At 41.0% G+C, this 58,983-nt stretch overlaps 4 protein-coding genes across 6 annotated transcripts; 2 read left to right on the plus strand and 2 right to left on the minus strand.

Moving 5' to 3' along the window:
* Positions 1–31,945: 31,945 nt before the first annotated feature.
* On the minus strand, positions 31,946–38,589 carry cbx5 (chromobox homolog 5 (HP1 alpha homolog, Drosophila)). Its single transcript, XM_080031405.1, has 5 exons — positions 38,466–38,589; positions 37,714–37,894; positions 36,174–36,423; positions 35,654–35,754; positions 31,946–33,575 (listed from the first exon to the last, which is right to left on the minus strand). The coding sequence occupies exons 2-5, from the start codon at positions 37,842–37,844 to the stop codon at positions 33,434–33,436; spliced, it is 624 nt and encodes a 207-aa protein (XP_079887531.1). The 5' UTR covers positions 37,845–37,894; positions 38,466–38,589; the 3' UTR covers positions 31,946–33,433.
* A 595-nt stretch (positions 38,590–39,184) lies between these two features.
* On the plus strand, positions 39,185–43,092 carry hnrnpa1b (heterogeneous nuclear ribonucleoprotein A1b). Of its 3 annotated transcripts, XR_013844933.1 has the most exons (12): positions 39,185–39,288; positions 39,840–39,956; positions 40,075–40,221; positions 40,327–40,537; positions 40,628–40,723; positions 40,815–40,874; positions 40,978–41,073; positions 41,152–41,289; positions 41,381–41,539; positions 41,626–41,691; positions 42,845–42,904; positions 42,986–43,092. XR_013844933.1 is itself a non-coding variant. In XM_080030390.1 (11 exons), the coding sequence occupies exons 1-10, from the start codon at positions 39,277–39,279 to the stop codon at positions 41,685–41,687; spliced, it is 1,098 nt and encodes a 365-aa protein (XP_079886516.1). In that variant the 5' UTR covers positions 39,185–39,276; the 3' UTR covers positions 41,688–41,691; positions 41,865–42,187. The 3 variants fall into 3 exon arrangements, 2 of the variants coding, with proteins under 2 accessions (XP_079886516.1, XP_079886517.1); XM_080030390.1 differs by lacking the exons at positions 42,845–42,904; positions 42,986–43,092 and adding an exon at positions 41,865–42,187; XM_080030391.1 differs by lacking the exons at positions 42,845–42,904; positions 42,986–43,092 and adding an exon at positions 41,865–42,187 and having other exon boundaries at positions 40,628–40,711.
* A 152-nt stretch (positions 43,093–43,244) lies between these two features.
* nfe2 (nuclear factor, erythroid 2) lies at positions 43,245–47,426 on the minus strand. The gene is made up of 4 exons (XM_080030389.1): positions 47,251–47,426; positions 45,694–45,760; positions 45,431–45,568; positions 43,245–44,529 (listed from the first exon to the last, which is right to left on the minus strand). The coding sequence occupies exons 2-4, from the start codon at positions 45,739–45,741 to the stop codon at positions 43,252–43,254; spliced, it is 1,464 nt and encodes a 487-aa protein (XP_079886515.1). The 5' UTR covers positions 45,742–45,760; positions 47,251–47,426; the 3' UTR covers positions 43,245–43,251.
* A 6,576-nt stretch (positions 47,427–54,002) lies between these two features.
* Positions 54,003–58,777, plus strand: copz1 (COPI coat complex subunit zeta 1). Its single transcript, XM_080030842.1, has 9 exons — positions 54,003–54,289; positions 55,047–55,115; positions 55,689–55,770; positions 55,870–55,961; positions 56,833–56,888; positions 57,011–57,088; positions 57,221–57,272; positions 57,377–57,415; positions 58,126–58,777. Exons 1-9 carry the CDS (start codon positions 54,272–54,274, stop codon positions 58,171–58,173), a joined length of 534 nt encoding a protein of 177 aa, XP_079886968.1. The 5' UTR covers positions 54,003–54,271; the 3' UTR covers positions 58,174–58,777.
* Positions 58,778–58,983: the final 206 nt, after the last annotated feature.

Consider the following 58,983-nt stretch of genomic DNA (forward strand, 5'->3'; position numbering starts at 1 on the left):
AATGTTTATAAATATCCTATATTAACCTTAGTTAACCCATTAATTAAGCATGAAACAACAGTTGATTAATATAATAATAAGCATTAATTAACTGTTAACAAATGTCATTTTTGTAACATTACTTAAGCATAATTAACCATTTATTAATGCTCTTTGTGACCCTTATTGTAAAAGTGGGAACCATTTATCCATTAAGTAACACTTAATAAATGCACACCAGTGCTGAATAGGCATTACTGAAGCATAATTAACCATAATAGGCATTACTTAAGTGTAATTAAACATTTATTAATGGACTTTGTTACCCTTATTGTAAAGTGAGAACCATTTCTCATGAATTAACACCTAATAAAGGCATACTAGTGCTGATTAAGCATCACTTAAGCATAATTAACCATTTCTTAATGTTATTTGTGACCCTTATTGTAAAGTGGAAACCATTTATCACTTGTTACACTTAATAAATGCAAAATAGTGCTGAATAAGGATTACCTAAGTACAATCCATCAATCAACAAAGCTCTTTGTGACCCATGTACATTCTCTATAATAACAATATTAAACATACTAAAATATTTCCAACTGGAAATCAATTCATGACAACAATCTGTTATCAAGACAATTCAGTCACAATTTAAAAAAGAAAGAAAATGTTATTTTTTTTAGAATATTTAGTTTTATTTGGAAACACGGCTCTCACATTTGACATGAATACCGTCAAAGAATTTATTCACATACGGTTTGGTGTCCATGAACACACACTTTATTTAGCCACCACTACAATTACTGCTAAAAGTTACCTGTGAAGCTAGCCAGCACAAGCCTCATGCTAACGCTCCTCATATAGCAGCGCGCTAATGCTAACATTGCTATGCTAGCGGGACGCTGTGTCGCTAATATATTTCAAAGTATTCTTACATACACACAACTATATCATCTCACTAACACCTTAATTAACTCACCAATAATTTCATTTGGCTAATGGCAGCATAACTGTAACCACCACAGGTCTTTTGTGTGAGAATAATTGGTCGGTCAGGTCAAGCTGGCTTTAAGCACGTAGCTCAGCTGCTGCTTTTACTGTCCAGGCACACATCCGTCTTTCTATCCTCCCAGTGGCCAGGATCCAGTAAAAAACGAGATCTATAGGTGATTTATATGATCAATAGTAGGCTATTGATAATCAACAATGGCTGTAAAGGGAATGCATGTGTGTATCCATTGTATTTTCAACTTTGGGAAGATGAAAATATGTTTGGAGACTTTACTTAAGAAAAATATTTCTTTACAAACCTTATTGACATTAGGATTACCCACGTTTTTCAAGCACTTGAACTCGCCCAGCGATCAGCCAGCAAGAAAGACGGATGTGTGTCTGGACAGTGAAGCAGCAGGCCAGCAGCTATGTGCTTTATTCTCACAAAAGAGACCCGTGGTGGTTACAATTACAGTATGCTGCCATTAGCCCAACAAAATTATTGGTGAGTTAACTAAGGTATTCGTGAGATGATATAGTTGTGTGTGTGTATGTAAGAAATTAATAATGTGAAATATATTAGTGATGCAGCCTCCCGCTAGCATAGCACAGTTAGCATGAGGCTTGTGCTGTCTAGCTTCACAGGTAACTTTTAGCAGTAATTGTAGCGGTGGCTAAATAAAGTGTGTGTTTATAGACACCAAACCATATGTGAACACATGTAAGCATTTTTGGCTAAAATGGGCTTAAACTGAGCATGTGTTGTGTAGAATGGTCATAGAGATTACATGTTTTTTGAATGAAAAAATAGTGTCAACTTGTTAAAGGTTCAGTGAGAATTTTATTTGATTAAGGTACCAAAGATATTTCAGTTAAGCAATGCAATGCATTATGTTATAATAATAATACATAATGTGGAACCGTAATGCTATGCTATAATGATTTAGATAAAGGAAACAAAAATGCATCTGAACTGTTAACTGATTATTTTCATTTTTTCCATGTACATCAACTTGGTGATTAGACAAGATTCTTGGATTCCAGCCCAACTGCTTCATTTGGAGAGGAGCACCCAGGCCTGGAGTGGCCAGCAAACCCAAGAACTGGATCTAAAGAGAGCGAGAGATTATAAATGAGGGTCACCCTTCAACTGATCTTTCGAGTGTAAATAAAGGTTAAATGAAATACATATGTGCTCATTCAAATAACAGTGATAGGGCCAGGTTAAACTAGTGTTTAGTCACAAGAGAATGATCATTATTTTGTTTTATCTTCAGTCCATGATTAAAAATGGAACTGTTATGTTCTTTGTGTATTTTATTTTTGTTTATGTTGCAACAATGATATACACTTCAAGGAAGAGAGAGTAGAAAATACATATTTACCTGTTAAACCAAACTGTTGAGTCAGTGTGTTTCACCATCGCTGTTAGTGATCCATTTCCTCCTGTTTGTTACTTTCAGAGAAAATCATTAAACTGGATATAATTTGTTGAAGAAACTATTTTGGAGTTCTTTGACAGTATTCATGTCAAATGTGAGAGCCGTGTTTCCAAATAAAACTAAATATTCTAAATAAAATAAAATTTTCTTTCTTTTTTAAATTGTGACTGAATTGTGTTGATAACAGATTGTTGTCATGAATTGATTTCCAGTTGGAAATATTTTAGTATGTTTAATATTGTTATTATAGAGAATGTACACGGGTCACAAAGAGCATTGTTGATTGATGGATTGTATTTAGGTAATCCTTATTCAGCACTATTTTGCATTTATTAAGTGTAACAAGTGATAAATGGTTCCCACTTTACAATAAGGGTCACAAATAACATTAAGAAATGGTTAATTATGCTTAAGTGATGCTTAATCAGCACTAGTATGCCTTTATTAGGTGTTAATTCATGAGAAATGGTTCTCACTTTACAATAAGGGTCACACAAAGTCCATTAGTAAATGTTTAATTACACTTAAGTAATGCCTATTATGGTTAATTATGCTTCAGTAATGCCTATTCAGCACTGGTGTGCATTTATTAAGTGTTACTTAATGGATAAATGGTTCCCACTTTTACAATAAGGGTCACAAAGAGCATTAATAAATGGTTAATTATGCTTAAGTAATGTTACAAAAATGACATTTGTTAACAGTTAATTAATGCTTATTATTATATTAATCAACTGTTGGTTCATGCTTAATTAATGGGTTAACTAAGGTTAATATAGGATATTTATAAACATTACATAATGTAGTAATTAATACCTTAGTTAACATGAATACCATTAGTAAATGCTTACTAGACACATTAGTTAACAGTTAACTAATGTTTAGTTAAACCTTATTAAGCATTAACTAACCATTAATTAATGTACCCTTATTGTAAAGTGTTACCAAGAAGGCTTACTTAGGCCCACACATTTTTTTTAGGCCAGGTTCTGGTGATTTAACAAATAGGGCAAGCCAGGAAATCCAGACCAATATCTTGAACGATAGATTGTCTGGCCACGGGATTAACTGTTAAATTACACTTTTGGTGTAGTCGGTCGGCAAAACAGAACATTCCTCTTACTCGCTAATGAAAGATTTGAGTGCAGTTTTCCGACTCGTAAAGGGTCAAGGCCAAATCCGTCTGGACCTCAAACAACATATCCACAGTCATCTCTGTTGTTTACTATCACGGCTTCGGCGGCGCATGCACAGCACGGTCGTCATCCGGTTACGTCCGCCCCAGAGTGCCCATATCAGAAAGAATGATTTGATTGGTAGTTTAGGATTTCTTGACATATTTAATGAGCTTCAATGGAGAGTGTCCAGATCAACAGGCGCAGCAAAATATATTTGCCAGCAGGAGGTCTGGATTTCCAGGCTAAAATAGGGCAGAAATGCCAATGCTGCTAATTTACCGCTGTCTTTCAAATCGTGTTCTGAAATCATGTCGTGAGATTTGTTTTCTCTTTGACAGGAGCTTTCATTATTGCCAAATAAACATAATGGATCTATTAAAGGAGACCTTTGTGTCACTACATTATGGCTAAGCTTGCCAAAATCACGTTGGCTGAAGAACCCTCACAGATCACTTCCAGCTAAATTCCAATATATCATGCAAGGCGTATGTAATTTGCAAAGAAGTCTAGAATAAAATAAAGCTTGATAAATTAAAATGGAAAAAATTCCTGGGACATTTTACTGTCACTCTTATTATTATGCTTTAATAATGTTCTGATGTTTGATCATGTAACATATTTTAAGATAACAATGATAATAGTATTCACAAAGAACAACATTGGCAAGCGATTATTAGTGAGAAGTTTAACCTCAAAGCAAGGCATTTGTGGCATAAATCCAAAGCGCAACAAAGAGGAGTCAAATAGTGAGACTATCATTTTGTACCGAGGATTTGGCAGATGAAGCAGGCCAATATACAGTTTCAACTTTCATTGAGAGTTTAAAGGACCATAAAAGTGTGTAAAGTGACTCACCAAATCCACAACAGATGTGAGAACTCTACAGGTGAATAGGCTGAAAAGTTTTATCTTAGTTTATCATATTTATTAATATATGTATGCTGGGATCTTGTGCTATCTAACAGAATATATCTTTATGGCAAATGAAAAATCTCTCTCTAACTAAATGCACAACAAAGCCTCTAGGAATGACTCTATAATTCATAATAATGCATCACATGTAACGCCATGTAATAGAAATTAATGACTGACCACCCAACCTTGAAGTAGCTGGAAGGACTATTTCCTCACTACTGAGAAGCTTGTTGCTCTTAGCGTATAGCCCACCTCTTAATATGCTAGAGAGTTAGCATCGGTACAACAGCTTTTTTCAACAGAATGCAAAGAGATGGGATTATAACAGATTTGTTTTCCAGACTGTGGGTAATTAATACAATAAAATGTTGGGTGTACTTAATCGATTATACCCAGCGCTTCTGTAAATGCATTCTACCGTGGACCTCATTTATCAGTATTTGCCCCAGTGAATAGCATTTGAAAATCTTGAAAAAAGAGCTATTTTTAAATCACTGAATCTGCAACACGTAAACACTCAATATTGTTTACCTTTTTAAGAAACTTAAAAGGCTTTTGGGTTTATCAAACATTGTTGTGCTTGATTTTTAGCTCCCCAAGGACATGCACACTCTGACTAAAACTACAGAAACATTCCATGTGCTTGAAGGCAAAGAAGAAGTTTGGTTAAACAAAACCCTGCCAAATCACTGATTTTATCTCTGGCAGTAGCTAATTGCTGAACTACCATAGGAGGAGGAGGACTGAAAGGGTGAGGTTGGGCAGGGGCCAGGTTATGTAGGAAGGTGAGCTGGAAAGTGCCCACGAACTAGTGGAGGCCCTGCTCCAAATGCTCTGACAAATGAATCTACAGGGTAATGGAGACCGAACTATTGCAAAATTAGAAGAGACATTAACTGGGGTATCAATAAATAAACCTCTAATTAGGAAAAAAAAGCAGAGTGGAGCAGGAGCAGCAGGACAGGGGGAGAATATCAATGGCACTCTCACATCTGTATGCAGGCACAGCTCTCTGGTGAGGGGCCGGCCCTCACGGGGGCTTCACCGATGGTTATTGGCTCACCCATCCATTCCCGACCCGCCCTGGCGGAGTGCGTGCCCACTCTTTGACTGTGCAGTGAACCCAGCGCACCCTCCCCCTCTGTCCAAACCTCCATCCGAGTGCAGTTTCTCCACCTCTCCTTCTCTAACCAGCTTATCTGCACAGTGCCCTGAGTGTGCCGCTGTGCTCTGTGACTTCACCATGATTGATTGTGGTGGGGGTCCTCCAATCCCTCGGTGAGAGAGAAAATGGAGGAGGGAAAACAGGAGAGAGGGGAATGGGCAAAGCAGAGACGCCTGGAGAGAGAGAGAGTTAGAGAGCCTGTGATGGGTACAATGCGTATGGACCTGTCTGCAGATGTGTCCGACTCCATCATTTGGTATAGAGAATGCTCATGTAAAATGTGTTTGATAAGACAAAAAATACAGTCTGTGCAGGCCTGAGTCAACATGCAGGTATGTGTGCAGTTATAATGTGTAAGGATGAGTTAGATGTCTGGCCAGCAGGGGCGATGAAGAGGTGCAACCTAGGTGTTGGTGGAGGCTGGTTGGGTGGAGGGGTGCGTGGCGCTGACCGCTCTCTGTCTCTCCCCCTCTGTTCCCTGGAGGGTAATAAAGACTGATGACTGTGATGCTGTGCCATCCGGCTCCACAGTCTCCACTGCACAACCATTTGCGCCATCATTTATCCCGCTCCCCCCTCCCCGCTCTAATTCTGCTTTAATAACCGCCAGCTCCATTCATCAGGGTATTGACGGGCATGACAGGCGGTGCGGCACACACTAACTCCCTGCCCTTTACTCGCTCACAGCCGGGGTCAGCGCGAGGTCACACAGTCAATAATCACAACACACCTCACTGTCACCTTGGAGCGACTGCATGCCCTGCATATCTATCCTCACGGACGACCCAAGCTCCAGGTTGACTTTGCTGCTTAGTACCCAGCATCGTGCACATTTGTTCCGGTCTAAAGAGCCATGGGCAGAGTTAGAGCATCACCACAGGAGACATGCAGAGCAGAGGAAGTGTTGATGTTGCTCCACTGGTGATCCAAATATCTGAACATGGACTCTGGTCCATTAAACTGAAACTCTCCTACAATGTCAAAAAGACGTTCTGCATTTAAGTGTGTACAGTTTCCTCACTTTAAGAGTATGTCTGCCACACACAACAACGTATTTACACTTTGCTCTCCCACTTTTGCTATCAAGGGGAATGCTTTGGGAGGGGAGGGGGCTACAGTCATTTGTTACAGGTGTAGCCTATTGCCTCCCTCTCCTTGGGCATTCACCTCTTCATATGCAAAACATGTCCTGCTGTCCTCCAACTCCAGCACAGTTTGCTGCCGTGACACATTTTTTCTTCATTTCAGCTTGACAGTGACATTTATGTTCATTTGCTCTGTGCAATTGCGAGGCATCTGGAGAGGCTGTTTCCCTTTTTCTCCCTCCCTCCTCCCTCACCTCTTCCATTTTTTCTCTCCTGACAAAAATATTAATGCAGATTTGCATGCCACAGTGACTAAGCCCTTGATGAACAGTTGGATTTTTGGGAACACAGAGGAAAAACACCTCAGCAATTATACATGGCAAGAAGACTGAGGAGTGGGATGGAGTCTACTGTTTTAAGATAGATTACACCGTGCGTGGTAACTCAGAACATAGCCAGGATCGGTGGCACTGGGAACCTGCAACAGTCCATGAATCTTGTGATGCTGCTGAGTGTGGTGGTGCTGGGAGTTGTATTGCACTGGGGAGCTGAACATGCCGCACACTGCTCTGCTCTGGGCCAGGTGGCACCCACCCCTCAATGGTCACATTCCGCGGGCTTTTGCACAATCCACAGTCCCTTTCCTGACCCCTCTGCTCCAACATGCAGACACGCAAACAATACAGAGGGACAACAAATATATAAAAGAATAAGCAACAAATGGCATTTTTGTATTCACCGTATACAATTTGTACCTTCAAATTCGCACATGTGTACACACACACACACACACACACACACACACACACACACACACACACACACACACACACACACACACACACACACACACACACACACACACACACTTCCTAACCCCTGCCACAGCCCAGCCTCACCTATGCCGGCCAAGCAGCAGCAGCAGCCAAGGGTGTGGGTGCTGAGGGCTCTAATCCGCGGTGCAGGTCCCATCGGCAAGGATCATTGACCTAATTAATAACGTGGCACAGAGAGGGATGGCAGTCATTAAGGAGCCGTGGATGTGTGTGTGTTGAGATGCTGTAGGCTTCTGCATGGGAGTTTGCATGTGTGTGTGTGTGTGTGTGTGTGTGTGTGTGTGTGTGTGTGTGTGTGTGTGTGTGTGTGTGTGTGTGTGTGTGTGTGTGTGTGTGTGTGTGTGTGTGTGTGTGTGTGTGTGTGTGTGTGTGTGTGTGTGGAAGGGCGGGAGGTTGTAGGGAGGGGGCACTGCAGACACAGGCTCACTCCGGCATGCAACCCATTGATTCATCATTCACGGAGGCCAAGCAAACATGAAAGCACACCATTATGCAGCCAGACACACATGCACAAATGAAAACACACTGACGGCATGGGTATAAATGCATGTACCCAACACACACACACGATACATATTATCATTAACTGTAGTGAAACTTGAAATAGACTCTGTTGAATTTGGGTAAGGGTCAGCCAGAGTGCAGCTGTGCAGGAGTTCCCTATCCCCTCTGTATCAATGATGTCAACTCGGTGTGTTACTCCAGTTAGACCACACTGCAACTCAGACACAGACGCAACAGCACAGTGCTCCATGGGGCTCTGTATAAAACTCTACTGCACCATCGGAGCCTATCATTTCCAGTCTGCAGCCATATGTTAGGAGGCGCTGTTTACATCGCCAATATTTACTGTAGGCTAGGGGACCAGAAGGCTAAGAGCACTTAGTTGTGTGAGGCAGCCCAATAGCTCAGCCTGGGCTAATGAAAGGAAACAACAGGAGCAATTAGCAGTGTAAACAAACAGCTCGCTGAGGCCCCAGTCTCCAGCCTCCCTCCTGACAGCGAAGGGACTGGCAGCCTGGAGTAGGAGGTAATTGGGGGAGCTAGGAGCCGAGGCAAAATCAATGACAACGCATGCACAGACATAGCGCGATCACTCACCACCCTACGCCACAGCCCCGGGGGACTACAACGTATTGTAGCAGGTTTGACCCTGCCCGGCTGACACTCACCTATGGAATTGCTGCTTTACTGTACGTCAGTGGTGTTGAAACATTCACAGTCACATTAATTCCAACATGTGGACAACAAGACTCAAACACAAACACACAGGCTCTAATACTGACAGCTGACACGCATAACAGGCATGGCACTTTGACCACTGGCCATACAGTGGCCTCCCTCTCAGTCTAATTGATCTCATCTTGGTGCCATTTATGTGTCTGCCTGTACACTAATGTCTCCTACTCACTCACTCATTGGGAAGCGTCGGCGTCTACAGTGCGACCATGTGGCTGCCGCCTGCAGACAGCCGTGGCCATGTTTGTCTCTTGCCTCTCCCTGAGTGGAGGTGCAGGGCAGAGGGGCATCACTAATGCAGGAGGCAGGCCGGGACTTCCACTCTGCAGCAGGCACATTCTGCTGCTCCTGCTGTCTGAGTGCCGGCCAAGACAATAATCAGCCAGAGAGACTTTTCCTGCAGAGTTTTACAAAAAGTCTCCTATACATCCTTCATGGGGTGGTTTTCCCAAGTGCAGGTTTCATATGAATCAGGACTTGTTGGCGCCTGTCTTGGGCAATAGGATGTCAAAATTTCAAGAGAGTACATACTAGTAGTAGAAGTATTCAATCCATAAACTTTGAACAAGAGCTAATACAATCAATGGTCAATAAAATAAATGCTCTATTACAAGTTAATTTCCTGCATTCAAAATCCTCGAGTAAAAAGTATTGTCCTTAAAGGGATAGTCCAGTATTTTTTAAGTGGGGTTGTATGGGTTACTTAGGCATAGTTAGTGTGTTACCTTATGGAGATAGGAGTCATCACAGTCATTTTATGGAGTTTGAGGGAGGCGTCACTGTCGCGGAAGGCAGCCTTGTATTGTTGCTGAGGGGGCCAGAAGAAAAAAGGTTTTTCTATACATATATAAATGCTAACCTAAAACCTAAATAGGGGAGAGTGCGGTGAGTTGTGCCACTTTTTACTCAAAGTGACTTTAAAGTGAGGCCTTGACAGTAATGTCCCCAACTAAAATATGTACATATATTTCAGGATGGGGTGCATCCCTGGCAACAATAACTTTGGATCTGAAATAAACTGTTTAAGAAATATATCTTTCAGAAAAAAAGGTGTCTTGTGGCACAACTTGCGGGGTGTGGGGTAAGTTGTGCCTTAAACAAGGCCTAGCAGATCTAGGTGGTTTTACCTACAAAGCTCAAAATGACAAAGTCACCACCATCATCTTTCTGGCCCTCTCTCATCAGTGGTGTCATTGAGTGTAATGGAGATGTCAGTCTCTTCTGAGCTACTGTAGACAATCACTTTCTTTTTGGTGACCAGCGTATACAGCCATGCCACTGGCACAACTCTCAGAAATTTCGCAGTAGGCTGCTCCGTGCTTGTGGAACAAACTGCCACCTGACATAGGTGATTCCCCCTCCATTTCCGCCTTTAAATCAAGGTTCAAAACCCATCTGTACACCCTGGCTTTTCCTCCCCATTAACTATCTTACCTCTGCACTACTATCTTTGTGGATGTCTTCGTTTTATGTCTTATTTTAATTTTGTTATTGTTATTTTACCTTCATTTTTTACCTACTGAATGCACTATGTGCAGGACTATGGACAGTGCAAACTGTTATAAATGTGCTTTTATAAATACATTTTACTAACTTACTTACTTACCTACAACTCACCCAGGCCCTTTGGCACAAATCACCCCAACCCCAGCATTTTGGATAATTAGCATGATGCAGCAGTTTATGGCGTACATCGTGCAACTGTATAGACTCAAAGTGTAGCATACTAAAGCACTAAAATGTGTCAAATGTTTTCAAACGTGTCTATAATTGTTCAGACACAATAATTAAAAAACCTTGATAGTAAAAATTTTACTTTGAAAGGCAAAGTAACTTAAATGTGCTTATATCTTATTCCATGTGTCTCCCTTCTTCACAGGATGAGACAAATGGATGGCTCCTCAAAAATATGTGGTCACATTTCTAATTTCTTCTATGGTTTTCTAAAAACAAGGGGTGGCACTACTTCCCCGCTGGCAAAACTCACCCCACTGTCCCCCATATGTTCAATTGGACGCTAAACTGAGATTTTTTTCACAGATTTAGTTTGCCGCCAGACAGCTTTATTTTTTTGTTTTCTTGTGTCTCTTCAATAATCTGCAGTAGCTCTGAGTCGAGAATGGAATCGAGAAAAATAAAGGGCTGTCTGGAGGCAAACTTAAGCTGTGGAAAAACTCAGTTTAACTAAAATTGAACGGATATTTAGGATTTAGGTTAGCATTTATATACTGTATGTGGAGAAAAAACTATTTTCTTCTGGCCACTTTTGCAACAATACAAGGCTGGATTCTGCTACAGCGAAGTATCCCCCAAACTCCTTATAATGACTGCGCTGACTGCCATCTAAACTAAACACATTTTCTGGGATGACTTTTAAAGTATCACATTTGTATTGTCATTATTCCAGAGCTACACTCAGTGATGGTAGGATTCAGGACATCCCGGACTATGAAGCAAAGTGATTGACTCAAAACTGTAGTTCAAAAGGGATTCCACGTGAATGTTGATCTCACAGTGAAGCTTTATCTGGATATAAGAGACTTAAACCATCTTTTATGATTCAAAAAATTGTCGGGGTGGGGGGGCACTTCATTCATCACCTACTTCCGCAACATTTCTGATTTAGTGGTCAAATAGATGGATATTACCTCTATTAGTCCTCATTATGACTGTAAATCCCGCAATACCGTCAGGTCGGCTCGGTAGGGATTATGGACCATTACAAGCAAAGTGGAGACAGAGACAGAGACAGATATACCTTCTACCCCAGATACAGGGCAAAGTGGAGGGGCAGGAAAGAGGAATATGACCGGGCTCCATAGAGCTATATGCTTAGGGTGTAAGACGTTCCCATTTAGCTACACTTAACAGCATCCTCCATAACAACATCCCTAGCTTGCTGGATGATGCCCGCCCACACACACACACACACACACACACACACACACACACACACACACACACACACACAAAATCACAGCTTGCCCTCCAAATACCAGTGCATTACTGTCCTGGCGCTCATTGACAGAGCTGCCACTCACCACGAAGATGGATGCACCTCCTGGGACGATTCCTAACCTCCTCCATTGACTCATTTGTTTTGCTGATCTAACTACCTTTGACCACAATGCTGAGGTGTGTGTGTGTGTGTGTGTGTGTGTGGGGGGGGGGGGGGGTGCTTTTCTGTGTGCATTATTTTTGTGCCAAACAGTGACAACCGTTCCCACTCCCATGTCATTGGTAAAACACCCTTGTGGTGACTACTAAAAGTCTGCACAGAATTAGAAAGCCCACAACCAATCCTTACTTCCTCTAACTTTAAAATTCAAGTGATGCTCTCCCTCATGAGAGGTAACGCAAATAAGTCCTGTTGCTCATTTATGCACATTTTGCTCGGAGCTCCTTGATTAAAAACATGTAAATGACTGGTCTATAAGATACCATCTTCCTTCAGCATTGCATTAACCTAAAAAAGGCTTTGAAATTTGCATTTTCAATTTAATTTGAGGAGATGCTCAAAGAATCTCCAGCCACCAGTCTCTATTTCCAACTCACACCTCCAAAACATCCTTATCTCCTATCAGTCTCCCTTTGGAGTGTATCACGATCATGGACTAACACACACATTTCGGCAGACATTCATTACATACTCCCAGCCATGTCGATAGTCGCTGGGCTGAGCAGACTCATAATGAATTTGAAGAGTTGCACACCTATAGCAAAGTCATTTACTTTATCAGTCTGATAAAAGGAAGTGATAAGATAGTGACTCTGCACTGTAAGAGTATCAGCCTCCCTCCGCTATTAATCTCACCAAGATCTACAAATAGCAAAGCTCATCCCTCAAGGCGGCCGCACTGAGACTTTATCTATAGAATTTAAAGATGGGCTAATATCTCATAAGGATGTGTGCTTATGAAAACCATAATTTCCATATCATTATCAGTCTGGATATCTGACTGCCATACTAAAAGGCTCCACTGGCCTCTCTGTATTTACTCTGCTTCTGCTTCAGGAACTGCTGGGAGAATACAGGTGCAAATATGATTTGGGCCTATTCCTCTTATGAAGTTGACCCCCTGTAATTGACACAGACACACTGGCAATTTGATTAGCTCTTCCTGCTGCTTGAGGGCATTTGACCAGAGCAACATCCTAGTCTGTTTCATGTACATAGCTCCACCTATTGGTGAAAAGATGGAACAGCAACCAGAGCTGAATCAGGCTGGGTTGCTGTGACTCACATTGGGTTTGGATTTAAGCCACTGGGCCAAATCCAAGAATACTTAACAAGCCAGGCCACTGCCATTCCACACACCTAAACCAATTAATGATACAAAATCATCTCTGCAGGAGCAATACAGTACAAAATCCTTTTAAAAAATATTTAATGTATTTTTTAATTATATTAAATGTTTGAAAAATGAAGCGTGTGAAAACGCTTCATTATCAAACATTAAATATAATTATTTCAAAATATGTTCTATATTTCCTATTTATCACGCTTCTCCAGTCCATGTAGATTTTTGTTTGTGTGTATGCATGTATGTTTGTGTGAGTAAGAACACCAATGATTTGCATGAAGATTTGGGTGTGCGGTTGAGCACACGTGTGTGTTCCTGGCCAGCCTGTGTGTGAGCGAGTGTGTGAGTGCCACTAAAAGCAGTTCATCTCGTTATTACAAAGAGAACTGATAAGAGCCTCTTGAAACACTTGAGATAAGCTTTTTGCCTCGAGTGCACTGACATTGTCGCCAAACATGTAAAGCGTAGGAATGAACACACACACACACGTTTAAAAAGCAATACCATTCACAGCAACCAAAATGGAATGTGCTCAATGGCAAAACAGTGTGTCACAAGAAGTGAAAATTACTGTACATCGATTCATCAAGATACGTCCTTAAAGCTGTCAAACATCAAAGGCCTCTCTGATCACAGCTCATTCTTGAGACACCAATAGCCTCATTTATCATATTTGTTTGAGCAATGAGAGATAGAGTGGGGCAATACTAGAAAGAGAGAGGAAGAGAGACTCACTGAGAGTAAAAGTCAGAAAAAGAAAAGGAAGTGAATGTGTAAAGGAACGAAAATTGAATACAGTTGAATACACAAAGTTATAGAAAGATGAACAGAAAACACGTTAAAAGCAACTGTGGATAAAAAGAGTTGTATAGAAGAGTTGAGGTTTAAAAAGTAGTAGTAGTGAGAAATATGAGAGATAATTAATAACAAGCAGCAACTGAGTTTCTTATTGCTTCTGTTTGTAGTGGTACGCCACCTGGACTGAGCCCTAACCCCTAAGGCTTTAGCATGCTGGTTCAGAGCTTCACACACCTGCATGCACCAAAAATGTGCACCAAACACTAACCCCACCCACCCCCATCCTTAGTATTATTTTTATTACCTGCATCGCTCACTCTCACCTTTGTTTGACCTCTTGAGACATCTAGTACATCACTCACTTTAGTCCGGATTTATTATCATTTATCATTTTATTAACATGGGAAACATTTTGGGGGGAGATAGTATCGCTAATTTCTGTCCAAATAATGCTTGTAAGAGGCCATCTTTAAAGTTTATGCGGCTCGTGATCAAATGGTTTTTATATATCCCCAGGCTCTTGTATTCTCCAAATTGCTTCAATAAATAACTTGTAAGTCTAATTATGCAGCAATTAATTGCAGCCAACATGGTATGCCCATCAATCTTGCAACTTGAAAAAGTATTTTACAGCACAGCCTGGCAGTCCAAATAAGAAATTTGATTAGATTTTGCGAGCACGTATGGGACTGTGCGTGTGTGTGTGTGTGTGTGTGTGTGTGTGTGTGTGTGTGTGTGTGTGTGTGTGTGTGTGTGTGTGTGTGTGCCAGTTTGTCATTATGTGTGCATGTGAGTGTGACTGTGTGTGTGAACATGTGCGAGGTTGCAGCGAGATCACAGAAGCGAGAGCTCCATCCCGGCAGCTCTCTGCAGTCTGCTCTCTCTGCCGTCTCGTCCAGTTGCTATGGCAGCAGCAGTGAAGGCTGTATCCATGGCCAAAGGAGGAAGCTGGCATCCCCCAATAACAGACCTTCCACCCCTCCTCTCTCCCCGTCTCCCTCCGCCAGGCTCCTGACCCGCTGGTGAACCTGCCTGGGGGTCGGAGGTCAATGGCTCAGAGCTGCCGAGTGACAGTGAGGGATGATGAGGGAGAGAATGAGAAAGAGAGGAGTTACACCACACAGATGGGGAGGAGAGATGAGAAAATGAAAAGATGAGACCAAATTTGATTACGATCAAGAGGTGGGGGTGGGGGGTGCGGGTGGCCATTCGGCCTTTTTAGAAAATGGCTGCTGTTTTGCACGGGGTCCTTAAAATGGAGGTGGAACGCTGATTGTGTTGCCTTTTTTTGTTCGGTAATGGTATATCTGTTATTGGGTGTTTTTGCTATTTGTGCGTAAGGGTATGTGCTGACAAGGGAAGGGGAGCAGTTTGGAGTGGGGGGAAGGGGGATTCTCACTCACTTACACTTTTTGTTGATTGATTCTGTGTTGGGGCCACAGGAGAACGTGTCTAGCTTCCTGGCTATGTACAAGACCCGTCTAGGGAGAGTAAAGGTATGTGTGAAAGAAGCTATCTGTGTGTTTAGTATGTAGTCAAGGGGGTTGATATGGTCGAGGGGGGGGGGGTGGTCCAGTGAGTTGACCCTTGACCTCTCTGCCTCTCACAGGTTAGACGGTCTGAGGCTAGCTCAGAACACAACTTCCTCACCTTGAAGACTTTTGTGCTTGCATACCTAGGGGCCTTTAAACGTATGCAGTTGTTCATTAGCATTTGAGAGGGACAATTTGCCAAAGCAGAGGTTTGACATCTTACTAAACATTTTTGCTTAAAGATGAAATGTGAAATGTTTCACAACGGGTTAAAAGTATTTAACAGACTGATCAAGAAAGGTAGTGTGCAGCCAGGAAGAAGAGGTAGAGGAGATGACCCCCCCCCCCCCCTCCCCCCTGTAGACACAAGCCATCGACACATGCAATGTAACAAGCTGTGATAATATAATATCATTAACTCTGCTGCCGGTATGAACCTGGAACTCACCCACTACTGGGTTTCACTGGAGAGCACAGTGGCTCCTTTGAATACTGTGAGGATAACAGTACCCCCTAGTGGATAATGTTTCCAACTGCACCCTGTAACTCCTGGGTATGAGTGAATGTCAACAGCCAGCCATACAATCAATCTCCATCCGTAACACTCTGTGGTCCATACAGTAGCTGTGGAAGAGGGACTAGAACACTCAGCCTTTTCCATCTGATACAAGCAATATGTCAGTGCTATCAGACGTAACTATGTCATTTTTGTCCGTCTTTTTCATTATTATTGGCTGGTGAAGAGTTCATGAGCCATACAGTTAGGACTGTTAACCATAGACCCGCACAGTAGCTGAGAGGGCAAAGGGAGCATGTTTGCTTTCCATAGACACGCACACAGACGGACTGACGAACAGACGTACAGACAGACAGACAGACAGACTGACAGACACACACACACACACATATACACACACACACACACACACACACACACACACACACACACACACACACACTATCAGGGCGCTATGCAGACACATCACGCAGTTCCTCTTTCTGCTGCATTCTTTATCTAGTTTTTTCTGCATGCTCTCCAGATGTCGTGTCCTCTTCGTCACCCCGTTCCTCCGCTCCGCTCGGTTCCCCCGCCCGGAGACTTGTCACAGCCCCTAACCGCATCAGGAGCACTGCTAGATTGGATATACTTGATCTGTCCATCCATCAATGGAGAGAGGGAGAGGGAGAGAGAAAAAAATAAAAAAATAAAGAAATGGTTGTCTATCTGTGAAGAGTGAGATAGAGATGCAAGGAGAAGGAAATGAATTGGGGTGGGGTTGTCATTTGCAAGCATAAACAAAAAAAGGGAAGAACAGGCATATTCGGAAACATATAGAAAATTGTATTCTAACACAACACGTGCACATGCTCCTGTAAGTTTTACAAGCTTATTAGAAGGTTTATATGGGAATATACCTCCCTCACTACACAGTGTTAGTGATCAGTGGATTCATGTTTCTCATTGCTGTTATGATCAATAACATGATAAGTGACAATGTACTTCTGTGGCAAAGTGGACCGGTTGGCAGATCTGTTACCCCCAAATGTTGTGCACACTCCTCCCTTAAAAGTGAAAGACACTTTCAGACTTCATCTGTGTGTCCCTCATCATCCGTCTCGCGCTGTAGGTTTAGCTGGTGATGCTGAATCACCTCTCCAACCCAACCCCACCCCACCCCAACCCCCACCTTCGTCTTCCATTCTGTGAACTGAATGAGCTGGAACACGTGTGTTATGGCCCCTGTAAAATGTGTTACAATGTGGGCACACATAGTGGGAACGTCTAGGAGCTGTGCTAACACTTGGCCTCCGGGCATTTTCATCTGCAGGTGTTCCAGTCTGGCAAGATTATTTTCTGTTGCAGACCATGTTAATCAAGCACGGTCTGAATCTGCGCAGAATGAGTTGATGTCTGACATATTTTATTTTTAAGTTGATGATTTATTACAATGTTTTATAGTGTTATGTGATTATAGACTACAGGGTTTACACAGTTGATACCAACAATCACCAGAACAATCATTTTGGAGATGCTACAGTGTCATCTTTAAGAGTAAGGTTTCAAATGGTTGCCATTCTTTTCTTCACCTGTCAAATAAACATCTGACTGACAATAAAAACAGAGTACTACTCCTGCCATTTCTACTTGTGCTATTGGTTCTAATAGCTACAGACAGCATACTGTCATCTATTTGTTCGATGTTGAATGTATAGTATAAGGAGGGTTCAATCTAACACTCCATCATTTTATCTTGTGATATTCATCTATGTCCGCACCTCTATCTTTTCCATACATTTCCAGGTGATGCGGTATCACCAGCACATCTGTACACCTCCTCCTTCTCCCTCGTCTCCATCTTGCTCTCCTTATTCATTCAATCTCCTTCCCTCTCCCTCTGTTTTTCCTCCCACCTGCCCTCTCCTATCTTTCCTTCCATTTTCACACTGACTCCCCCCACGCCTCTCTCCCTCCATCCCTTTCTCCCTTTCTCTCTGTCCCCTCTCCTCTCCTCTCTCCCTCTCTCCACTGTGCTCTGATGAATTACCTTCCCCTCCCGGTGAACTCGACCGATAATCCTGGGGAAGCAGTAAAAGATCATCGATCAGCCCTGCAGACAGGCCCACAAGCCACAGCACAGGAACAACACGCTAACAACAAGCCTCTGCACTTGGCTCTTACTGTATGTAGATATGTGCACATATGCACAAGTATTCATGTGTGTGTGCTTGAGCACTTGTTTGTGGGCAATACATGCAAAAGTGTACATACATTTGCACACCTAATGCATGCAGATGACATGCAGGATTGTCCAACATGGGGCGGGAGATGGTCTTGTGTTAGTATGTTTGTTAGTATGTTAATTCACACATGTGAGCCATGCACAATACATAAGTTATCGGGAGCGCACTGAGTCTATTACTGCTGGCTGTGTATCATGTGCTATGTTTAGCTGCATGTGTCACCGGCATGCTTAGCATACATTAAAGAGTTCCCTCTGTGCTCGTCCTGCTTCCTCACGTGATCCGCCCCCTGCTGTGTGTCATCCACTTGGAATGTGTATATGTGCTAACGTGCATGTGCATATGTGTTGTGTGTAGGTGTTTGCCTCTTCGGTGTGTATACTTGTCAGCATGTGTGTTTAGTATTTGTATATGTATGCAGCACACACAGAGGCCATAAATCATCTGGCATTCTCCAGGCCCATCCTGAAGGAGAAGGGTAGAGAATGCACATGATCTTGGGCAAAGCTTGATGGCTATGAAATTGACCAATTGATTGATTGAAACAATTAATTTTGTGCCGTGCCTTTATGGCTGAGAAGCCAAGCGATCATTAGTTTGCAACAACCAAGGGAAGACAGCTGGATTGTTTTATAATTTCCACTGAAACATAGCAAAGGACTAGCTGCTGCTACTTCAGGCTTTGGATAATGATAAGCTAACAGTTATTGGTTTAAGTGATATGACATGATATGATAGCTTGGGCTGTGCAAAGTCATGTATGAAGTCCATTCATCTTTATCCTCCATTTTGCACACAAAAATAGATTCAAGAACGAGGCAGCCAATGGTCATTATTGTATCCCCTTAAATATGACAAATGGAGCACCGCTTCTACTGTATTAAATCTCATTCTTTTCATGCCATATTACAACGCACTGCTGTTCGCCAGTGTGGATGGAGCTTGACCATAAAAAGCTAGTTCCTTGGAAAATAAATCTCCACACTTTGACAATGGTGAACTGCTTTTTATTGAGGAGGATCACCATTCATACTTTATCTCCCTTTTTATTTTGGAACTGTTTGTGAGCTGTCCTTCAATGCCTTTCTCTATGCTGCCTTTGTTCCTAATGTACTGGCAAGGCAGACTTCATTTAGCCCTGTATGCGGCAAACACATTTATATCCTATTTTTATTTTTCCTATTTCATTTTGCCGTGATACACCACAGCACAGCCACCAAAGCGGAAAATAAAGTCCCCATCAGGCTTGAAGCCATGTGCTCTTTGTGGGCAATGTGACACCTTGTGGTCAATGTAGAGCACCACAGCTCCAGCTGAAATCTACTACACACATGGAGGACTAGATGACTGTAAAATACAACTTGTTCCCATTAGATGACTAGCCTGCAATTATCAGCAATTTTGAATGGAAAGAATGAACCCAATGCAGAACAAGAGCAAGGCACGCACACCACCCTGGAAACCTCAAAGGACACCTGCAACAGGTATCTGAGGTATTTTGCAAGTATGAGAAGGTGTTTCGGGCCATGATTCTTCCAATACTTGGAGAATGACTTAATGTGAGGGCGTGTGTGACGGTACGTGTGTCCCTGTGTGTTTTCCTGACAGCAAAACGCCACCACGGACATTGACAGATGACGGGGGAATGTTCAATTGCAGGTTGTTGCGTCCTGCTGTCATTGGGCTCATCTGTCACAGGGCAAGGCTAGCTGGGAGGCAGGAGGAGGCAGGAGGAAGGGGCGTCACTCCTCCCATAGATGATGATCACACCGGGGCTCCTGCCAAGCAGGCTGCTGGCCCTGTCTTGCTCCTGTGGTCCTTTGGAATTCTTCTCCTTCACAGTCAGTTCCAGGGCAATACTATTACAGCTTCATCAAATCAGAGAGGGATTTTCCAACTTGAATACACTACACAGCTCTGTGTCCTTATCACTTTCTTTTGGCCACTGTGTTGTGTTGACTGCGCTGGATCTTTGTTGAGATTAATTTGGCTGCCGGGAGGCTCATTTGGCTGGATGATGGGACATTTCTTGCTACAAATGTCACGCACAGATGCTCTGTTTCAGTGAGGAGTCAATACAGAGCCCATGCAGGAACATAACTATTCCGACCTGCTTTCTCTTTCTCTCCCCACATGTTTGTCCTGAGTGCACTGCATAACCTTGCTTTGGTCTTTCTCACCAAACCATACTTCCCCACCCTTCCTTTCTCCTTTGTTTCTTCTTCCTGTGTAGAATCTGTTGTTGTCATACTGACACAAGCGGCATTTTTACATGTGCACCCTCTACTGTCAAGGTTGAGAAGTGTCTCTGTTGTTACATGAGAAAAGATACAAACAGGAAGGCCAATTACAGCCCAGCAGTCATCTATCTGTCAACCATTTGACAGGAACATAGCAAAGCCAAATATATGACCCCCCCATAAATCACAGCATCTCACTCTAACTAGCCTGTCTGGCGTGAGTAATTAGTAGTATCTAGCAGAAGCATTTATCCATCCCAAAATACCATTAGATCCTTTTACTTTTGATTTTCAGTCACTTTTCTCCAAAACCCACACACTCAAATAGCCAAATGTTCCTGAAAATAATATGCGTATAACTGATTTAGGAGGCACTCAGGAAATCGATCATGCAACTGAATCGTTTAATGTTTAAGGAAGGGCTTTATGATTTGTGGATGTTGAAACAGAGTTCATATTCCACATTTAAAGATTAAAAAGGGGACCTTGTATTTTCATAGTGAGCCTTAACCGCCTTGTACCCCCTTGCAGCATTCCCACCCTGAGAGCCCCATTGCTATTGCAGATGCTTTATGACGGGCAATTTAGCTTCAGCTGCTATCTGAGCCATCTCAGGAATGGACGCGCTTAGAATCAAGTGCAATAAAGCGGGAGAGGGAAGGGGGGAAGAGAGAAAATAAAGAGAGACAACAAGCTCGTCTGGACAGACCCTTTTGGACAAAAGGTTTGGGGGTAGGGTCTCCTGTGGACAAACACACACACAAACACACACACACACACACACACACACACACACACAAACACACACACAAACACACACACACACACACACAGGTATCCCAGGCACTCGGCTAGACAGGGGAGAGGCATACTTGTTTTCACAAGGCCAAGCCTGTCTTTGTATATTTAATCACATATGCTACCTTTTTCTGTATTTACATAATATGCATAGAGCTTTTTTTTTTTTTTGGTATATACATTTTCTTTCTGTGTGTGTGTGCATGTGCATAGCGCGTGTAGCATTTGGTACTCCACACCGGCTAGGCTTTGTTGAGTCTGCTGAGCTGCAGGAAATCTCCCGAGACGGGAAGACAGATTTACACCCTTCCCCCTGAGAGGGCTTTACAGCCTGGGACCCAGCAGACCAATGGAGGGGCCATGAGCGCCAAGTGAAGAGCAGGGTTATGAGGCAGAGGCGGAGAGGAGAGGAAAGAAGGGAAGGATAAAGGGAGAGAGCAAGGATGAAATATGGCAGAGATTGGGATTCGGGGGGAAAACTGTGATATCAATGGAATGCAATATGGCGGCTATTTGCTTGCCGCCCTTTGCCTCGACTCACATACAATCTCTCTTTTATACTTTGTGTCACTGGCTCTCAATTTATCCCTACTGCTACTACACAAACGCGCGCACACACACACGCATGCACACAGTCAGGCACACGCACACACACACACACACACACACACACACACGTACAATGAGAGAAGGACATAAATCTGCTAGTGAGTGCTGCTGGGATAGACACCCAAGACAAGCCTATGCTGTGTTTGGAGAGAATGCAGATGTACCTGCCTCCAGCACATCATCCTCTGTCCCTTTTCTTATCCCTCCTTCTCCTCCTCTCCACCCTTTCATTCTATCCTCTCCATCTCTCTCCAGAGCTTTCTGTCTCATGTTCTTAACCCCTTTCAACCTTAACTCGGCTCATCTCTCCTCCACTCTCCACTCCCTTTTTTCCTTTGGTCACACTTTAAGGACTTATACTCTCCCACTTTGGGGGTGGGGGGAGGGACAAAACGCTGCTAGCCAAGGCCGAGCTGGAGGAATGGACAATAGACGAACAGAAGGGCAGATATGGATGCAAGGGGATAATGGTAACAAATACAGGGTCTATGCAACCTGTTTGGTGCTGTTCATATGTCTGAGAGCCATTATACATCATCCAGTGACAGGTCTAACTACCTGCTGAGCGATACCTGATGTCCTCTGATGGGCTACATTCACACCTATCCACATCTACATGATAGGTCTGGGATAGAGACGGACAGGGACGTCACAAAGGTAACAGGACATGTCTTGGGTATGTTTCATGTTTGCCCGTCATGTAAAATTGTGACGGAAGGTGTGGGTATTGAAGGGATCTATAAAAAGCCTCTTTGTTAGTCAGACTGTAACTATAGCTAATGTTTCAACCCATCTGTAGAAGCCAAGATGGCCTTCGGACAAAACAGAACTACGATCAAATACACACTCCCCCACGTTCACAACAAAGACAAAGCAACACCTATACCTAAAATTATCACAGCCGGACTTCTCCCTGCAAAAAACAACAACACAGGGCCTCAAACACAGGCACACACGCGTAAACACACACTGTCCAAACAGACATGGCCTGTATAACCTGATTTACAGCAAAGTAAACGGTTTAAGCTGCATCTCACTCCAACACCTAAACACCTGACAGGATTTCTCATAAATAAGGCTGGCCAGAGACTCCCACATAATTTACACCTTGGCTATCTCCAAAGCTAACATGTAACAGGTTTGCACTATATATTTCACCACCCTGAGCTCACCACTCACTGGAAAGGATACACGCACAAAAGTAAGTCCAGAAGAAGGGGGCGGGGGAACTTCAAAAGCGTTAGGGAACATTCTGGATTTTGGGGATGTTGTGTGGGGATGGAAGCTTTCTGGGCCTGGAGTGTGTGTGTGCGTGTGTGTGTGTGTGTGTGTGTGTGTGTGTGTGTGTGTGTGTGTGTGTGTGTGTGTGTGTGTGTGTGTGTGTGTGTGTGTGTGTGTGTGTGTGTGTGTGTGTGTGTGTGTGTGTGTGTGTGAGCATGCATGTGATGTGAATGACCCTGGCTTGGGGCGTAGCCTAGTCTAGCCTAGCCACAGCCCAGCTCAGATCAAGGGCCACAGTCAGGAGTTCCACTTCTGCATCTGCCATAAATCGCCCTGCCTTTGTCTGTTCTCTCTTTCACTGGCTGAAACTTATCCTCTTCCATTAAGAGTGATAGATCAGCACCTCTCAGGGCATAAGAGACTCTGAGGTTACAGGTCCTTGCAAAAAAAATGTGTACTTTATCCTGCAAATGTGAGAGAAATCTACACAAAGGCATACATCCACACACGCCCCTACATAAAATATGCATCGTGAGGCATGAAATACATCTCACGTAGAGTAGAAGAAAAATAAATTGAGTTGTTTGAAGGTAAAATAAATCCAAAGCAACTGATATGCTTCTCCAATGTAATAGTCATTCTTTCTAGAATGGGTGAGAACAGTGTGTGTTTCTTTTTAATCGTGTTAGTTGCAGCCTATGGTTTACAATTGTCAGGTACTTCCCTTTGACTTAACAGCATCTTTGCTCCCTCTGGTGGCCGCTCCCTGTCATATTCACTTGCTATGTTTACCAAGTTACAACAAAAAATACTGTGTTCACTCGTCTTAATCCAAAATAATTGTGAGTTTACTGCGATACATTTCGGTGTTAAATTATGGCCTAAATAACACATTTATTGCATTAACGATTAAAAAAACTAAAGAAGGTAATACTTTGTGTTCATTGTAATTAACCTTTTTTAAATTAAAATGTCATGCACATGCATTATACCACCATAAAAAGACGATACAAACCAATAGATTTTTTTTTAAGTTTAAAAAAAAAAATTACAGCAGACAACTTGGCTGTAAGTATAAGGTTGTTTTCCCCACCGCATGCCAGAGATAGTAGTTTGGCAAGAGATGTTACAAAACTTCTTCACATGTTCCAACAACGGTCTCAGATCAGCAGCTGTGAAGTGTGTTTGGGTGTGGGCGTGTGGGTTAGTGTGTGTGTGTGTGTGTGTGTGTGTGTGTGTGTGTGTGTGTGTGTGTGTGTGTGTGTGTGTGTGTGTGTGTGTGTGTGTGTGTGTGTGTGTGTGTGTGTGTGTGTGTGTGTGTGTGTGTGTGTGTTACATCAACAGTGCACCAGTGACACGCCAAATGTGTTCGGCTATATTTGTGTGAGTTTCACAATGAAGGTTATTAAACAGATTAATTTGCTTTAATCATCATTGCATAGTCTATTTAAAATTTCAAAAAAAGACTTACTCTTAATGTTATAATACACACAATGAATTGAGGAGCCGGGGTTGTATCTTCAGGCCTGCTGCTGGAGGCTCCCTGAGTGATGTTGCCCTCAGGTGGTGAGAGTAGGAAACAGCAGTGGTGACTGTGAAGTCCATCAGCCGGCTGAAAGATTCACTACTGATTCTTTCATCTGCTCGCCTCTATAGTACCCTATTCGTGCTTGAATGAATCGTGTTTTTGATTTAGGTTTGGGTGCGTGTGTGTCTTGCTGAGTTGTGGTTTGCTGCGCATGCGCGGTGATCGCAAGAGCGTCGGCCTTTGTCTAGGAATCCTGGCTTCGTGCGCTTGCGCGTTGCTCCGCCGCACGGCGGAGGCACATAAAGCTTGGTAAATTGCACCAGTGCAATAAAATGGCAATAAAATGACAACAACAGTGCATTAATCCATCACCAGGGAGCGCTGAAGGTACTGTAAAGAGCTCCGGCTGGAGTCTGGAATGATTTCTAGGGTTTATCAGCTCAGCTGCTGCAGCGCCCATTCAGCATGCCAGGGGGCAGTAAGGAGCTGGGGAGGGGCCCCTCCTCTCCCCTTCCATTCCCCGTCGACTAGAGCCATATTAATATCAGGCAGGTAAGAAACTAATAAAAAGATGCAGCAATTTCATATTGAATAGTCCAGCTTCTTTTAATTAGGAGGCAGAATTAATAAAAATTAAGGAGTGGAGCTTTGAACTGGCAGTGGTTGGTGGAAATCCCCAGCTATCTGCCTCTTGTAACGAAGCCTTATTTTGAGCCGTGTTTTCCATGAAATGTTCTCAAAGGGATCCAAAGCTCAACTGCTGCATTGGTACAACCCCTCCAGCGTGTATGCAGCCTCCCCTCCGGCTCCCCGTGGCTCCTGGTGAAAGAGTGCTTTATTCAGGAGCATGTGGATTTATGTAGGGAAACCAGAAGCAGCAGGTGATGGAAACTGCTGGCCCAGTGTGTTGGCTGTGGCCAGGGGGTTCTGGCAAGGTAGTAAGTGGACCCAGTGGGTCACACTGTCATTTCCTGTTTCTCTAGCCTTTTACTCTCATTTTACCGTTCTTTATCCCAGCCTGCCTTCATCTACTGCTCCCAACTTCCTGCCAGAATCACTTCCTCCAATAGGAAACAGATGAGTTGCTCCGAGTCTGAGGTGGCCGCCCTCTGCCCTTCCCATCATCAAGGCACCACATCTGACATACATTTTCACATAGTTGGGGCTAAAATGTGCCTTTTTGAGATGTAATTTTGAAGTAATGATCAAGGGTTATTTTTTCTTGGCCTATGATCGAACCGCTACACCAAGCTTTATTTTTTAAAACAAAACAGTTTTTGTTGCCTATGATGTAACTCAGTTTACCCAGTTCTCCTCAGGTTAAACCTTGGATCCTCAAGCACCGGGTGCCTGGCTTACCACTGACAACGTGTCTTTGATTTTGCGCCTGCCTCTCAGTGCACTTCACCACTGCCATGACAACACATTTCAGAACACACACACAGGATAAACTTTTTAAAGAGATTCTGTGGTGTAAACATTTAGACCTCCTCTCCCCAGATGAAACCACCAGCCGGTGTGCCGTGAGCTATTCCACAGAAACAGCCTTCTAAGCTGAACCAGGTGTGTACATGCCAAAGAGGAGAGGTCAAAAGTGGAAACACATGATCCACTCTTTCTTCTCAGTCTTACTTTTACTCTTATAATTGCTGCCTGATAAAAAAAATAAAAAATAAGTATATAAAATAGACTATTAGAGCCTCTAAAAATGCTCATGTAATGTGTATTTTGGGTCAAGATGAACAGATCCTAACCAGGCAGCAACAGTTAGAAGGGGGTTAAAAGAGAGGGGGAATTAAACAAGTCAGGTAAAGTGGAGGACAGACAACAGAGTGCAGGGCGGGTGGAAGTAGGAGGCGTACATGTTGTGAAAAAGACATCTGTTTGGTCTGCTCTGCTTCCCAGATTCTCTCACGTTTGCTGGACCCCTGCCACATTGCCCTTCCTAGGTTTATTTCTGTCCAGCAGTTGAGATGAAGTAGGCTACTCGATGTTTAGACATGAGCTGTTTGGATGAATTGGCTCGTATGTGTCACAGATCCTTAAGTAAAGCCCTGTATCACTCCCGGGCCCTCAGAAGTATGACACCTAAGGCACGTTATATTTCACAAAGATTCAACCCTATAGATCAGCACAAAGACCATCTTCCTCTATTCCACTAAGTTTTATTACAAATGTGTTTACTGCTTATTAGTGTAATGGACTAGACTGTGAGCACTTGAATGTGTTTAATGTATATATATATATTATATATATATATCCTGTGGGCTTCGAGAGATGACGGGGTTCTTACAAGGATGGCGGTTGTAATATTGAATTATAAAACCTATTGAAGAAACCTGTCAAGAGCCCCTTTATTCTGCTGGAGTAACATCTATGCCTTCTTTTATGTGTTAGATTTGTTATGCAACTAGGCTTTATAAAGTATTTATCAGCGTTTTATAAGCCACTAAAATGATAGTCATTCCAGGAGCCACCTCCAGCAGTAGGCCAGCCCACGTTGTTGAAAGCTCCATAGTCTGAGGCCTGGCAGTGTTCTACGTTCCGCCAGAACTGATTCCTTGTGGATCAGTTAATATGGACTCCTGTTGAAATAAATACCACCACAGAAAATCCCAGGGATTCCATGGCCTCTCTGAACTCTAATACTCAATGGAAATAGGAAGGTCTGAAACCTTATGTTCATTTGACTTCCTATGATTAAAATATAAGATGTGCTGAGTTCTGCAGACAGATGTGACACCCCTCCCCCTTTAGGAAAGAAGCTGTTACAGCTGGACTCTTCTCGATGGCTTATAATCCTTGTATATTGGACCTCAAGCGTATAATTCCTCACATACATGTACAGTGTAACATTAGAAAGTGTATGGCGCTGTATTAAGGCGATGGCGGGCTCTGGCTGGGAGCAGAGGCAGGGGAATGTTGTGTTCAGCGTCGGGTCATAGACTGTCAGGGCAGAAAGCCAGCCTCTGTACGTGTCTGCTCTGAATGTTAGTGGATTAACGCTCGCCACACATACAGCCAGGTTGGGAAACTGGAGATGACTTTTAACGTGAAAGGCTACCAATAAGTCGGCATCATAAATTCAGGGACACATGCTGTCTGTAGCTGTGTAGCAGTCAGGCGTGTTTCCTCCGCGAGGCCAGGGCTGAGGGACTGTGTGATGGAGAATGGGGGAGCAGGTGGGCCCTGCGTTGGCTGACCTTGCCTCTCAAGCCCCACAAGATATGATCAGAATATGCTGGCAGCTGTGGCCTTGCCTAAATAACCCCTAAGGTCTCATGTACAGCAGGTACACCAATGCAGTTTTGCACCTACTGAGATCTGTGCTAGTCTTACTGTCACCTCACCCTCACTCTCTTTAGAGCTTTTCACAGTCTGTTTACAGTGTTTTAAACTCAGACCCTGCTGATTTTGCATTTCCCACCGCAAGAGCGGCCCATTCTGCTACATAATTTTTCTCTTAATTCAGAGAGTAACTTAGGCTTGTCTAATGTGAATTTCCACATGGCAAAGAGAGCTACAGTTGTAGTGCTCAGGCACAGTGCAGCGACGGCCCCAATCACTGTGTGTAATTTAGCAGCAGGGGACAATGAGCTAATCTCACAGGCGAGCATATAGCCCCAATTTAAAATCAATCATGATGCGTACGGCTTGCTGTAAATAAGAGCCAGGTTGGAAGTGCACAGTTGTTGTCTGCCTGCGTGGGGGGTCATTTTCTATCTGCTGATGGATTCACAGCACATTTCACTGCAACGTTTCCCACACATTTTGACACTAATACACCCCATATTTCTTTATCATTTTGCTGCTGCACTGCAAGTAATTAGGTATAATTATGTCAGTGGATGATTTCTAGCCAACTATTGAAGAACTGACTTACAAGCAGTCATTAGCAGCAGCATGGTTTTAAATACTTGACAGAGAAACAAGTGACACATGCAGGAACAGGAAAGTTATGGTGTTGGAAATTGTAATCTAGTTATTTTACTCTAGTGAATAAAACACTGCGCATTGGTTTCCTGTGATTTTCTGTCTCCAACGAGCGAGGACTTACTTAATGCCTTCAATCCTTTCTGCTCCCTCTCCTCTCTGCAAATTAATTTATGGTGTAATTACAGGACAGGCCTCCAGATATGAAGGAACACAAATCACTAGTCCTTACCAGATGGCAGAAAAACGGCACAGGATAATTGGAAATCTAGAAATGGATCAATATTTAGAAGCCCAAGGTTACACAAAGTATGACAATACTATTAACATGGAAATATGATGCATTACATCCACAGGCAAATTGGCTTCTGCTGTGCTTTTTGATGGTGAATGAGTACTGTCTAGAATGCCTCTTGTTCTGGTCTCTACAACACAAAGATACCATCCTAGCTTTGAATTATCCCGTACACCCCTAGATGATTAACAAAAGTACTGTGGCAGTCTCATGAACATACCCGTATCCACATGTACACACTTGCATACTGTTGGCCAGTGATGTCTGGATCAGGTCTTCACATCTCCTCTTTCAACCAAAGGAAGCATGGAAGCTCAGAGCCACACCATGGCACAGACTACACTCTGGCCCACCCCACCCGTCTCTAGCATTTACCTCTGGCCTGTTAAAAATGATATCAGCTCATGGAGGGCAAGCATTAGCATTTGCATTTTATTGGAAGCACAGAGATTTAGAGAAGAGGATATATCAGCTCTGAGCAGACAGAATTAGTTAACAATGCATTACCTGCCTTTTATGGCAGCTATAACTCTTTCTCCTGGTGGGAAGAGGAGATGAAGGGAGGAGAAGGGGGATGAAGGGGAGACTCAGCCAACAGAGGGTTGGTGGTGAGCGTCGTTGCACATCCGAGTGGGTATTTAGAACCAAGAAGCTATGTCTATGGTGCTTTACTGCACATTAAGTGCGATATCCACCCAAATTAGAGCATCACATCGCAATCAGCTTCACACAGATCAGTGCACTGTGCGAATGGATGATGCGCCAGTCATCACCGTAGCCCTTTGCCTGCAAAAAGGAAATGGAGACACAGCTGTTGGGCAGCTGTGCCTACATGACACCACCGCAGGTGAGAAAAGGCCACATCAAATTACATTGGCCTTTGTTATACTCATGACTCACAACACTTAGAGAAATGTTTAACATTATCTGAGACACCAACCGAAAATAACAAATCTGCTTTTCCTCCATATACAGGATAATCATGCATTGTGGCATGAGTTTGTGCTGTCTGTGTGAGTGCCTTTTTTTTTTTTTTTTTTTTTAGTGGTATCCTTGAACAGGCTGGGTAACACTGATGAGGCCCACTGCAGCAGTGCCTTCCCTCGCCACAGCTCCCCAGACACTCATTGGGTGTAATGTGCTGCAAGACGACCCACCTTTGCTATGGGCAGCACCCTGTGGATCTCATTTGCACTAGAAGTTACTGGTACAGTAGGGACTATGTTTGAAGTGCAGGCAGGCAGGCTGCTGCTGCAAATAAATAAATAAATAAATAAATAAATAAATAAATAAATAAATAAATAAATAAATAAATAAATAAATAAATAAATAAATAAATAAATAAATAAATAAATAAATGTACAGGAAAACAATATCTATATTTTAAAACATGATCCCAGATGAGACGAGGAACATACTTTGTGACAAAAAAAATAGCATTATAGTTTCAAATAAAGAAAATACAAGTTACATAGAAATTGTATTAAATTATTAATTTGGTATGAGTTTAAACTATCAAATATTTATTCAATGCCATGTCCAACATCACATGAGTGAATCCTGAAAAGTCAACATTTCTAAGCTACGCAGGGCACAGACAGTTCCTTAGTGATTCTGCCACACATACAGTATACACTCCTTTCAAGCACAGGGCTCAAATCCGATTTTCCTCGTTAAGATTTTTAGCTTGGATGACACTTCACTCTACATGCCCGTTGACCATAGAACTGCGTCTACATCTGTATTTGCCACACACATCACAAGCACAGCGCCCATGAGTGCTACTGTGGATTTCCCAACCAAACCTACTGGCCTGGGTTTGTCAGCAGACAGCTCCAGGCTCCATAAAACAGCCTGCTGCGCGCTCCCTTTGCCCAGCTTAATGGTCCCATGGGCTGGAAATTTACTAGTGACCATTGCATTCCATTTGGAGTGTAAAAGCCTTTTTGCTAGGAAAATTCCATCACTTTAGAAGTAGCTGAGCAGCACTTTGTGTGTGTGTGTGTGTGTGTGTGTGTGTGTGTGTGTGAGCATGTCACGAATCACTATAGAAGGCAACAAGAAAAAGAGGGTGATGAGAGAAGAACAAGGATTAGACTCAACCTCCACTGCAGTTTATTTTGGATTTTGAAGCAATTCCCCATAGCAGAGACACTATTCTTAATGACTAACTAATCCTTTTATAATAAACAGTTTTCTGGAATCTTTATAAAATGGGGGCTGATCCTACATTTACATAAATCTATAGAGGAAATGGGTTGGTGTACTTGTTCCCTCCCAGTCATATTCCTTGTGTTACTCTCACATTGAGAAAAAAATGGTTTCCTCAAACATATTGTTGTGAGTAATTGGTTCGTCATTTAAGCTTGATGTGCTTACACAGATTGATTTCTGTTATGACTGCATCATTATGTCAACTGTAAATGGGGTGGCCTGAGGCTTTAAGGCTACAATCATGTATGAACAAAATGTGACCTTTGGTGCATGTCATTCCTGAAGTCTTTTTTTTTTCACCATCTCCTAATTTCTTTGGATAATTACCTCTATCTGATCAAAGAATAAAAAATGCCGGACATAAAAAGGGAAGCATATTTCATTAGACACATTTCAGCTTGACATATGCTGTGTCTGGTCTACCTTGAAATGAAACAACAGAATCAAAATAAACTTAGTTGAAACACTGCATGCTTCACTGCACAACATGAGTTTGTGGAACTACAGGGGGGTTCCGCACATCTTGAGAAAAACTTGCAGTGGCACTGGTGAGCAACTTCCAAGAGTTTGTACTGTGAATGAGAGTAAAAATGGGAGTTATGGTTTGTTCATCTTTGTTGTTTAACAGCACCACCTGCTGGGTAAAAGCAGACAATGCAACTGAAACATTTTCTGCAACAAAGAACACAGATAAAAAAAAAAGTCTCATTATTAAAAAGCTACAGTGACACAATTGTGACTTTTGTTTTTAATTATTCTTAAATATATATTTTTTGGCATCTTTATGCTTTATTGATAGTGTAGAGACAGAGTTGAAATGGGGCAGAGAGGTGAGTGACATGCAGAGAACGACCATGGGCTGGAATCGAACCCGGGTCCGCTGCTGGCCGAGGCCTATGGGGGGGACGCCCTACCAACTGAGCTAAGGGCACCCCCTTTGTTTTTAATTATTCCCTAAGAATGTAGTTATTTTTCCACCCTGATATCAGGAAAGGTGCTGATGTTATGCTTTGATATAATTTACTGTTGTATAATTTCTCATTTCATCCAATACAATTATTGAGTCATTGAAATTTTTAACTTAAATTAATCCTTGGGCATTAATCTAAATTAAAGTAATTTATTTTTTCATCATCAATTCCATTCACATCGCTACAACAAAATCCAACTGACAGCAGTTTTAACATTGAAAATGTTTAATAAAGGGTGCCACTGTACACATATTTGTAACATTTAGTCGACACAAGAAATAGTCTAGTTTAAAAAAAATTCTGCATCGGCAAAAACTGGGGACAAAACTCATAAATCTGAAAGGAAAGAAATATTTTAATGAAAGAGAATTACAATCGAAATAATAATCTAACTGATATTATGGTACATGATTAATGTCCTGATTGTATGAAAGGGGAGAAAGTTAAAAAGAATGCCAATTATAGTTGTAAAATTAAGAATAAACAGACAGAGGAACTCAGTCTGTATACACTACACATTTGGTCCTAAGAGTCCATGTTGGAGTACAGCAATCTACAAAACTGGTATCCTTCTTGTGTAAAGGAATTGACCTCAGATTGCCAGAAAAAAAATGTAATACTTATATCCAAGAACAATCAAATTATTCATCACAATGGGACTTTTACCACCTTACGCTGTGTTTAAAGAAAAATCTATAAAAGTATCACTAACAAGATCAATAACACCATTAACTGCAGGGTCATCATCACAGAGATTGTTAACGCAGCCCAAAAGATGTTTAATCTTTTAGCCACAAGGTGGCACACCCCAATGACTGTTTATGAATGCTGGTATCATTTCCTGTGGATACAGTTAAGATTGTCCTGTTAACATAACTGGTCCAAAGATAACACTGCAGTTAAAAAATTAAAAAATGTATTCTTTTGTCCTTTAAAGTACTGGTGATAGAGTAAAGAAATTCATAAAAACACCACAAGCTTCACGTTAAAACTGGGAAATAAGGAGACAAACATGATAAATTTGAGACTTCTCTGGGTCTCAAGACAGCTTTCTGATATCTAATCGTCGGCCATCGATGCAAAATACCTGACTGACAACTGAATCAAACATAATGCGTTAAGACATATAAAAAGAAGGTAAAGAATACAAAGACAGAACAGCAGAAACCCTCCCCAGTAGCATATCACCGATGTCCACTACAGCTTCTCTTTCAGTCTGATGGATGCTTCTCAGCAGTCTGGGCCTTTGTGCTCCGATGGTGCGTGGATGGCGATAACAAGACAGTATCCGCTTGTTTATGTGTCATTGTTGTATGTGAGATGGTAAAGATGGGAGTTTGGGTGTGAAAAATGTCTGACTTAAGGTTGTCCCTGCAGTGGAGGAGGGTTCCGTTTCCTCCCGAGGTGAAGCACTCATGCAGTAACAGCCTCCTTCTCTTTCTTGTCACTGTCTTCATGCCAGGTAAGACGTTCCTCATAGAAGGCTATGACAATCTGCGGGCACTTATGATTAGCCTCCTTGGCAAGCACGAGATCTGCCTCTTCGGAGTCTTTCCTGTATGAAATAAAGACCGAAGTTTGCCTTTAATACGAGTTCAGAACTGCAACACAAGCAAAAACGTTTGATCTATCTGGAGGTCATCTGTTGTACTTGCAACCTCCGATAACTGCACACTTGCACTTTGACTCGGACGTATTGACTGTATAAAGGTCGGTAGGCAGTTCTTACCCGTGCAACGCTTTCTCTTTGTGTTGTGATCCGCCATTGTGACACAGATGTTATGAGTATAAAAAGAGTCTAATGTTACAGCAGTCGTCTGCCCAGGCATGCCTGCTGCATTCAAATTGTACACGGAAAAATCAGACACTTCAGACACGGCACCACAGTGTGCAAAATTAACTTTCATCAATTTTGAAAATGTGGGATCTTGGTCCATGTCTTATAGAAACCATATACTTTCTACTTATTTTGTATGTATACAAAACAGATGTATAAGAAGGCAAAGAGGTCAGAACTCCGTACTACTAAGTCTGGAGCTCCCATGTCCTGAGTATAAGGGAATGCACCGCTGCAGAGCGGGAGAGTCAGCACAGACACTGATAGTATTACTGGGCATAGCAGCAGATAGAGCCGCTTTCATTAGTGGGTCATATGCTCAATCGCCATTGTTTTAAAAACACAGCCAGGCTTTTTATTTTTTACAATATAAGACTGAAATGGAATTGTGTTTAACAAGTCAGTATCTTTAAACCTTGATTCAAACAAAAATAATTGTTTCAGTCTACATTTAAATCCCCAAACTGAAAATGATAAAGCTCTGCTTTGGGAGCCATTTCTTAAGCAGGAGAGGTGGTTTCGAAATGAGTTTTTTTAATAATTTGACATTTTGTTTTTTTAATAAAAAAAGTAAGATATTTAAACACCAAATCACAGTCAATTATTTCTAAATTATACAGTTGCTCCATTTAAATAAATAAAACGATAAGGAGCTTGTGCATCTGCTTATGGTCTGGCCAGGGCACCTTTTTATATGCCAATAGATTTTCCCCCTGTTAAATAAAGAAGCTGTTGCCCCATTTTGAGCCAGCAAACACCCTAAAATGGAACTTGACCATACATGAGTGACGAGGTACTGCGCATATCAATCCAGCTAATGTGTAATGACATAAACTTTTATGGTGTGGTTTACTGTTTGTATATGAATGGACAGCTAGGCTATTAGTGCTGCTAATGGTTAATTCGTCACTAGCAATCTGGCATTTTGAGAGCCGTTTGAAAGAATCATGCCATTACAAGTTGCACTTGTAATAGCACTTTTAGCAGCCACTCCAGAGACATTCAGTAGAGCAGTAGGATGATATAACTAATTATGACCAGTACACACAGTTTTACTTTCGCTGCCTGTTTGTACGTTATGTTTTCAGATAATGAACACAAATCATTAAAGTGAGGGTCTTACAGGTAAAACAGGAGACTAATGTTAATGTATAGGGGTGGTGAAAAAAAATCGAATTCATGTAAAAATCGCAATTCCCATTTTACATCAAATCACAATTTGCCAAAATAGATTTAAAATATGTATCTTGCTGCTGCCAATAATGTTGACTTGCCTTAAAATGACATGCATTACAAGCTTAACATTAAAATACACTTAAATTAACAATAAGACATGGACTTCATTTTATTTCATGCCATGATTTGCCACAACGCTTCTTAGCACAGAGTGGACTGGAGTATATCCTGAAATACCCTTTCAAACTAAATCTGATTTTGAATGGGGAATCGTGACCCCGAGAATCGGAATGGAATCATGCGATTCCAAAAGATTCACAGCCTTACTAATGTAGGTTGATATAGGAGTTTAGTGTGTGTTTGAGGGGGTGCGACGAGCAGACACAAAGCAAGGGGATGAATATATTTCTCATAATTGTAGGTAAACTGTATTCAGGAAAGACATCAGTAACAATTTTAAACCAAAAAAATATATATGACGAAAACCATGAATCAACAAACGGCAAACACATGACAAAAGTCAATGGTCACCTTAGGAACCTGTGCATGAAAGAAGACAATTTCTAATGACACTATTATTTAAAGATTAAGTTCAAAATAAACAATAAAAAAAATCCTACCATTTCATTAGAAACATTAAGTCTCCACAAGAGTCAGTTGCTCCAATGATCTTCTCTGGCTCAAGTCCTCTCTCAAAGCCACGTGCAACTAGAATGTCGTCCTGAAAGACGGATGGAAAAATTGGTTTTCTAAATATATTTATAATTTAAAAATAATGTACCACCAACTGCAAGACTAGACCAATTGTTTATATAAATAAGCAAATAAATGCATGGCCCACAATGTGTCTGCTGTTTGCAATCATATTAACATGAAAAATAAAATAATTATAACTTCCCTATACTAAAATCAATTAAGTATATGGAAAATGATTGCGGCACAAAGCTGGAAAAAGGTGTTAACCTCTCAAATGCTTTTTATCTTTAAATTAGACCACATACACTGCAAGCTTTGAATGCCGTTTTATTTCAAATGTATCCTATGTATTTCATTATGTATGATGAACATTAACTAACAAGCACTCAAGTACTGCATATAAATAAATTGAACACAAAAATACAGCACCAATATATTACGCACCTCCTTTTTTTTTTTTGTCTTGCTTCCACCTTCCTCATCATCATCATCATCATCCGAGCTTCTCTTCTTGGAGGTACTGGAGTCTTTGGTGCGCCCCAAAGGACCTGCGCTTGTTTTGCTGGCCCCGCCGCTAGGTGTGGAGCTCCCACCACTGGTGCTGCTACTGCTGCTTTTCTTGTAGGTCTTCATGAACGCTGAAATAAGCTCAGGGCAGTCCAGATTCTTCTCTGGTTCCCATGTGTTGTGCTTTCTGAGGAAGATCACAGTGCTGTGTCTCAGTACCACCAGCATCAATATATTGAAATCAATGTCATCAGTTCAAACTTTATATAATTTGTGATGTTCAAAACGTTATGTTCTTATGTGTTGTTTTTTGGGTCTTTAAAGCAACATTACTGTTTCTGAATGTTGTATCTGAATCAAAAGGGCAATGAATGCCCGCTTGCCAAATACATATCCACATTATAGTTAATGAGCAGTGTCCCAGGTTGTTGCTTTGTGGAAACTTCATAAAATACACCCAAAACTATAATCATATGTGTATAATAATACTATATACACTCACTGGCCACTTTATTAGGTACAGCGGTTCATTTTCTTGTTAGCACATATAACTTATCAGCCCTTATCACATGGCAGCAACTCAATGCATTTAGGCATGTAGACCTGGACGGGACAACTTATTGAAGTTAAAACCGAGCAACAGAATAAGGAAGAAAGGGGGTTTGAGTGACTTTGAACATGACCATGTTGATGGTGCCAGAAGGGCTGGTCTGAGTATTTCAGAAACTGCTGATCTACTGGGATTTTCACTTCAAACCATCTCTAGGGTTTACAGAGAATGGCCCAAAAAATAAAAAGTATCCAGTGAGCGGCATTTGGGTGGACTAAAATGCCTTGTTGAAGTCAGAGGTCAGTGGAGGATGGGCATACTGGTTCAAAGTGATAGAAAGGCAACAGTAACTCTGATAACCACTGGTTACAACCAGGGTATGTAGAATACCATCTCTGAACGCAAAACACGACCAACCTTGAAGCAGATGGGCTACAGCAACAGAAGACCCCACCGGGTACCACTCCTGTCAGCTAAGAACAGGAAACTGAGGCTACAATTTACACAGGCTCACCAAAATTGGACAATAACATATTGGAAAAGTATTGCCTGGTCTGATGAGTCTCGATTTCAATTGTGAAAGTCAGATGGTAGGGTCAGAATTTGGCGTAAACAACATGAGAGTATGGATCCATCCTGCCGTGCACCATCAACCATGCCACGTTAAAAGTCACTTAAATCCCCTTTCTTCACCATTCTGATGCTCGGTTTGACTTCAGCATGTTGTCTTGACCACGTCTACATGAATAAATACATTGAGTTGGGGCCATGTGATTGGAAGATTAGCTTTTTGTTTTTATAAGCAATTGAACAGGTGTACCTAATAAAGTGGCCGGTGAGTGCAATATCAACTGTAGCCCAATGTTGTTTTAAGTCTGCAGTAGGTGCAAGGACTTGCAGTAGCTTGATGGCAAGATTACAACTTACTCTGAGTATCCTTTCCACTTCAGGAAGAACTCAACTCTGCCTTTCACCACCCTCCTGTCCAGCACCTTCTCCACAACATATTCTTCCTCCTCAGAGGATGAAGAGTCATCATCGCGAGACTTTTTGCCCATAGCCGAGTTTGTTGCTGTATACTACTCTGTCGCAGGTCAATGGCCCTTACCTGTGCAAGAAAACGACAGAGAAGCTAACGTTAAAAAGAAAATATGGAAAACTACCAAAGCTGTTGCCGATTTTGTCGTCTAAATACTGTTAAGCACAACGCATGCAGTTATAAACTAAACGTTAACGCTGAAGAATTACTATCATCAACGAAAACACAATTTCATTCTGGTTTCTCTAATTCGCAACAGGCACAACAAAAAGAAAAAAGCATAGCTAAGTGGCAGGCTAAAAAACAGACAGTAAACGTCCATTAACCTACATACTTTAAAAGGTTTGATAATTTTACCAGAAAACGGAATATGTACACATAGCAACGAAATTCATTTTCCTTTATTTATCCTCGAAAGACCAATTGAGGGGTGACCCTCTTTTACAATGACGTCGAGTCAGAAATAAATGCTGTGTTTGCTAGCTTATGCTAATTGCTAAGCAATGGCCATGAAAGGCAAACAAGTAGCTTGCAAGCTAACGCTTCAACAAGCTAACACTAGCTGTCTTTGACACACATAAGAACGCAAATGTCGAGCGACACTTGGTAGCATCACTTCAATACGTTTAATAATCCTTACCCTTTGGACTTGTGGACCGCCGATTTAGACCAGTTACCCTGTGCGATAGCGCGTGTCTTTCTTAGATTGATGTGTGTAAGTGAGGCCAACCCAGTTGCTACTTTAGCTTCTAGCCTGGATCACATAAAAGCTTGTGCGTAAAAAGCGCGCGCTAAAGGTGCACAATAAATGCACCCGCCCCGTTGGTCAGCTGATGACCTATATTTGCCATTTGCCCAACGAATGCTCCTACTATGATGACAACATACATTTCATTCTTATGTATTGCATTACATCTGAATTGTTTGTCTCAATTGAATACACATATTACATATAATCGTATGTGCCGGTGAATGGTATATTCTCGTTTCACAGTCAAAAATCATAATCTTATGGAAATGGCGATGTATCGCCGTAATATCCTATTTTTCGAGCCTTCTGTCATTGTATTAATGGTACTAATCATGTGGTAAATGTAAATATACAGATCCGATGGAACAGTATGGACATATAGGGTTACACGCACAAAAAAGGCTATATTTTAGAAATAAACATCGCCTCCCATTTAATATCCAAAGACAGTTGTTTGTGATAGTGACACACACCTATTGAATTGTTATTGGCTGTTAATGGTGACTGATCTAATTTGGCCCAATCAATTTGCACGGGATGCTGACGACAGACTGCAGCGGGAACAACTGCCCAATGGCTGCGAGGAATAGGCGGATCCTTTGCTATTTATTCTACAGTAGAGTATAGTGCTGGAGTTGTCTGACGCAGATCCCCTTCCTCCGGTCAGTTTACAAGGAGTAACCGAGCATTTGGCATCAACATGTCCAAAGACGTGAGTATTACAATCGAATGAAAGCTTTTCAGTCGTTTTCCGTATACATTTGGCGTTTTAGAAATTATATTGTCCCGAAGCCGTACTGAATTAGCAAAGATCAGCGGCGCAGCGTGTTCACCATAGCAGCAGCAGCTATCAAGGATTGTAAAGCCGCCATTTTATAGCAGCTGGGCCGCATGGCCTTTTGTTCCAGCCGACCGCTATGTTCGAAATTCACGACTTCTAATTCTAATTCTGTGATGTGATGTTGTTGTATAGTAGATGCCAAAACGAAAAAAACATGCGTTGGCACAAACGCGTCAAGGATGCATACTCCTAAGGCTAAACAAATTCAACATAGTATGCTAACGTTAATGGCGGCTGTGTCTCCCTCATCCACCCTGTCCCGATGTTTGATATGTGACGCAGGATTTGTTAATCATTTATTTGCAAGCTGTTGCTGCGAGTGGTTTATTGCCAACAATATTACCGAAATTACAGCAAGTACTGATTTTAAATACTGTGTTTTGGATCTTTTTTGCAAGTGTCTTTCTTGATCCATTGTGCAGGTCCCACGTGAGCCGGAGCAGCTTCGAAAGCTGTTCATTGGAGGGTTGAGCTTCGAGACCACAGACGAAAGCTTGCGGGCTCATTTTGAGCAATGGGGGAGCCTTACAGATTGTGTGGTAAGTTCTTTGGAAAAACGCATTCACTTGGCTGGCATTGTAACCTTTTGTTACATTGTAACAATTGAAAGTTTGACTTGTGGTTTACATTTGCGATTATTGATTCCTCCACTTTTAGGTCATGAGGGATCCCAACACCAAAAGATCCAGGGGTTTTGGTTTTGTTACATACTCATCAGTTGATGAAGTTGATGCTGCCATGACTGCCCGCCCCCACAAGGTTGATGGAAGAGTTGTTGAACCCAAACGAGCCGTCTCTAGAGAGGTATGATGAATTATTTATTTTTATAAATATTTGACAACCTGCCGTGTGTGTGTGTGAGAATTTGTGACAAGTGTGGCTAAAGAAATCAAACTTATGTGCTCACAGGACTCAAACAGACCAGGGGCACACGTTACAGTGAAGAAGATATTTGTTGGAGGCATTAAGGAAGATACAGAGGAGTCACATCTGCGAGATTACTTTGAACAGTTTGGCAAAATCGAGGTCATTGACATCATGACGGATCGCAATACTGGAAAGAAAAGGGGCTTTGCCTTTGTGACCTTTGATGACCATGATTCCGTTGACAGGATTGTCAGTGAGTACGAATGTAGTCTGTTTCAGTTTGTTGTTTCAATATAGAACTAATTGTCTTGACTGGCTGCTTAAAATATTTTCTATCCCACAGTCCAGAAATACCACACAATCAACTCTCACAACTGTGAGGTGAGGAAGGCCCTCACCAGACAGGAAATGCAGACTGAAGGAATGGGTATGAGAGGAGGTACACTTAACTTATGCTAAAAAACTAATATGAAACGACCGTTTCATATTGGACCAATCAATCCACTTGGCTAATGGTTGTTTTGCATTAGGTCGCAGCAGCAGCGGCGGTGGTGGTAGGCCCTACGAGTACGACAGAGGCTTCAATCAGGGTAAGGAATCTCATTAAATATATTGGAGTGTTTTTATTTCTCAATCAAATGTTTTAGCTGACCTTTTCATGTTTTTTTTTTTTTTATTTTATTTTTTTCTCAGGAGGTGGTGGTGGCGGCGGCGGAAGGGGAGGCGGTCGTTATGGAGATGGCCCGTACAATTACAATGGAGGTGACGGCGGTGGTGGTGGTGGCGGCGGTAAGAATGAAATTTTTGCGGCTCAATTTTTATTTTTTATTATTCGACAGTGTACTCAAAATATAATGTGTTTTGTAGGCTATGGCAGTGGGCCTGGTGGATATAATAATGGTGGCAACCGGGGCTATAACCAAGGAGGTTACAACCAGGGCGGAGGAGGAGGAGGAGCAGGTGGCGGTGGCTATGGAGGAAATGGTTATGACAGCAATGGCTATGGTAAGTGTCTTTAGCCCTTTCCTACCCAACCGTACCATTCTGTGCTCGAGATGTGGTTTTAAGTTGTTATGATGTTATTATTTTATCGCAGGTAATTGTGGGGGTGGTGGTGGTGGTGGCGGCGGAAATAACTACAACAACATGGGCCACTACGACCCCCAGGCTTCTAACTTTGGGCCCATGAAGAACAACTTTGGCAGTAGCAGCAGCAGCAGCGGTGGTGGTGGAAGTGGTGGCGGCCGTAGCTTTGGTAAGACGGGAGACATCAGATACAAGGAAGTTTACTGTCCATCTATGGCTCATGGCTTCTATAAACCAACCTTGTTTTGTCTTCAGGTGGCGGTTATGGAGGTGGATCAAACACCGGCGGTGGATATGGCCGTCCAGGACGATTTTAAAGTGGTGAGGAATTGAATGCATGGCCGAACTATGTTTTTGTACCATAAAACCAGTTTGTAGATGCAGGGACTCGTTAAGTGTAGATGACTAATTCAGTAAATTAAAAAAATTCACTCGATCTCAGGTCATACAAAGTCAGTGCACAGTTAACAATGTTGTTCCATATTGTTCAACAGGACTGAGTACTTAGGAGAGGAGAGCAAGGAGAGGAGAGCAAGCGAAGTGACAGGGCAGCTGCAGGTGTACCTCCTAAATCTGCTCAGCCAAACAGTTGTGGCAGGTTACAGCTGCTGCAAGAAGAGATGTACATTAGATAAATCATGGAGGGTCTTCATTTAAACGTCTTGTGCTTTTTTGTTTTGATTTTTTTTCATGTGTTTCTGGGAAGCAAGCATTCCAATGAGGTTTTATGTAGATTTTTCTTTTAAGTCTGGTTTTTATTTGTATCTGCACCCAATCAAGCTGAAATAAAACATCATTCAGTTTTTTTTAAAAAGTCGTGGTAGCTTCTTCAGTGGTTTGTGAAAGGGATACTGCACAAGTGGGGGTGAGGGACACATTTTGCAACATGTGAGGAGTCTGAAAAGGCCCGTTCCCCTGAGATGCAAGGAAGGCCCTGTACTAGTCACAACATGCTACATATGTATGCATTTATGGTACTGCTGGAGGAATGAGAAGTGGTGTACAAATACATTCAACATAAAGAGCCCCATCACTTGGGACAGACTCTACCCTGAGTTCTGCAAAGATCATCTGGAGGATGCTAGCTTACATGCAAAGTCTTTGAGGCTAGCCATGGAAGCCAGCTGAGGGAGAGAAGTAGCAAAGCCATCGCCAGGATCATTGAAGCAGGGGAGAGTGAGAACAGAAGCCTGAGGCTAGCAGGCAGCAGCTACGAAAAGGCTTATATGCTGTCTGTAGGTAAGACCAGACTTCTCAACTACTGATAGTATGTCTTGATTTTGTCATGTAGCTGGTAGAGTGAGTTTTGAAGCCCAGTAATGATGTAACAAATAGTGCAAACAAGTCTTATGACTTTCACCAATTCTGACTGGTAAACCCTCGTAAATGTGCATAAGGTCCTTAACATTGCATGCAGTGAATAACAGTGTTTTTTCTGGTTGCATTTTACTTATTTGGCTTTTCTGCTTTCTAGGAAACACCGAACATGAACTCCAAAAACCTGACATCATTTCAGTGACAATGGCTAAATCGGGTAAATAAAATAAAAAATCATCAGAATCCTTGCACATCATTTACCCAAGTTGTGTTTATTAACTTGATTCTGTTTTCACAGGTTTGGTGAACAGTCATGCTGCTTTTGAAGACTTTACCTTTTATACCCAAGACTGCTGGGCAGTTTCTTACTTTTTTTTTAAATAAAGTATTTTTTTAATAAAACAATTGGTTTGGATTCATTCTATTCAAATGGAATTAAGAGTGTACATGATCAGCGAGTTTCACATGAGGGTTAAGTCATAGCCACATTAAATGTTAAACTTGCACTTAATGTATTCAGTTAAGAAAGTAAACCTTGTGTGACATGAGAATATCCGTGGTGCTTTAGCTTTGCTCTCTATCGTGCATAGTTGTGTGAGGTACCAAATAGGTTTTACCATCAGGTGTCTGTTGTAGGGAATATTCGTCTATTGAGTATGGATGTCCATCTTCATCTCTTAAGTGAGAAAATACTTCTGAGTAGAGTTCTGCCAGGCGACATTTGATAAAAGCCAAATTGCGCTTAAACTCAAGCCTTTCCTGTGACAGGTGCTCTCTTTGGGCCTGTAGTTGGTTCAGTTCTCTGTCAAGGTGAACTATGCCATCAAGCTTCCTTTTCCTGCAGTTCTGAGCTGCCACCTTGTTCTTCCCCCGCCGTCTTATGTCCCTGACCAGTGCTAGTTGAGTATCGGTCAGAGTATACTGTGTCAGGAGCTCATTGAAGTCATCCACGGGCAGATTGATGATCTTATCCATGGGGAAGGGGATCTTCAAAGCCATGGCCCGCCTCTCATCTCTGCTCAAAGAAGCAGCAGTGGAGACACTTCCTTGTGGTTTGGTATATGTGTTATGCTGTGAGCTCCCTCTGCTGGACACTCCAGAGGTATTGTACATGTTGCTCAGGGCATTGGTCTGACCTTGCTGTTTTACTGACCAGGGAGTCAGAGCATTGTGCTGTGCATGAGATAAAATGGGCTGGGTTGAAAAATAAGATTGATTTGCACCTGAGTGTAAATATGAGCGTGCTTGATTGTGGTAGTTTGAGTAATTGATGTGTGCTCCGCTGGCGTGCTCACTCATGCTGTCTGGTTCACCATCACTGTATGCCATGCATACATCTGCACTCTGGTAACCAGGTGCACCACCGACTGGATTATCTGGGGATGCCAAAGGTGGACTAGAACCAAGAGACAGACCTGAATCCGACTCCAGATCATCACCTGAGCGAGCGTGTGAAATGTCTCCCTGAGCAGTCCACAGCATGTGCTGACCATGAGAGAGACAGGCGTTGGCCCTCCTGTGCCCTTGACTGGGTCCTGACATGTTCATCGCCGGTTCCCTTGGAACCATGAGTGTGGGTTGTGTGTGAGAAGAGACAGGGAGCACCCTCTGATTGTGCTGAGATCCAGGGTGGCCGTACATTGCCTCTGCGTTGCCACCTAGTCGACAGACGGGCACCTCGTCAGAGTAACATCCACCATAAGTGTCAACAGTGCTAAGTTCACAAGCAGCAGGGGGTGGCTCCGAATGGGACTGAGCCATCCCGTACCCTCCCATGGGGACCATGGGCTCCATGCTTTGGTACTGTGTTGTTTCATAGGAGCCTTCGCCGGGGTCTTCAAACTGTGGTTACAAAAAAACAGTTTGCCCAGTTATGACATATTCATGTCACATCAACAGTAATATAGTGATGGAGGCAATGACTATATTTACTAAACTTAATTACAAGACTGACTTAATTACCGGAAAAGTGTATTTTCACAATTCAACTGGCTCCCTACAGGACAGTTTTCCCCCACTTCAGCATGCCACCCATAGCCTATGAAGGGGTCTCAGATGTGATCGGGTTTCACCTGGAAACAGATGGCTATTGTGCGGTGCAGGGGGGCCGCTAGCAACATACAGCACTTGCCCCCTCACAATCTCTTCATCCTGCCATTACTCAAATGTGCCATTGTTGCCTTCCTCAGCTGACTGTGCTATTTAACAGTTAGCATCAGATGTAAATGTATAAAAAAAAATATGTATATATTCCACTTGAATGATACAAAAAATATTGAGCAATTCCAAATAAATATTTAATTTACCAACCACAGATTACCTGTTGATTCATACTACTAATAATATCAATGTAATTTATATAGCCTAATTTAAAATACAACGAAATCTCAAGGTGCTTCCAAAACAAAAGAGCAACAGTAAAAGAAAAATAATCAAACTAAGACTAATCAAAATGCACAGAAATAAGACTATAAAGGGAGAAGCATTGATTGCAAGGGACTATTGGTTAAAGGGAAGGCAGACTGGACCATTTTGACATCTTAAAAACCATGGATAAAATTGCCTATTCATATCCGCTGAGGTTGCTAGAGGTCTTGGTTAGTTTGAACAGTTTAGGGAGCGTCAGCATGCATGTGTTAAAGAAAGGAGCATATCTGGGAGAAGGCAAATCATAATATACCACTTTGCAATACAAATTGTTTTTTTTACAGTGCTCTCTGTGTGTCAGTGTTATAGTAGTTACCTGCAGCTCTGTGATGGCCATCAGCTCCTGCCAAGCCACATCCATCTCGGTGTCCTGAGGAGCTCCATGAGACCTGGCTCCAGGGAAATTAGTTGACATGGACAATCCCCTACACAGCCTTCCGGGATTGGTTAATAGCTTGTAATAGAAAATTAAAAAAGTCGTTAATGAATTAACTAAAACAACTCATTTAAAAGTGCGTTTTAGGGTTGGTAATGTATTGTTGTGCCTGTTTTTCAAGTTCTTAGATATAGGCTACCTACCTCACTGGTCCTCCTCAGTGGGAGAACATAATTGGCCGTTGAACACATTCAGGACAGAGTCTTCAACCTGATGGGGATACAGAGCTGCAAGTTAGCACCTGCCTCACCTTTTAAACTTTGATACACCATTAAGATGAAATAGAGACAACACTTTTACTCAGCCTAAGTATCTGTGAACCGTCAAGTCATACCAGGCCTTTAATATTGCTTATACATATGGTACATTAGCTGTGGACCTGTCAGTGCTAAATAACTATCTGGGTGCTATGTATGCTCTTTTGGAACAAACAAAGGTTCAGTTGAGTTGACTCCTCCCATCAGCTGCCACGGGGTGCAGCTATGCCGACCCCTGATAAGACAATCTGCGGGAAAACAGCATGCTCTACAAGACAGACTGAGGCCTGATGTCTGTAATGGAAAATTTGGTGCAAGGCTATGACAGCAGAAATCTTAATAACTCTTTTGGCTAAGCTGTGACTGTAAGCATTATTTTTTTAGCTTTACATCTGGAACTTTTTTCATTAAAAGGCTCTGTAAAAGTTTTCAATACACAAATGAAACAATGGCTCATACAACAACAAATATGTTTCTACATACGTGTTCGGCAATATACTGCACATTTGCACACATTCTTACCCTCTACGTGGAACAGTCCCTTCAAAGAATATGTCATTCATAAGCCTGTGTTGATTTAATAAATTTTTTTTGAACAAGCTGGAGTCCATCAACAATAAATGCAAAAAATGTATGTCAAGTGGCAGCCTGAAACTTCTTCACTATAACGCATAAAACTGCTTTCTTGTTGTGATATGACCTATAGTAGGTGGATAAAGTAAAGTTATCTTAATTATTTAAACATTTTAAAGTAGAATTAAATACATCTAAAAATAAGGCTTTCTGTGTCACCCTGAGGTGTTTGCAAAATGTTACATAATTCAATATGAAACATATTTTATGTCTGTTGTTATCAATTGTGTTTCCTCTTTTTCATTTTAAGATTTTTATTACGTCTAATATCTTCACATTGACTTTCAAAATGAACTGTGTGTATTACATTTGTAATAGTGTCTTATAATTCCATTTGTCTGTGTGAGGCTATATGCTATTGCCCGCCATACGTGAATTATGTTGGGATGATTAAGGTTTCTCAAATGGGGTTAACACTATTATATCCTTCCATAACCGCTGTTGTGTTAGGGCTGTTTCCTTAACCGTAAAGAAACATAATTCACTGTCGACACTCAACTTTATTCACTGGTTCAGTCAGTAAACCAAAGATGACAAAACTGTAAGTCAAATAAATAAAGTTGGCATGATGTTCTAATGAAATCTCATTTGTGAGACTCTACTTGTTAACGTACAAAGGAAATCTATAATATTGTTTATACTGTATTCTTTATAACTTGAATGAAGCTGGAAGTTTTAGCAATGTCCTATGTCCTAATTTCCTAGTTTACTTTTACATCTACTTAAATACAATCTGCGATACAAACTTCATTGCAATATAAAAAGGAAAGATCTGACAAATTAGTAGGAGGCAGATTTGAATGAACATACCTGAACAACATTCCCTGCCTCTTCAACAGGTGATGAGTAAAAAAAGAAAAAAAGGGAAAAGAAAGCCTTCAGTCCTGGTGTTAAGAAAAAATTTGAAAAAAGTTTTTCTGTTCCCTTCCACAATTGTCACTTACTAACAGATCTCAAAAAAAGCAAAACACACGAGGCCACTTGCCCCTATCGCTTATTCAACTGTCTGTCTCTCTCTGCTCAGCTGCACACACAGCCACCGGCATAAATGGGATGGCTCTGTGCAGACAAACGTAATCTTCCTGTAAAGCACCCACACCACTTTTTTTTACACTATTGTATTCTTAATAGCACACTTGCACCCCAACCCCTGAATTTCCCTTTTGCCCACAAAGCAAACCACAAACCAACAGTCTGGCCATCATTCTGTCAGTCCACGCTGAATTAGGTAGATGTTTACAAATTGGAGAAAACAAACCTGAAAACAATTTTGATTCTCACTATGCAATGACACAACACATAAAACCATCCAAATAAGAACAATTGAAAGCGTTTGAAAACTAGTCAGATGGGTGCCTCTGTCCTGTCTGAAACCTACAAGAACTGTGTCCTTTTAAAATACTCCCAAACGAAAGCTACGAGGAGTGTGATGTGGAGCACCTGGAGTCATTACATTGCATTGAGGGCCTTGTTGAAGCAGGGGTGGGTTGGAGGCATGATTGGGACTTAGTTTAGCAGGGATGGAATGTACACCCTCCAACAGGTAAGAAAGACTACATTGTTCCTCTATCTGGCAGAGCAACCGCCGAGGGAGAGAGAGGATCAGGGGGAGAATAGAGGGGAGCGTGTCTTACATAGAAAGTGACCATTAAAATCCCTCACAAAAAAAATCCCCTCATTGCCCTGATGTGAAGCATTGTGAGCAGGGAATTAACAAAAGCTATGTGTACTGCTCTGTTGTGCAACAGCTATCACACAATTACTGAGAATAGAGATGGTGCATGTTCATTGTTCCGTAGACAAATGCATATTTATCCTGATGCACTGTGATGGATTACAGTCTGTCACTGTGTCAATCATGATTTTGGAACTAATCTGCATCACATGAAATATTCAAGACTGTTCATGCTCCGTAAAAGACCCCCTACTGTTTACATGGAGTACAACATGGTGGATGGATTTCATTTTATGAAGTGTATGAAGATAACAGAAATCATTAATTGACAAACTGAACTATGCCTCATATTTTGTGGCTAAACATGTCACAACCCTATAGAATATTTAAAATAATACCCGCAAAGTCTTCATAAAATAACAACATTCAAATGCTTATTTGTAAGTAAGTAAGTCAATTTCGTGAATTGTACACAAGGCACATTGAAAAATGTAGAATCACTTACATACAAGGGACCCCGGTTCCATGTTATGAAAAGAGAAAAAAAAGACTGCAGTCATTTGCAAATAAAACAGCTGTAATGCAAGACGTGCATTCAAATAAACACTGAATTTAATGGAATTTATTTTTCTTAGAAATGCATAGCCAATCAAAATAATTTATCGAAAATATTCATCATTTAAAAGGTGATCTTTCCTCAGCTTAATGTGATACTTATAACAGCAAATGGCTTCTCAAGTGAGGAAATGTATATAAAAAAAGATAAATAAATGTAAAGGCAGGTTGGATATTTGTGTAGTGGGTAAACACTAATGTAACTAATTCCTAGAAGCTTCCTTTGCACTTCACATATAATCAATAAAGCAACTTACAGAGTCTTTAACAATCGGATTTTAATTATCCAAGAACAAGGCATGTAGATAAACAGGTTTGTGGAACTTTATTTAAAAAGAAAACCAATTCTGAATTAAAATTGAAAATATATTTTTAAGTGGAATCACATATACATTTTAGGGATTTTAATAAACAAAAACATTTGATAAAGATTTTCATTAGGACACTGTAAATTCAAAAATAATCATCAGTTTTGTCTGGCCCGTTACAATATCCCATTGCGCTGAGACGTAAATCTTGGTGTTTTCTCTGTCATTGTTCAAAGATGGAAAAAGTAGGTGGCTGACAGAGTCAAGAAAGGTGAATGTCTACCAGGAATCAAAGAAGGGACTTCCCAACCCAACTTCCTAGCACCCAGCCCCTGACTCAACCACTGCTACAGCATGCCAAACAGCAACCTGTTATTACTGCAACCACAGTGGTTTTCAATCTGGACACAGTTCCCAGATCAACGCCCACGTTCCCTGTTTGTGTTTGTTTGCTTCAATTAGTCTTTGACATCTCTGCTTTCCAGCTTGCCTGAACCTCTCAGGGCGGTTGTCAGCCTTTTTTTCTTATTGTGCACCTCAGTGCTATGAACTCTATTTAAAAAATAAACCAGACATGTCGGCCGGGAACTGCCCACTTTTGACTGGCTTAGGCTGAAATTCCCTTAATGACCATCGTGTCAATGTTGACCATGTGTTTTCTCCATGTTTTGTTCCACACCTCCTCTGTGTATCATGTTGTTTCCATGGCATTTCATTTGTTAAAGATGGAGGAATGTGGCATCTTTGGTTTTGTCTTAACGTCCAGCAAGATGTATCAGACACGAGAGGAAAAACCTCCTCACTACTAAACAAAATGGATGTGTGCCTTGGGTTGTGGTATCAGAAGGGGAATATTTTTGGAGTCTGCTTCTGGGAAGGAGGAAGAAAATAGAGAGGGCAGATAGAGTATTATTATTTTTTACAACTTGATCTGAATCTTGAAGGAAATGCTAATAATTTATCTGTTAAAATGTGATTTCTTACTTCTTCTAATTTAACTAATATGTAAAACTGGTTATCATGATATGCACCATTACACAACTGTAAGGGTGTGAGTTTGATCCACATATGGCATGAAGATGATATACCATTTTACATATTGGTCTTCATGTGTCGTGGACACTATTGAAGATGCACATTCAAATGAGAAGGACGCAAAACAATCTCTTGCACACAATTGTCCTCAGAGATGTAGAACGAGATGGGATTCAGAGAATACCTTTCCATTGTTGTTTTCTTAAAATGAGTGTCATGATGGTCACACATTATCACAACCTCAAACAGATCAAATGAGGAACCTGAACATGCGGCATCATTCCTCTGAATGTCTCAATAAGGCCTGCGCTTATCTCAAGATGCTTAGATTAAAATGTTTCGTAACAAGAGTATTGCATTTCTCAAGTACTTTCTGATACGTTTTATTTGCAGCTTGATTTTTTGTATTCACACATTCATGTATTATAAAACTGGTGTTGGAAAATAGAAATTATAAAGAAGGAAATAAAACAAAAATAAGTTTTTCTTTCTTTGACTTGTCTACATACATAGGCAATTGTAAACATGTGTGTGTAACACTGAATATCAAGGCTGGATGGTATTACAGACACAGAGAGGGAAGGTAAGGAAAGGAGGATGTTGGTTGGCGGAAGCTCTGCTAAATGCTGATAAAAGTCTCACTTGGTTCTTAGGAAGGGAACTGCTAACTGCTGTGGTTACTGGCATAAGCTGAAGAGAGGGAAGCAGCATGCAAGTTCAGTACTTCATTATTTCTGTCTATTGCTATGTTGTCAATATCCTATATTTTCTTATAGTTTTCTTTGTGAGCAATAGACATAACTTACGGCAAAAATCAACTGAACTCGAACAGGAGATATAAGAGACAGGGACTTCAGATGAAAATGAGCCTGTATGGCTAAATCTGGCACTTTTACATGATGGACTCATGGTGCTCATGTTGATTAATGTCCCATTCTTAAAAAGATAAAAATAATCATAATATATATTAGTCTCTTGAGGAATGGTTTCCTTACATCATGTTTGATGAGTAGGGAAAGTGTAAGCGCATACATTTTTAGACTATTATTTAAAAAGAAAACAGTAGTGGCTACATTTTTTAAGGAATTTCATATTTAGCATGGCATACCTTTTGTATGCTCATTTATCCTAAATGTTGATTTATCATTTAACTTTCTGTCATCACCATCTCTCTCCTATTTAGTTGCAGTTGAAATGTACTGTAATGTATTTGTATTATTTGATTGTGTACTCCAGTGGTGAAAGAATATCCTTACTTAACCCATTGATGACTATGGCAATCTAGGATGCATGTCCTTAATGCCTGAGGGTTTTCTGAAAAAATAGTACGAATTGTCAAGTCTACCAAAACCTAAATATCTAAGCCTGTGTAGCACATAGAAACATGAAATAAAATACATTTAAAAGTTAAGGTTCACAGGTTTTATTTAAACATGCTCCCTTAGCGCTTACAAACCAACAAATATTTCTAAAAATCGTCAAAATTAGATGAATTAGAAAATTATTAAATATTGTTAATAAATAGATGCAATATGTTGTGTGATTTTCGTCAGTAGTCTATAGTAGACCTTGATTCTGCGCACCAAACGCCACTAACTGTTCTGTCGCCGACATAGCTGGCGTATTTTTTTTATTATTTTGTTTTATTTTTTAATTTTTAATTTTTTTGATTGACATGATTTTCGGCAAACCACACAACTTTTGGGTGGTCACGTGGTCTTAAAAAAATCAAGAAAACCCACCTCATGTGTATTTGAACCAATGGCAGTGCATTCTATGCTGGGAATGCCATGAAAATTAGATAAAGTAATAATGCTGCGCGACGCAGCATCAGGCAGGAGAGCCAATGTGGCATCGCGCAGCAGCCGTCATCAATGGGTTAAGTAAAAGTAGTAGCACTACAGTACACAAATAGCCAACTCTGTTCCAAGTAGAAGTCCTGCACTTAAAAACTCCAAAGACATAATAATCATGTCATATTCATCATCACTGTGAAGGGTTCATCATGAGTTTCAGTTAGCCTACACGCAAAGGTATTAATGTGTTAGATGTCTAAAATTAGATGGCAAAATAGTATCTGAGAACCTTTTTAACCTGTTACCCGGAGCGAGTTGAAGCTGCATACTGTTTCTTCGTTAACCAGGGTCATTTTTGAAATCTTAGTGGCTGATTTGTGTAAACATGGTGCAGTATTGCGACATTTCATGGTTGCCCGCAGGGCTGTTAGGAATTCCTTTCAAAATAGTTTGTATCTTTTTACAATACAGTTTTTGCAACTAGGCCTTTATGAAAGCTGTAGGCCTCCACCATTTGCATCACACTGAACATATTCCTGTAGGATAGTATTTGAAACTCAGTCTGAAAAAATTACTTACAGTGAGGCCGACCAGTGATGTCATTCATGGAGTTAGATAGAGGGAAATCCCCACCAGGCTTGGTTTCCAAATGCTTCCCAGAAGTGGGAACTAAGATAATTGGGGTTGGTTAAATGTAGGAGGATCCCGAAAAAAGATGTTGATGAGTACGAGTAAACTAAACTGGCCTGTAAATTAGATAGTTTTCAATACCATACAGTCCTATACAAGCAGCACATCATCATTAGCCTACTCATAATGATGATTTTTTTTAGCTACAGTAGGCTAAGCCACATAGGCCTACCTATTTTGACTCCAATAGGCTACTAATTTTAATTCTAACATGGCCTATTTAATTTAATGAATGCATTCAAATAGTTTTAATGAACTTTTGATTATGTTATTATTATGCTACTGCAACAATAAAACTATATTTGGTGGAGGAATAAGGTACGTATCATATATATCTGACCCTCAATCATTAACCTGCATGCCTAACTCAAAATATGCAGAAGAGTCCCTATACCCACCATCGCTGAGCCTACATAGATCTGTGTGAATTATTAAACATAGGCCTATCACCTTTATATTTTACTAGTTTGATAAATGAATCCAGTAATGGGATAGTTTTAATGTTACTAGGCTTTATTAATTGTAGCAGAAGATAGGGTATGATAACATAGTAAATAAAGTGGAGAAAAACCTAGAGCGACATTATAGTCTATCAAGTTGCAACTATACATAGGCCTACTTAAGGGGAAAATGTGTAAGACATGCCGGTGTTCTGACATTTTCTGCTCCCTCGTCAGATTTTGCTACCTATCAGAAAATGCTACCCTACGTCATGGTAGCGTATAGACAATTACCTCATCAAACGATGCATCCACTACAGAATCACGTTATTTTACACCACTACTCACCCTATGTAGGCCTACACACAGTGTAGCCTACACTGTAGGAATATGGGGAGCATATTGATGCTGTTAGTGTTTAATAGCCTATATCAAATTATGCTACCCTATCAGAAAATGCTACCTCACGTAATTGGTAGCGTATTTGATCTGTAGACCCATTAACTATCAAATAATGCTCCCACTACTGAATCACGTTACTTACAACACCACTACTCACCCCATGTAGCCTACACTGAAAGCTGTATATTTTTATGCTACTTTATAACGTTATTATAGATTTAGTAGGGTATAATGTGAGATCAATTGTCTCTATCAAATAATGCTCCCGCTACAGAATCACGTTATTTTACACCACTACCTATGTACACCCCCCTCCCACCACCACCACCGGCGAAAACTTTCTCCACTCCGAGTCTGGTAAAGTTAACACATAGAAAAGCCTATCATTTAATTTCTATATTCAGCAGCAAAGCCAGTGTCTACATGCTCACAGGTCAAAAGGCACAATTTAAACATATGTGTAGCATAATTACGCAGTTAAAAACATTTTGAAGAAAATTCTCGGTAGCAAAAAAAGGTAGCAGAATCTGACGGCTGCTCACGCAGGATTGTTATTTTCGGAATGCGCATGCGCAGAACCACTAGGGAGCAAAATCTGACGGGTAGCAGAAAATGTCAAGTCACCGGTAGGTCCGGGTGTACTTCATGCTGATCTATATGGGTTCACTTTCAGCAAATTAAACGTATTTTCAGCCCTGGCGTTGCGCCCATGGACATATAAAGAAAGGTCGTGCCCTGTTAGTGTAGTGATCTTTGACCCGTACGCACAACGCAGCAGCTACGTCAGCCAATGGGAGCGAGCCCAATTTGCTGTATTACGTAGGATATCCTAGCTTGCTACTACTAGCTAGTTTGCTAACAAGAAGGAAGATGGATTCTCCCATACTGGTAATGTTAGCGAATGTATTTACTTGACACAGTTTATATTTAAGCTTTCTGTTATCACTGTCTCACGCGACAGTATGTCTACAATTGTTTCTCCAAGCGCTGAGAAAAAAAGGTGATTTGGATATCGAGTTAACTCGACTTGGACGTAACTAACGTAAACGGGTTGACTGTGTTAGCTGACCTGCTAGCTTCACAGAAGTTAGCGTTGTGTGTGTTTGTTGGTGATGTGGAAGTTTCATGTCTTCCCTTTGAACTCGCGAAAAGGCTATTGTTGCACGTACCGTCGCATTGGTGACATCTGGTCGGTTTGCGATTGTTTAATCGACCCCGTGTTGTTAGAGCCGCCCTGTCAGTTTGTTGTTACCAGTTCATTTGATCGACTTTTCATTTCAACGGGGTTACTGATCCTTATAAAGTCTCCAAAGGCTTTGCATTCATTTATCTCAATATAACGCTTTAATTGGGTTTAAAATGTATTAAACCAACATTTCAAAAGTCTGAGCAATGCTAAGACATGAGGAGTAGAGTTGTATCAACTATTTTTCCTATGACTTTCATGCAAAATTGTCCCCCAACCCAATGTAGCTTAATTGATGTAAATGTTCTAACGTTTTGGTAATTGTAAAATTAGTCTTACATTAAATTAAATTCAGAGTAGCAACAAAAAATATTCAAATCTAATTTACCTTAAGCTGTCGGAAGTTGAAACCCTGTTCAAAATGTGATTGATATTGATAAGTGCTTTATGTTTTAACAGGAACCATCCCTGTATACTGTCAAAGCAGTTCTCATCCTGGACAACGACGGAGACAGGCTTTATGCTAAGGTATGATTATTGTACAGCACATTTACCCTCAAACTTAATTTAAACATTTCAAAGGATAAGCCTGGCTATTGTCTATATTTTACATTTCCAACAAATCCATTGTCAAACCTCCAATTGTTGTCTGAAAATGATTGAAAACACATTGAAGAGCCACACTAATGCACTGGATAACATGTTCTGTAACTAACTATTATTGACACTGATGTAGTTTATTTATGCAGCCTAGTCAATTCCAAAACACTGTTTGTTGTAAAACAGAATAATATTTGCTGAACAAGCAAATGCCCAGGAAATTATCTTATCTTTTTAAAATGTACGCTATATGTCTATTATCTGTTTTTAAAAGATGTATTTGAGTGCAACAGACAGCTGGGGAAGTCAGAAATTGCTCAAAGAGTCTAAAGCTTTTTTGGTTTTGTCATTTGTATTGGATTTATTGACTTGACTGGAAATGTTGACTGACCAGCATTATCTTTTATTTAAAAAACAACAACTATATAAAGCATGCTTTGCTATGTGTTATCAGATTTACATATCAACTTATTAACTTCCTCACTTTAAATTCATTTACAGTATTATGACGATACATACCCGACAGTGAAGGAGCAGAAGGCATTCGAGAAGAACATTTTCAACAAAACACACAGGACAGACAGTAAGATATGTTAACCACATGAAAGACGTTTTCCAGTCTCAGTACATGTCTAATATACTATATATACTATATGCATGGTTGACTTTTGTTTGTCCTTAGGTGAAATAGCATTACTCGAGGGCCTCACTGTTGTCTACAAGAGCAACATAGACCTCTTCTTTTATGTGATTGGAAGTTCCCATGAAAACGAGGTAAGCCTAATTTCAGGATTTTGTATTCAATCATTATAAAGCAAGAGTTGTAAACCCAACTATTGAGCAATGAGTACAATCCCACAAACATAAATCTACAGAAAGTTTTAGTAATCCCATCCTGTCCCCTATAACTATGGTGTAAAAGAAACAAAGCATTGATAGTGACCCCTGTGTAATATGATGATTATTATATATATTCTTATTTTTATTTCAAAGCACGTCCAGGCCAACTCAATGTCAAAGTGAATTGTGTGTGTGGCCCGCTGTCATAAGTAATCTTGCATTGGCATTTTAACCAATTTAAAGTTAAAGTAGCATAACATACTGCTGCTGCTTTGTTTCTTTTGTTCCAATTTAGGATAATTTTTAACTGATATACATATATTCATATGAAAAAAATAAATATAGGAGCCATCGATTTTCTGTCTGAGGAAAATTTCTCAACAACAGAATGACCTAAGCTCAGCTAATGTATACTCTTTTGAGCTGTTCAACAGTGTTGCCTCCATTCAGATTTTTTAATTTTTTACTATTTGGGATATTAACAATATGGCATACAGTTGGTATAAAAAAATAAATGTGTGTCCATGTAAACCAATTTGTTTCGGATTTTACAAACTATTTGTTTTTATATATAACAAAAATGTTATACATTGTAAAATGGGTTGTTCTTGAAACATTGTGAGTTAGTTTTTAATAACCTTACAGACAGTTTGGTTTGGGTTGAAAATAGATGAAACTATGTGCCAAAAACATATGTTGTGAACACAAGCTTTTAGACACACTGTTATTTGTTAAAGATTTTTTCCATATGATGTGTGCTCATTATGCGTGAGCAGATATAAACACATTTTTTTATTCTCAACAGCTTATGCTTATGGCTGTTCTAAATTGCCTTTTTGATTCGCTCAGTCAGATGTTGAGGTACGTCTTGGCAACTGTTATCAATCCTACAAAACATCAATTCTACTTTTATTTTTTGACAAATCCTTTTCTGATGTCTACAAAGTTAAGCTTGACAAGAACATTTGTTCGTTTCTATGTAGAAAAAATGTTGAGAGGAGAGCTTTGCTGGAGAATATGGAGGGGCTCTTCCTGGCTGTGGATGAAATAGTAGATGGAGGGTATGTAAGAATTGAATGGCTTAAAACCTTTGATGCTAAACCATCTCTTTTAAAAATGTACACCTTTTTTAGTGCCACATTTTCCCCCTGGCATTACAATTTGTTGGTCTGACTCTTTGCTGCCTCCTGCAGGGTGATTCTTGAGAGTGACCCACAACAAGTTGTGCACCGTGTGGCACTCCGGGTAAGCTCCTCTCCTCTACTCTACCCTTCTGTACTCTCAGAAATGTTTAACATGCTTTGATATTGGTTGTGTCAGCTATAAACAAAACACAATTGTTCCTGTAGGGGGATGACGTGCCTTTGACGGAGCAGACAGTCACCCAGGTGAGTAAAACATGCCTTGCTCCTCTCTCGACTATAAAGTTTAAAAGCCCCATTAGTTTATTGACTGTTAAAAGTCATTACATCAGAACCTAAGAATACAAGGGCACTGTTACAGCATGGTTGTCCTTTACTCCTACTTTCACTCACCTTTTACATTGTCATACATTGCATTGTATTCTATGCATGTACATTGCATTGTCTCCTATGCATGGCCGTGTACATGATTACCAATTATTATTGTTAAGGTGGTAGTTAGCCAACGGTGGGTCCTGTGTCTTAGATATTTCATGAGTCTGCCTATGTGTGAGCTCCTCTTGATTAATGTTGTCATTTATGAGGCCTGAGATTGGCTACCGCCATCCCTCCTCTGGCCGTGATTAATGGCTCTCCCAAATCCCCATACTTTATGGTTATGATTCAGCTTTCATTCAATGAATTAAGATGATTAATTACATCTTGCATATTTCTCTTAATTTACATTAGTCGTTCACCCTTCTTTGTCCTGTTTTTTATTATATTTTTTTAACAATCAAATGGACATTTTCATCAATCTTTCCTTAAACCTCCTCAACAAGATGCCACCACTCGATCTTTTTAATTTTTTCTTAAAGGGTTTATCTGGTTCTGCAGTCGTTCTTATCTGGATGGTACAATTCAAGTTTTGTTTTAAGAGTGCTCTTCTTGGTCAAACCCTGGATTTTTTTACACAGGTCCTTCAGTCTGCCAAAGAACAGATCAAGTGGTCGCTCTTACGATAGTCATCCATGCAACAGTCGACCAGTGAGCCGATGTTCAGCCCAGTCGTCATGGCACTGAACCACAAACTCCTTTTCCTTTGAGTTCTACTCCTTCAATCAAAGCTGTGAGGAGTGCCACTGGCTGATCCAGTCACACTCCCAGGACTACTGCTCCACAAAGTTTATTTTCCAATTAGTTGTTTTCTTTTTGCACAGGCTTGCATTGTATAACATAATCAAGATGAGGTTAACATACTATGTACATTCCATTACCAGGACTGGCCTGTATTGTTTTCCATTACAGTACCTAGGTGTTCATTAAATCAGTGTATCTATCTGTAAAGCATTGATAAACCTCATCATATCCTGTAGCAACATTCCACGTGTCTCCTTGAACAATAATTTTATCCTGTTGGACAGCACCCTGTTGTCTCTTTCAGATTACTGTACATTGAGTATTGAGGCACTATCTCCATTTAAATCACATGAATATTGTTTTCTAAGTGTACTACAATAAGAACAACTACAACTGTAGTTATACCACTGATAGCAAAGGTATGCTTTGAATATATTTTGTCCAGTGATCATCCGTCATCAGATACTTTGAATAAATGTTTAAGAATGATGTGTCTTAGACTGCCCGCTTTGTTAAAACTTATAATTACTCTTTTCAGCATTGGTTTTAGGAATGTTACACACACCGTAATAATTATGAGCTTTAGATTAAAGATTTCATAGTATAAGGATGGTTTGTCATACATTTTACATCTGTGAAAATGTGCACCCCTTTAAGAGTTGGTGTTTCCCTATTTCAGAGATGCCATGCTGTGT

This window comes from Ammodytes marinus, assembly GCF_949987685.1.
Source record: "Ammodytes marinus genome assembly, chromosome: 7".
Taxonomy (NCBI): Eukaryota; Metazoa; Chordata; class Actinopteri; order Uranoscopiformes; family Ammodytidae; genus Ammodytes; species Ammodytes marinus.

Bases quoted from the DNA above. Each gene is read 5' to 3' on its own strand.
- copz1 (XM_080030842.1), top strand. The intron at 56,889-57,010 runs GTACGTCTTGGC...GTTTCTATGTAG, and splicing joins TCGCTCAGTCAGATGTTGAG to AAAAAATGTTGAGAGGAGAG. The intron at 57,089-57,220 runs GTATGTAAGAAT...TGCCTCCTGCAG, and splicing joins GATGAAATAGTAGATGGAGG to GGTGATTCTTGAGAGTGACC.
- cbx5 (XM_080031405.1), bottom strand. From the start codon at position 37,844: ATGGGCAAAAAGTCTCGCGATGATGACTCTTCATCCTCTGAGGAGGAA. The intron at 35,755-36,173 runs GTGCGTAATATA...TCCGTCTTTCAG, and splicing joins AGACAAAAAAAAAAAAGGAG to GACGACATTCTAGTTGCACG. The intron at 33,576-35,653 runs GTAGGATTTTTT...TATTTCATACAG, and splicing joins TTAATGTTTCTAATGAAATG to GAAAGACTCCGAAGAGGCAG.
- hnrnpa1b (XM_080030390.1), top strand. The intron at 40,222-40,326 runs GTATGATGAATT...ATGTGCTCACAG, and splicing joins AACGAGCCGTCTCTAGAGAG to GACTCAAACAGACCAGGGGC. The intron at 41,074-41,151 runs GTAAGAATGAAA...TGTGTTTTGTAG, and splicing joins CGGTGGTGGTGGTGGCGGCG to GCTATGGCAGTGGGCCTGGT.
- nfe2 (XM_080030389.1), bottom strand. From the start codon at position 45,741: ATGTGTTCAACGGCCAATTATGTTCTCCCACTGAGGAGGACCAGTGAG. The intron at 45,569-45,693 runs GTAGGTAGCCTA...TTCTATTACAAG, and splicing joins CACTGAGGAGGACCAGTGAG to CTATTAACCAATCCCGGAAG. The intron at 44,530-45,430 runs GTAACTACTATA...TTGTAACCACAG, and splicing joins TGGCCATCACAGAGCTGCAG to TTTGAAGACCCCGGCGAAGG.